This window comes from Periplaneta americana, chromosome 13 (assembly GCF_040183065.1).
Source record: "Periplaneta americana isolate PAMFEO1 chromosome 13, P.americana_PAMFEO1_priV1, whole genome shotgun sequence".
Classification (NCBI taxonomy): Eukaryota; Metazoa; Arthropoda; class Insecta; order Blattodea; family Blattidae; genus Periplaneta; species Periplaneta americana.
The window spans coordinates 75,070,041-75,142,129 of NC_091129.1; the positions used below are offsets into that span (position 1 = coordinate 75,070,041).

General features: G+C 34.0%; 1 non-coding gene across 1 annotated transcript; it reads left to right on the forward strand.

Annotated features, from left to right (window-relative positions):
- The first annotated feature begins 27,382 nt into the window (after positions 1–27,382).
- Positions 27,383–27,455, forward strand: TRNAT-GGU (transfer RNA threonine (anticodon GGU)). Its single transcript has one exon. It is a non-coding gene; the product is annotated as a tRNA-Thr (tRNA).
- Positions 27,456–72,089: the final 44,634 nt, after the last annotated feature.

A 72,089-nucleotide genomic window follows, 5' to 3' on the forward strand; every position in this document is an offset into this window, starting at 1 on the left:
GTGGGTGGGTGGGTGGGTGGATGGATGGATGGATGGATGGTTCAATGGAGGGATGTTGAGAATCACAGAATGTCTAATGGATTACGCGTAAAGGATGGAAAAAGAAACCTACATATACTCACACCTAGGCCATTCATGCGAACCTATTGTGTTACCTAAAAAACTGAATTTTGACTTATAAATTTTTACGGAAGTCATTTCATTCAGAAATGATTCTTTGATATGCTGTATATCTACTACATGGGGCTCCGAAACTGCTAGGACTATGTAAGTCATTAAAAATCGATTGTTCACGGTCTGATTTGAACCCGCGATCCACGAAGTTATTGACAATCACTAGATTAAAGAAGTCGATGCACTTAGGATTTTCTCTCAATTTTCATCATTATCAAAAGTACAAAAATTATACGCATATCTACATTCTCAAGAAAAACTAGTTCAGAACTTGTCAACACGTGTTTTAAAAATGATGTTGAGGAATGAAATGGAATTGGAATGGGATTTGATAGTGTTTAAAGGTTAATTTTTCGGAACTGAAGGACGAATTCTTCAGCCCATTCTGCCACGAGTTAACATATTTATATCCAGCATTCTTTGGTTAGGGAATTATTTTTCGTTAGAAATGAGAAATTACGAAGTTATGGTGTTTCAAGGTAAATGTTTCGAAACTGAAGGACGAATTTTCGGCCCATTCTGCGTCAAGTTAGAATTATATCCAATATTTTTCCGTTGGAGAGCTATTTTTGTAATAAATTAGGAAGTATAGAAATTTTTAATGACTTTCAGTATTGATATATATATATATATATATATATATATATATATATATATATATATATATATATATATAGATAGGTAGGCAGGCAGGCAGGCAGGCAGACAGACAGACAGACAGACAGACAGACAGACAGACAGACTGACAGATATGAACTGAAGGACGAATTCTTCGATTCATTTTGCGTCTCCTCAACATAATTTTATATCTTATATTCTTTGTTTGTGGAGTGATTTTTTTTTTTGTTTCATAAGCCAAATATAACGCCAGGTAGGTTATCGTGCTGAACACAAGTTACCCCATTACTGGTTGGATGATCGTGCACCTCTCCTGAGGCATGTGGACTTGAGGCCAGCAGTCGGCTGTTCGGTCTTGGTTATCACATTATTAATTTTTTATTGTGTTATTTTACGACGCTGTATCAACATCTCCATTTATTTATCGTCTGAATGAAATGAAGGTGATAATGCCGGTGAAATGAGTCCGGGGTCCAGCACCGAAAGTTACCCAGCATTTGCTCGTGTTGGGCAGAGGGAAAACCCCGTAAATGCAGTAAATTATGAATTTTTTGTTGTTGTTAAGTAATCTTTTCAAAAACACATCTGTCTTGAAAGTAGATATAACCACGTTACATTATTATTTACGAGTTAGGATTTTTGGTACCCATACTAACTTAAAAAAATTAATTACGACATTGATAATGCAAGTCATGTAACTCGTGCTGAAATCATAATTACTACTAGGTACTACTACTACTACTACTACTACTACTACTACTACTACTACTACTACTACTACTACTACTACTACTACTACTACCGCTACCGCTACCGCCACCGCCACCGCCACCGCCACCGCCACCGCTACCGCCACCGCCACCGCCACCGCCACCACTACCACCACCACCACCACTACCACTACTGCTAAAACTTTTTTGTAATTGTTTTAAATATATCAGTTTTAATAACACAGAATGTTACTTTCCTTTTTTGTGTGGGGGTTTTTAGTATAGAAATTGAACTAAAATAAAATGGCTAGTCCACACCTGTGGAGTAACTGTTAGAGCGTCTGGCCGCGAAACCAGGTGGCCCGGATTCGAATCCCCGTCTGGGCAAGTTAGCTGGTTGAGGTTTTTTCTGGGGGTTTCCCTCGATCCAATACGACCAAATTCTGGGTAACTTTCGATACTGGACCCCGGACTCATTTCACCGGCATAATCACCTTCATCTCATTCGGACGCTAAATAACCTAAGATGTTGATAAAGCGTCGTAAAATAACCTACTAAAATAAAAAAAAATAAAAATGGAAAATAAAATCGTTCAGGTTGTAAATACTGCAATGTCTTCATAATCACACTGAACAACACACATATGAAATTTCAAGTTTTTATAGAAAGTTAGAAATTACTTAATTTAGTATTGATCCAAATAACCGCCTTGAAAAGCATAATTTTTCTTTATCCTTAGCAGGAATGATTAAATAATTGAAGAAAATGTACAGCTACTTGTACAAGAGAAGTATTTTGAAGTAACCTAAAATGCATTATATATGTACATACATACATACATACATACATACATACATACATACATACATACATACATACATACATACACACATACACACATACACACATACACACATACATACATACATACATACATACATACATACATACATACATACATACATACATACATACATACATACACAGACACACACACATACACACACACACATAAAAGTTGGATCACCATAAACCATTTTCAACTTAGTGATGTGAATTATCAGCTTTCACACACACTTTTATCACTAAATATGCAATACCGGTAGTTAGAATTATAATGCTTGTAACCACAAAATAATTCGTAAAAGATTTGGTAAATGACCTCTGTAGCTATTAATTTGGAACGTTTTGAGTTATATCGAGGATGAATAATTAAAATAATCCGCCCTTCAGTTTATACGCACTAAATTCCAAATGTCCTGTGTATAATATGTGCTGTATAATGTACATGAATGTACAAAGGGATTTACTGATGCGTAATGTGGGTAGGTAGGTAAGTATGTTTATATTTATTTATGTTATTTGTTGCTTCTTTACAGCATTTCATATAGGTATTTGGTATGTTTTACGTATATTTATTTTCCGTATATTTACAAATTATTTTATAATTTTACTGCACTTATCCATTTTCAATTACCACCTTTCTTTTTTCTGTTCCTTGTATCTCTGTAAAACAAAATCATTATACACGTCTTGTTTCGTCTATGAGCGACTGTTTCTAAAGACCGAAACAAACATGTCGCCAAGTTTCAATCTGTTGGGAGGCAATTTTTTTTAATTTGCACTCTGGATGAATGCCTCCAGAGAGGCGGGGGTATGTAAGCTCACCACAAACCATTTGATTTAAATTCTGCTACCCCACTACTTGTCTGTTCGACCCGCGGAGACATTTGTCAGTAGCGGGTGGCATTTCTCCACCGGACGCTGTTTGCTGGAGTCACAGTAATTACGAATCTGGCCTCCGCTTGTCATTTAATTTGAATGTCTAATGAACTCTGTTCTACACGGCGCTTCATTCATCTGTCCAAATTCATTTGCCGTGTATAACTTATACCCGACAGATACGCGTGAGCTGTTGTGGGGCGCCATCCCTTTTACACGAAATTAGTTTCCGGTCACAGCACACAAACACACATTCTTCACTTGTCCCGCCACCCCGACTGAGATCTGGCTTCTAATAACTCTTACAATAGCTTCCACTCTATGAAGCCTTTACCACGTTTAGACATAGCCACAGCTCAGTCAACTGTCTGCTTCGCTAACGGTGTTCTCTGTTCAATTTAGGGAAATCATTGAGATGTTTGAGAGAAAAAGTGAAAAAGAGCATGTTTTCTCTTAGTAGTGTTGTTTTCAGTTAATAGCAGCATCAGCATCAGCATCAGCATCTCTGTGTCAGTACTCAGCGGTTTGAAAAAAATAGAAAATGAAAAATAATAGAATTAAGATTTAACAAAATTGGAAACAATACATTTTATTTGATCTCGTCTGTCTGAGTGTCAGCCATTCCTTCATCTCGCGATACAGTCACGGGGTTTCTACTGTGCTCCAACCACGAGAAAGTCTCTGTCGGATGAGACGAAGGAGGGTAATGCTGTGAATGAATGTTGATGTCATAATATGTCATAAGGTCACACACATGGGTAGTCTTATCTCTATTGGCTAGGTCTCACAGCACAAACCATAACATTGATACAGACATATTGATACTACCCTAGTTACAAAATTAGATCACAGTTAATCTGCTGGTCTTTTAATCTCTTCATACAGGAAATAACATATGCAGGAGAGCGCATGGTTTTTAAACTGGCGTTATAACGGTAATATTATTTATCTACTTCGTTTCAATAGATGAGGCAATAGTAAGCACATTCCTTTCGCGGTTGATCTCTTGGTTGGAGAACAGTATTAAGGCTGGTTCACAATAAACCGGGAACGGAAACGACAACAAGAACGGGAACGAAAATAACGTTAAAATAAATGTATTTAAATGTGAGCATTCACAATTAACTATTAACAATTAACTATTGTGAATGCTCACATTTAAATATATTTATTTTAACATTATTTCCGTTCTCGTTCTTGTTGTCGTTTCCGTTCCCGGTTTATTGTGAACCAGCCTTTACAGTGAAAGTACAGAGCGAGTCAAACATACGTCACCGGCATTCTTACCGAGCCATGACGTTGTTTTTGACAGACAGTGCGTTGGGCTTTCCCGATTAGTTCTTTTCTCTAAGCCCGGTGCAGGACTAGTGGGTTTACCTTATTAATTGTATGTACTAAGCTGCCGACACAATTCTAGTGTGTGTGGTACTGTGCATTGTCATCGTCCGTTCATGAGTTTTCAAAAATATACTAAGAAAGACATATTTTCGACCACAGCTATTAATTAATTAATTTTAGAAATCTTCTCACTATTCGTGAGTTGCCACAAGGGACGAAGAGTACTTAACCATATAAATGTTTACAAGTTCAGTGAACCAGTAATTTTGTTTTGATAATGAAACTCCTACAAGTACATAGCTGCAAATACATTTTGTGATTGGTGGAAATATACTGTACCTAGTTTTAGAGAGGTAAGTATTACAAAAAAGAAAAGAATGATAATGAACTTAATTTCATTCGAATATAGGTGATGCTTCAGGAGATCAATTGATCCTTCCAATGCAGCTGAAGTTACAATCGGAATAATAGATGTAGGTATTCTATTAAGCCTCTTAAACACATCTTTTATGAAGAGAGTAGCGGTACCTCTTGCTCCAACCAGAAGTACGATTACTTCAAGCTCTTGTAGCTGGTACTTTTGGAGGTAATATGGAATGGTAGGATTGTAAATATTCTTTTTTTCCTTATCCACTTCTGCTGGCTGTTCCTCATTCGTTTCGAAACGCACAGTGGGATCAATTATGAATCCAGGTCTTGTAGATTCCTTGAAAGCTATTATATCTATGCGCCGTGTACTCCAGTGACGGAGAGACCATGTACTTCTTCAAAGGTGTTGTAATCGGCATTTTTAAGGGCAGTGGCTATAATTGATCGTGCTTGGTGGTGTCTAGCGTTTCGCTGAGCTTCGCCGGATCAGAATCCCAGGACGTGTGTAAGAGTACACAGCACAACGTAGTCTATCTACTGAAGAAGTCATGCGTGATGAGTTTTCGCAAGATTCGGCAATACTTTAAGAATCTAGACAACCTTTGAAACAGTGTATTAAATTACTACATAATTGGCGAGAAATAGAATCCGTACTCCACAAGCAGAAACTTTGTCCGAATCGTAAACACAACTCGTACTTCTTCTTGAGTACACATTTTTTAAAAGGATAATGTTTTCTTATACTTCATATCTGTGGTGAAAAATAAATCTTTCTCCAGATATCTTAGAAACTCACTAACGGAGATAAACAATGCGCAGAGCTTGCAGAATTTTGTCGCCGGCTTAGTGCAAACAGCTAATGAGGGAAATTCATGTATTTTGTCCTGTCCCGGGCTTATAGGCAAGAACTGGGAAAATCCAACGCGTTGTCCATCAAGAAGCAACCTCTTGGTTCGTTAAGAATGCCGGTAACTAATTGATTTAGTGCTGGATGTGGTCTCTTTTCTCCAAAATTAATTACTGTATTTTCTTTTTGTAGTGCTTTCATCTTTAATGTTTTATAGAAACCACGATCATGAACTCGAATCATTTCTAGTGCACCCGTATTAATTGATAAACTGATATGTTGATTTATCACTTATTTGTCCGGTCATAACTTCTGATTGAGGTTCTGGCTGATATGTACAGTCTTATATAAAGTTTCGTGGCACAAGTCCCAGAAAGGAGGTAGTGCACATGATCAGACATACAACGAAACAAAGCTAATTTCAGTACCTCAACTAGTCCTCCTCTTGTGAACCAGGTCGCTAGTCCTCTGATCATGCGCACTGACTCCTTTCTGGACTTAAATGTATCTGTAGGACAAACTTTTTTTTTTATAAAACGATACACCTATTATCTGGCAGTACATTCACTTGACGATATGTGTCGGAGGAAGAAAAATTGTTTGCATGTCTCAAGTCCGCTTTGTGAACTATGTTACTAGTCAGCGATGCATGCAATGGAGGGGTGAAGGAACTGGCCAACTTACCCCATTATCTCCTGAGTTGCCTCATGAGTCATGGCTTATTGGCGTCACGAGGTTTTAACCCAGTCTTCTGGCTACTGACTATCATACATATCTGATTGCTTTGCTGGATGGTTGAGTGAAGAAGTGATTCACTATTTACTTTAAATTGCAATGAGTAAGTTGCATGAAATACCGTTGGTTTATTCAATATTTTGTTTATACCAATGAGCATTAAAGAAAAATGAAAAGAAAATAAAATTACAGTGAACAGACATAAAACTTACAATATATAAATATAAAGACGAACATTTTATTTAGATATATGGAAAGTTATAAATTTTGGAAAGAATCGAATTCTTACCAAATTTACCTTAATTTTAGCTGTAGAAGAAAAGTGAAATTGTTCAGTAACGTGTTCCCATGACATAGCATTGTAATGCACCTCTTCATTTCCACAATATGAATATCATTTTGCCAAACAGCGTTTCTTGTGATATAATTGTGAAATAAATACAAATGAACAAAACACGTAATTTATATTTCATTGTTTATCACTATTTTCACTGTAATCTCCTTCACAACCATCACCATCGGATTACCTTTGATTTTTTGGATATTATAGCCTATTTATATCTATTTCGAACTTGTAGACCTACCACAGTCTAGTATATACAGTCACGAAGCTCAGTACGTAGGGAATATGCATCCATGGATAGTTTCTAACCACTAGGATCGCTACTATCGTCTCATCACAGATAATGTGAAATAGTACCGGCACAGTCTATTGTTCCTAGTATTCTCAACAACTCAAGCTTCGTGACTCTATATCCTAGACTGTGCTTGTACTGTAGTACATTCATAGAAACGATAGACATATTCTCTTAAAGAATATTCCCTCACATATTGTCTGTACCATATTATGTTTTTGTTAATTTTTTACGTTGTAATAGGTACAATTACAAAGACATTATTTCTGATATACCTCTTAGAGGTGAAATTGCGTCACTTTCTTCCTTTTTTTCGCCTATCGATCCCTATATTAAAGTTGCTTTGGTATCCTTGAAGAATTCTCTATCGATATGTATTCTAAGGATTACACTCTTATTGTAAAATTTGCTCTTATTCTTGCATATTAATAGATATTATTACCTTTCACCTTCGAAGATTGGTTACTTTGACCAGTTTCGTCTTGACACAAGGTGTGTGGCATGTCTCTTTTTTAAGGGAAGGGTATAATTAAATTATGTGTTTCTCTATAACATAATCGAATACTAGTCCTCTAAATTTATTGGGTGTATATGCTGTTTTCCATTCGTTTTGAGTTTGAAGCTTTCAGTCTTTGTAGTTGGCCAGCTATTTTACCATTATTATTATTATTATTATTATTATTATTATTATTATTATTATTATTATTATTATTATTATTTTATGGGTAGCGGTAGGAGAATAAGGAGTAAAAGAAGAAGAAGAATCTGTGTTTTAATGTTCTTTCTATAACAACTCTGACAAGAGATCATCGGTCTGCTTGGAATCATGCCTACTAATAGGTATTTAGTTCAATCAATAGTGTTTATACATAATGCATTCACGTTTGATTTAACTGCGAACATCTGCTGCCATATCAGCCTTGCTCTGCCTATGATGAGCTTCGCAACTTGGCAGCTCAATTAGCAGAGCACTGGCTTCCAATGACCGTGGATTCGAGTTCATATCTAGGCGATGGTATAGTTGCATTTCTGGTGGACAAGGTCAAGTTTGTCAGGGTTTCTTTCGAAGTTCTCCCGCCTTTCTTTGTCATTTTATCAACACACTTCACGCTTTTCTTTCATTGCCAGTTCTGTCCTAAAAATGGGGTACAACTTGTGTTTGCGTGGCTTTGAATCGATCGTCCGCAATGAAAGATGTTTCTTAAAGTTTGTCTATATGTTGGTAGATGGTACTTGTAGTAGATTACAATTCAAAAGAGGCACTGGAGCCCCAGATTCTTCCCTTCCTGATGGGTACATGAAGACTTATGTAGATCTGTGAGATAAAGCAGTCCACCAACAGATGTATGGTACAAGGTTTTGATGGCTGAAGAGGAATGCGTAGTATGGCAGGTGGTGGAACCGGCTTAGCCGGGCAATATTGTCCGTACGCAGTTCATTTAAACATCAGTGTATAAAAAGCTTCTTTGGGCTGAAGTTCTTAGGGAACTTCCATATTTCGCCCGATAAGCATCTCTAGCTGTCATCACTTGAAAATTCAGCTTATAAGGTACCACAGTTTATTTCTGAGCAAGAAATTCTATCATGATCTCAAAAGATCATTTGAGTTACTTCAGGGAATAATTGAATCTGATTTGCACTATGAAGATAAGTTTTATTGCTTGTTAGTAAAGTAACTCATAATTTTCGTCGAATTTTTCCGTCACTTATTTTGTGAAAGACTTCCTCATATTAAATTTATCACTATCTGTCATGCTTTCTTATTTCACAAATGCTACGTTCTTCTGTTTGCCAAATATTACAAAGTAGTACAATGATATGAACTTACGAATACAATCTGAAACAAATTTTAAAAATGAACATAATTACACCAAAGTTTTGGTCTAATCTATACAGCAATATTAAATTGAATGAGATATTTCAAAGGTACCAAGATTTCTAAATAAGTTTTCCCCATTTTTCTCATTCGCTCCAAACATTTTGTTCTAGGGTTCTCTCTCTCTTCCTCTATATATGTTTCTCTCTCTTTCTCTATTAACAAATTTCCTTCTGCTATGTCGCTGTTCTTCAGGTAGTTCCCAAACAAAATATCAACAACGTGAGTAGGTTCCCCATGCTCAAATAAGTACCTCCGTGGAAACAATGCGAGTAGATCCGAAAGCTGTGTGGGATGTTAATCGATCATGTAACACAGTAGTGGCAGTGTTCAATTATCAAAAACGAGGATTAGGTAGGTTAGTTGTTATTACCTACAACGCCACCTATAATAATCGCTCATGACCCGTTGCTCTATCTACGTTAAAATATAAATATCGATCATAAGTTTCAGTGATTAGCAGAGTAGTGGCAGTGGAAGAACAGGACACGTTTGTTACAAATTTTTACCAGAGAAATAAAATTGTGAAATTATTCGACGCAACGTGTTCACCAAGCACAAAACATTTTTAACCTACCTACTACCGTAGACAGTAGTTGACAGTCCTAAGTCTGTATAAAATGGGAAGGGAAATGTTTTCTTGCTTGGTCTGGCGCAGGAACCAATTGCAATACACATGAAATCAACCTGGAACCAACTCGGATATAGCTCTGAGACGAACTGGGAACCGATTTATAGATTTGCGAATCAATTCCAGTACACCCTGCTATGTAATTTTTGGCGTTTCACATTTTTCATTGTAACTGAATTCGTGAATTATTTTATGTAGTCTCTCGTCCGACATTCTTCTGAGTTGTCGTACCATTCTACTATAGTAATGTTTTTTGTGCGAGATCGTGCGTATTTGCTTGCTTTCCGCACAAAACCAATACGCGGTAAGTGTGAAATACCACATTCAGTATTCCCAACGTAACACACATAACAATTTCCCTCTTCTTACCGCTTAAGCGCCATATTCATTTTACTGCTTTAGGCTTTTAACATATTAATTATAGAGACGTTTAACATAGTAATAATTATAAATTGGAAACTTACCACTGCAAATTCATCTAAATTGCACTGTTAATCATTGTTTTGAAATATTTGCAAAAATTAAGTAAACTCTACAACACCACAAAAGTTACTGCGTTAAGGAAGCCGTGAAAAAATCAACAAGATTCCAGATGCCGATGTTATTACTGCAATATGTTATATAAATAATTTTCTTAAAGTATTAAAATGAAAAATAAATCATTACATAACCTTACCGTTTGTTTTAAGTTCGCATTTATATACTGGGGAAAAAAAGACAGACGTATATCACGGCCTGCTGGAATATAGAAAAAACAGAAAATATTTTATAGCAACGATGTTGAAGAAAGATATTTTAGTTTTTAAAAGTTTCCGTCATTGAACAGAAATCAAGATGGAGATTTCATTGCAACTAATTAGAAATTCCTCTTTCAGGTATGTAATAAACGATCTTCGCACAAAATAATGTACGATACAAGAGCGGTATGTTTGTTTTCATGTTCTCGGAAATTAAAAAAGCTCAACTACGTTTCGCTTTTTCAATCTTTTCCTCGAACATGAAAACATCAACATACCGCTCGTGTAACGCATATTACTATTATATGAGATATAATCTAATGAAAGTGTCAGTCATCATTAATAATTCTTCAATGATGCTAATTATAATTTTATTTGCCCTGGATATTCCCCCTGCTGGCCGCCAAATGTCAATTTTGGTTTATAATAATTTTAAAATATCCTTTTTTCTTGTTTAAAATATTTACTAAAGACTGCATACAAAAATCTATTTCGGATTAGTTAATACTATAGAATTTAGATTTTATTTTCTATTTGCCTGTAAAATTTTCCAGACTGCATTTTTAAAAATGACTGTACTTTACTGCTTGTAATGTTATTGCCAAAGGAGAGAGATGTTTTTTACACGTACAAAATATTAGCCTATCAAACCGTGCGAGTATATTCTTGATATATCGTTCAAGTTTTTCCATGTAGCAAAGCATTCCCCTTTAGGGTTTGCATGTTAATGCTTGTTATAGGGAGTCGATATGTGTGGGGCTGGTTTCTCTAGCAGAGATAGATTTTCTTAGAAGGAGAGGGTTGGGTAGAGAGCGACGGAGGAAGGAAAAGAATAGAGAATGAAATCAAGGCTCTACACGAACCAAAACTTGGTCTCCAATTTCTTCGATGTTATCACAAATGCGCAGTTAAACGAAAGTAACTTTTTTGTGGAAAGGGTTAGAAGAAAGAAGTACTATTTTCTTCACGGTTATATATTTTCGTTAATAGACATATAGACTCTGTGTAACAGATAAGTTTTTGGCAATAAGAAAAGAAGATTACTTCTGAGGATTGTATTGAAAAATGTTACAACTGTATCGTAAAAATAAAGGTCGATAGATGTGGACTGATCTGATTGGCTGCCAAGATGAGAAAAACCTTTATAAACTTTCCGTTCTTCTTCTCTGTCTTTCCCTCAAATATAATAGGATTAATCTTGCGTGATGGGTTATATCAGCCACTGATCCATGCGGCGAAAACTCGGCAAAAGTTTAATTCTGAAGCAGCTTCAAACCTTTGAGGTAACTTTCACACTTGGAAACACATACTATGTCTAGAACACAACATTCTCGAAATGTGCATAATACAGTTTTGCACATTATTATGAATGTCATATTATAATTCATATTATCTCCGTAATTGATTACAAAATAACTGTATAATTAAGCAATGAGAAGTCGTTTCGAACAGCATACGAATTAACAAATATTTTTAAAAAATTAACGAAAGACTAGAATATAACAAGACAATTACGTATATCCTATTCCGACATACATGACTAAAACCGAGCTTATATTAAAACAGATAAAAATATTATATTGGAAAAAAAAATATGAGTAGATTTTAAAGGACTGTTGTATCAAATATATACTTATTTCAACCAACGAATAGTTAGATCGAAAAATAAGTAAACGGGGGGGGGATATTTATATTACAGAAATTAATACAATTAAACAAGCATGAAAGCAGAAAATATACAAAAAAAACTGACAATTAGATAATGATAATTTAAAACGGAAATAACGTTCACTGATACTACGAGAACGTTACTGTTTAAACTAACTTCAGTTTTTATTTGTTCTCTTTCGCATTACACGGAAGCAGAAATATTTTCACTGTGCAAAATCTCTCATATGCTTTACTTTAAAGCTTCGAACTTTATATTAGCAATTCCAGCTTGTCACGTTTTTAACTTTGTCATGTTCGTTGATATAGAATGCGAATCCGTCCGATGTTTCTTGCAGTATTGTGAAATGAAGAATTGTAAAGCAGTATTTACTTCATTTGACATAAAATGTATTTATAATATAGTTCCAATTTGTCGATTTTTACAGATATATTAGACTGATGCTATCTGTACCTCCAGGTTGCTCGAATTCTCTTGATTCATCAACGTAACTTCAATAAAATGTCAATCAGAACTTTTATTCCTTTTTCTTCCATACGTTGTCTTATATTCTGATGTATACTGCTTCCCGTGCAAGAGCAGTTCAAAACAGGAATTTCAAGAACAACATTTTGCTTCCTCTACTTCTTCATATATAAATTACAAAAGAAAATTAATTGTTTGTTTTTTTTTTTCTTTTTAATGTTGATATACTTTACATTGTGCAGCTTTGGCAATGATGACACAGGAATCAAGATTATGATACTACTGTCCGACCGAGTTATGTCGTATCCCGATTTCTTCCACCCGTTTCTGCTGGCCTCTCTGTAAAGACCAGTGACTGGGTGCTAAGACTGGAATAAATTAGTAACGGAAACGAGAACGAGAACGAAAATATTGTTAAAATAAATGTATTTAAATGTGAGAAGACTGCCGGAACCTGGGAACGTGAACGTGAAAGTTAATTGTGTATGCTCACATTTAAATGCATTTATTTTAACAATATTTTCGTTCTCTTTGTCGTTTCCGTTCCCGGTTTATTTTGGATCAGCTTTTATACATAGGAAATGGTTTAAATTTCCGTGTTTTCCTAATAGTTTGTGGATTTTCTCCTAACATAGTCACATCATCTGCATAAACAAGGAGCTGATGTAACCCGTTCAATTCCAAACCCTCTATGTTATATTGGAATTTCCTAATGGCATATTCTAGAGCAAAGTTAGAAAGTAAAGGTGATAGTGCATCTCTTTGCTTTGGAAATAATGAATGTAGTGAATTGGAAAAGCTTCAGATGAAAGTGGCCTATACGGACTCTGCTGTACGTTTCATTGAGACACATTTCAATTAATCGAACTAGTTCCTTGGGAATATCAAATTCTACAAGAATACTATATAAAACTTCTCTGTCAACCGATTCATATGCTTTTTTAAATCTATGAATAACTTATGTACTGTACTCTTATGCTTCCATTTTTTCCCTGAAGAAGTAGGCCTAAATTCAAATTATCATAATGACCATGGAAACACTCCAACTAGAAATCGTAGGTAACAGGATATAGAATAAAATTATTGTAAAATTAGGCCTACAAGGAAGGACCCACACATATGGCTAGAAACTTCATATCGTCCTATTACTAGTAAAACCAGTTAAGTCCAGTAATGCAAGTTTTGTAAAAACAGCAATTTAAACTTTATTAATGCACGAAAAATCATAATAAATACTTTAAATAAAGAAATTGCTTTGTTGCCTACAACATTTCGGACTTATTTTACTAGAACACGGAGCACGGAAAGACAAGTCGGTGACTACTTATTTTACACAAAAAGTGGACTTATAGGTTTTAATAGTAATAGGACTGTATAAGGTATTTATAACACCTTTTAATCACTTTTTGCTTGCCAAACTTCAAAGTCGTTTTTCTCTGTTATATAAATTAATGTATTTCTCTTCATTGAAATTCCTAAGGATTCTAGAATGTTATAGCTATGAAGGTAAGTAATCTTCTGTATAGTCACTATACCATGCTAAGTAAGTTATGTTTCGACTTTTCTTCCAAATCCCTAGATTTTAACAGAAAAAAAATTGTGTCACGTCAACAAAATAATTTAAAGAAATTTGACGCTCATATTACAAAATACTGTATTTTTTTCACCTTAATGCGATATTACCTTCAAAAATTGATCCAGATTCCACTTCTTAATATATAAGTGGTACCATATAAAAATTCGTAGACAGATTGAATGAAATTTGCATAAGGAGTAGAATTTTCAAAATTTGCATTTATATATATTTTTTTAAATTGAATAACTAAAAAAGTAAGGGCATGATGAAAATGAAACTTGGGCAGTTATCTTACATTGATATGATACATATGAGTACCAAAAATGGAAGGTCTACCTTAAAAAATGGAGAAAATGTCATATCTCTATAGTCCCCCTTAAAATGTTGGTTAAAATAAAATTTAAGACTTGCCCGAAGAAAAGGGTTAACTCAAACTCTTCTAAAATAGAGAAATCGCCCTTTCTTGAGGTTATATAGAAAGCATAGGCTATCGTGAAACACAATAACTTCAGCTCACTACATTTAATCTAATATGATCGCTGAAGGATAGTCCAATGTCAAAGAAAATAAATCTCATAACCGATAACAGATTGCAGCATTTAACAATGTTAATTTTGAGGGTTAACATGTTTTTCCGGGAATGTCTTCAATTCTGTATCGCGCTGGGTTAGCGACCATTTAGTAGTCCTTATTTCGGTATTATCTTTTAGTATACAGTATTTTAAGGTGTATCCTCCAACTTTGTTCTATCTGGTCACATTTACTCTCTTTAGGGAGCTCCAATCAATCAGGTGATATTAATCCGTGTTGACATTCTCTTTAAATTTGAAGTTACAATTGAAATTAGGGATAACTAAGATATATCAAATGGAAGTAAAAAAATGCTTCATTTATAATATCAAATGGTTTATTACAATTGAGACTTAAATACATTGTATAGTATTACAAATTATTGGGAGCATTTTCTCTTTATTGCAATACGGGTACAACCGTTGATGAATTGGGATACAGCGCAACACACACGCACTCTGTAAAAGTCTGCATTAATTTAACAGCTCGTTCAACCGTGCCATTCACTGCTTTTAAAGCGTCCACTGTTCTGTTAGCATTTAAAAATGAAGTACTTTCCCGGATGTGGAAAAAGGTATTCCTCCAAAAAAATCAGTATTTATTTGCAGACAAGAGAACAAATCTCTACATTACTCTTATACAAATTTATCCTTTGTTTTCCCTGCAGTTACAAAGAGAGAGCAAAATATACAAAGCTTTATAGTTTCATGGCACATAAAAGTAAATAAAGCATCCAAATAATTTGTCGCAGATTTCACTATGTGGTATAACTTAACTACTTTCTTTATGTTTATTGCCGTTATCTAAATTGTGCACAGATATTTTTCACTTCAATATAACCCTGAAAACTTATAAAATTGTCACCATATTATGCAATACAATAGATATTACAGTACGATTATTTAGTCCTGACAGTCGCCGGAAATGTGCGCCTGGTTCAGGCGAGTCCATTAAGTTACGTCAAGGGGTGTTCAGGTTAGTCTGTCTCCTGCAGTCAGAGCGATCGGATCTCACGTATGCGATATAGCGTTGTGTTTCCAGTAAGTTAAGTTGTACTGCATTCCTTTACCGACCTCTGTCCTTATCTCTACTCCGGAACTCTCCCCACTACTCCTATTACTTCCCCTCTTTCGCGTTGCTGAGCTTGCAGGACTAAATAAATCAGTCTGTACAATTATTGTTGCTCATTTTACATTTGTTCAATGATATAACGCCTATTCTAAAAGTAGTTCAACCACCATTTTATATTTCTTTAATTATACTTTAAGAACTGAACTGCAAATTTAGATTACAGTATTTCAGTGCTGATTGATATTTAATTCAATTATTCAAGATATACTTTTAAAACAAGAAACATTTATTTATGAAAATGGCACGTAAAAGAGGAATTTTATTATACGAGCATCCCCTGCCATGGCTAACCCTCTACTGCATAATGTTGCCTCAAAGCAACACATTACTTTGTATTCTTTTATTTTTTCTGTGTGATGTTTATATGCATTCTGTTGCTCTGAGGCAACGGTCTGAAGTTAACAACGAAGACAGAGTCGGAGAAAATTTAAGAAGTTGGTATCTCTGAGTCTCTGGCGCCAATAAAATAGCTGAACGCTATTTGAGCAAAAATGACTCGTGCAGTAGAGGGTTAAATGTTCAGATCTTCAGCCTGCACGCATACGATCTGAGTTCGAATCCCAGTTAGGCCTGGGTTTTTTCATTAAAAAATCTATAATCACACTTTTTTGCGGACAAGGCCTCAGTTGGGATTTCTTTTGGGGTTGTCCCTATTAGGCATCTACATCAATCCGTGAACATCTCTCAATTTCGCTATCATTCCATAGCATTTCTCGAATGCCAGCTGGCGACACACGGAGAGGAACGAGTGTGTGTGCCTCCTCGACACCTGGGTCGCAGCGAACCTTAGTATAGTCAGTCGGTGTGGGTTTGGGAATGCACCTAAATTGGGAGCGCAACATATATTGAAATGTCGCAGTTCTGGGAATCGAACCCGGAACCTACCAAATGTGAGTCCAGTTTGTTACCGGTGAACCATCTCGCTCGATTAATATTAATGCTATGTAATATACTGGGCCATAAAGTGTGCGATAAATTAATTTTACCGCATATGAGCTATAAAATAACTTTATTTCGTCGTGTTCAGAAGAGGCCTACTTTTATACACAAAACTGTTTGGAAACTCCTAGGGCCGTATTCATAGACATTTTTAGCGCGGGCTTTCGGTGGATTATCAGCGTACTTCTTATTCATAAACCAGTGTTAGCAATAGGATATGATTTGAATTCTGTACTAGTTACCAGTGGATAGCCGGGGCTAGCTTAGTACGCTCATAGCGCGTGCTGCGAAATGTCTATGAATACCACCCCTACTGTTTGTAGTGTTAGTGAAGTAACATAATAAACATGTTTCTTTAAAATAATGTCTTTGTTAACAAGGTTTAATCATGCATTTTTTTTCAATAGACGTGAAGCAAATAATATGAAAGTACGTGTCAGTTTTATGACATCACTTGTTTAATTAATGTTAATGTTAATGATAGCACAGTCTAGTATATACAGCCACGAAGTTCAATACGTAGTAAATATGCATCTATGGATAGTTGCTAACCACTAAGATCGCTAATATCGCCTCATTACAGACAATGCGAAATAGTACCTGCACAGTCTATTGTTCCCAGCACCCTCACAACTCAAGCTTCGTGACTGTATATACTACATTGTGATGATAGTTTATATCCGTTTTTGTACCTTCGGTTCTTGTATATATTTCTCTATATATTCTGATGCTTTAAAATAATTTTAGTTACTTCAATATCTTTAGGGCCTACTTGTCACAGTCCTGTTCTAAGTTTTCGCTTGAAATAATAAAAAGTGCAGATTACTCCATATAGGATGTAACCAAATATTGTTTACAAACTTCTGCTGTTTGTAGAGGGGGCAGAATAGACATCCATATCCATTTCATGAGGAGCCTCTGCTCGGAGACGTGCCGTTTCCATTCTGTAAACTGAAAATATTCCTTCCTTATAATCATATTAAGTCACCGGACCTTATTTTGATCGACTTTGATTTCTATACAAAAATTCTTCGGGATAACGACTACAAACTTCGTTGCAAATGTTGCACCTCCGGGAATATGTTTTGGTACACATACTTAAGGGTATATGAACGACCACAATCATTATCAGAAAATGCAGGCTCTAAATTTCTCAAATTTTATAGGGAAATGAACTCACATTTGAAAATAGGAAAATTAGGTCACAAAATATTATGTAAATTTTAATACATTTTATATAGGAAAAATAAAAAATTAATTGTATTAAAATAAACAACTCCACATGTCTGAGAGTAGTCTACTCTTCAGAAATAAGTGTTTATTATATGCAGGAAAAATATTAAAGATGTCAGAGAGACCGTTGTGTTAAAAGTTTATAAAGTTATATGCTTTTCAACAGATAATCTCTAGTTCTTTCATATAAGCTTATTACTCGTACATAAATTACTGGTTCCACATTTAATAATATTCTAATTCCCTTATTGTCATCTCTAACGAATGATGCGTTTCGAGTAAATTCTCAGAATTGTTTTCACCATCTTTTATTATATTGATTTGGTCTTAATTTCCTTTAGGATAGCAATATCTTTCTCATTTAGAAGTTTTTTTGTATTTCCCTTACGTAGAATATATCTTCTTTAGTCCCTTTCACATAAGCACATTATATAACTGATGCTTTCAACATTAAATTCTTTCCTAATACCCTTACTGAGGCAAATTAATGAGTGGTTTATACCCTGAAAATGTTGTATGGAATTTCGTAGCTATACTTTCTATGTCCTTGAACTTTATTGTTCTTATTGTACGAAATTCTACATTATATAACAAAAAATATTATACTATTATTATATATACGAATATTGTAATGATCTTTTCAGCTTGTACACATTTTCGTAAAATTTGTTGCAAAAATTCTCAGAATAAATTAAATTTGTTTAGAATTTCACATTTCTCTTTGGATACATGTAATCTAAGATACTTCAAACTAAAATAATTATTATTGTTTATTATTATGCTAATACTGATTATTTATTATTTCTCCTTCAATTGTTGTTGTCCTGTTTCCTTTGTAATATTATTTAATGTATAGCCTATTATACTTGACGTTAAATTTCACTTTAAGGTCTACCTGTAATAGCTTGATCACTGAGGCCAGCAGCAAATTGCATCGGACATTCTGTGTCAGGCAAGACGGTTTTGTTACAGTCTAGTATATACAGTCACGAAACTTGAGTTTATAAGGGTACTAGGAACAATAGACTGTGCAGGTACTATTTCGCATTGTCTGTAATGAGGCCATAGTAGCGATCCTATCTATGGAGGCATATTTACTACGTATTGAGCTTCGTGACTGTATATACTAGACTGTGGTTTTGTCTCAGACCTTTCCATTACATAATTCTTATGAGGCTGCAGCATACTGGATAAGAATGCGTGTAATCACCGTCACAACGAACGGTCTGAGACAAAACCGACTGTCCGAGATAGGATGTCTGACGCAGTATGCTACCGGCCTAATAGGAACGAAAATTCAGTTGCATCAATAATTATAATTTTCAATATATTCATTAATTTAACTTATTTGTTTTTATTTTTTGTTTCGGTTTAAAGTTGTCACATTATACACGTGTATTAAATCAGTTCAATACCTCTAAAGATTAAATCGTTGTACAGTTTCTAAACTTCGTGAACCTTCAATTTCGTCATAGGCTTGAAAGACCCAAAGATACGTAAATGAATTATGATCAAAGCCTCAGAACTCTTATGGTGTTATTTAAATAAATTGGTTTTCTTTGAGCTTAAAATACGTGCAACACAGTACAACTTTTTTAATTTCCTCGTAAATACAAGTCACAAAGACTGCAATATGGGCTTCTGCATTACAAAAACTGAAATGTATGGTTGGGTCTCGGCTTTAAATTTTCCACATGAATTGTCAGGGAGCTCGCTCGTTGTGGTTGTTAAACATTGTTTGTAAACTTCCTCGCTTTGAGTTTTTATCGCTCCAGTGTAATAAATAAATAGCTGAAAAAATATATCGTCTCCATCTTTTGATACTGTGACGATCCGTGAAATATGCTTAAATATTTTCTCACTGTGGTTGATATTCTTGTGTGAAGTTAATAAAGGTTGCGAATTCCTGGTTTGTAATCAGAGGATACATCAGCAGACGTTAAATAAAGGGTAGAGGAATACAAAGTTCGGTCCAAGCTTTCATTAAAATGGGAGGCACGTTATTCTGCGTTTCACATAGTCTACTTCATTTCTTAAAGGGTAAAGGAGACTTTCTGCCTTGTGCTTTAACGTGTATAAAATGTGGTGACTTTTCCGAAACCTACAAAGAGTAGCATGTCTTTTAAGTCTTTGTGTAATTAAGTGTAACAATAGAAAAAAAAGTAGCCATTCATATGACCAGGAATTAGGCGTTTATCCTTCCACTCAGGTCTAGAAAATAGAAAGTCATTTTTCTTCAATGACTTTGGAAATATTTCAAATTTGTCACATTACCTCTGTTATAATATCAACGAATACTGTCATTATCATTACATTCAGGTTATGATCATTGTAAATATACATATTTCTAATCTGTTTTCACGCTGTGATTGTAGTCGCATTCGTGTAACAGATGCATAACTTATCTATAATTATTTCTTAGTAATAAATATAAATTAATTGGCCAGTGCTATAGATATTAAAATTATTTGTACTTAATGAAATCATTGTGTCATATTTGCAAGAATTTTATCACCACCTCCAGCACCACCACCACCACAGACACCATCTATCATCATACAGTAGAACCTGGATCGTAAGTTACCTATTTAACTTAAATTTATTTTACTTATATCGCTAAAGAACGATAACAGAATATAAATAATAAGTTGCATATTATTTATATCGGTAAGAAACGATAACTGAAAACAAATGATAACTTGAATATTATTAATTTATACTTATCGCTAACAAACGATAAAAAAAATAAAATAATAACATGAATATTATTTTTAGTTGGTTATTTAACGACGCTGTATCAACTACTAGGTTATTTAGCGTCGATGAGATTGGTGATAGCGAGATGGTATTTGGCGATATGAGGCTAAGGATTCGCCGTAGATTACCTTGCATTCACATTACTGTTGGGGAAAACCTTGGAAAAACCCAACCAGGTCATCAGCCCAAGTGGGGATCGAACCCGTTCCCGCACGCAACTTCAGACCGACAGGCAAGCGCCTTAACCGATTGAGTGACGACGTGGCCTTGAATATTATTTATATCGCTAAAGAACGATAACAGAATGCACGATGACAAAATAAAATGATAACGTGAATATTATTTATATCGCTAACGAACGATAACAAAATAAAATGATAACTTGAATATTATTTATAACGCTAAAGAATGATAACTGAATATAAATGATAACTTGAATATTATTTATATCATTGAAAAAGGTAACAAAATATAAATGACAACTTGAATATTATTTATATCGCTAAAGAACGAAAAAAGAATACCAAAATATGATAACTTTAATATTATTTATATCGCTAACGAACGATAAATAAAATAAAATGATAACTTGAACAATACTCGAACTCACAACCTTCGAATCATTAAGCGAGCTCTCTACCGATGTTCTACGAGACGCAGGTATCGAATTACTCCATAGTTTCGAAACTGCTTCTACAAGTGCATTGCCTCGTGTAACATCACCGTGATCCGAAGTGGACTCAGAAAATATTCGCTGTTCACGAGTGCGGCCACTTTTTTTTACAGCTGTACATATAAGCCAGAACTTCAATTAGAGAATCTCGTACATATAAAGATGTCATATTTATACAATACCAAAATACAAGTAATTGTTATCATATACAAATCACTTTTTTCCGCAGATTGTTCGCATGTTCTCGGAACATTACAGACAGTTATGACATGCCAGTTATGCTATTTAGACAAAGGATACGTTTTCTTTGTTTACAGTTTCCGATGAGGACACGGAGCACAAGTCTTTCTCCTATCAGAAACTTTTTCTTCTGCCGAATCCCTGCGATGAGTTCCTTGAGAAGCTTCTAAATTTTCCTGATATTTATATTCATTGATAATTATCTTAGAAATGTACTTTCTAACCTTCTTTACAGAGCATGATCAACTACAGATATTTCTAGAATTTTCATGAATTCTGTGCAACTGATTTCACCAGAATCGCAGTAAAGCAAAAAAACTAGTTACAATATTGATACCTTGGATTGCAAAGAAAATTAAGGCACCATTTTCTGGTGCAGCAATTCTTTCTTTCATTTACAGTTTTTGTTTATACCGTCTACAGCACATATTTATTTGCTGTATTTAAATTTTTTAATAGTTTCGTTATTCATATCTCTACCCATGGCTAAATATAGTTACCGTTACTTTAACAAAATAATGATGAGCCGGTCTACGTAAATTTTGAACAGTACTTGTTTCCTAATATATATATATATATATATATATATATATATATATATATATATATATAATATGTACCGTACATTTGTATTTCTGAGCTCATAAAAGCCATTATTAATCATTAAAAAATTGCTCACATATTAATCAGATTACATGAATTGTTTTTCGTTGCTTTTTACATTGTCCAGTCACTTTTCTTCTATTTTTGAAACCCTATTCTGGCATTCAAATCTCCATTATTGAAACCTTTCCCTGCTTATTATTTCTTCTAGACTGTCTCGCACTGTGTTCCAAAATTCATTCTTTCCTGTACCGAGTGTGTGATTTGTAGGTATAATAATTCTTATAACAGTCAATTCTAGCCTAAAAATTAAGTTCTGAAACAATTTTCTCTTGCAAGCCTACAATCGTTTACTTTATATTTTTATTTCACTCATTAAAATTAATGTCTTTGCTTTGGTGTTTAGATATTCCTATTTATCGTGCTCCAGAAATATGTACAACTTCGAATGACCTTTTCGCCACATCTTTTCCTTTCTGTTGCTCGTAATTTTATGATATCCGTATTGCATTTTTTTTTCAATTTATTCTAAGGGCATGATTGTTTTTATTTCATCACCACATTAATATATATGTATATATAAGTATTCATCATAATCTATACATTAGAATATATCTATGTAGTATATTTTTAAATTTACTGTTATGATCTGCAAGGAAAATTAGTATTTATTTTTTAATTTATGATGGCTAATCAGGACAAGGGTTATGTCATAATTGAGACAGGGAGATCAAAAACGCACTAACTCAAATTTTTCACAAAATTGAGTTATGGGCTGGATCGTGCATTTTAGTTTGTCCCGTATGCATGGAAGACAAGAATACACTAATTTAGACATTCATCTGCATTCTGGGTGCTTTTTCAAAACTTGTGAAAGTCAGAACTCCACTTACTCCATGGAATAAGAGAGTTTTTGCGTTCCAAACTTAATTTCCCGGTAGGTGGCAACACTATCGCTCAACCAGCTGAGTAAAGTGATACGGTATTCAGAATCTCACAAAAATCTATGAAATCCATGTAAGTAAGACTGTGAAAAGCATAATATGGAGTCGATTTAACTTCCAGAAACCCAATACAGATGCGTCTTTCCCTAGTCAAATAAAGTACAATTCAACATTGCCATTGAAAGACGAAAGCAAAAGGACTTGCAAAATTTAATGCAGTTTATTTCTGTGGAAAGTAGGATGTATTATCAATCCCTGTTTACGAACAGTAATAATAATAATAATAATAATAATAATAATAATAATAATAATAATAATAATAATAATAATAATAATAATAATAATCTAGATGCACAGGAAGAACATGAGAGTGAGAGAAAAGACAGAATCTGTAACATGAATGAGACTGTGTTAACATTTTAACATTGTTTGTGGTTTTATTTGTGTATTTTGATGTGCTTTATGGTAATTTATGATTTTCTGTATCATATATTTGAAATTAAAAAAAAGTAGCAATGTTAATCTTAATAATAATCTTCCATTCTTTTCTTATATTCCAATATTTCATAAGGAAATTATGGTATACTTATCTTTTTTCTTCACATGGCTCATATTTATTCACTTTTCATTGTGGAAGTCAGAAAACCACTAATTCCAGCAATGTTTATTTCAATTGTAGCGTAAGATCATGTAAAAATTTAGGTTTTGAAGTATTGAATTGATATAGAATGTAATTTTACACAATATTAATAGGTAAATGTATAATATTTAAAGTTAGTAAGACAGACGATAAATTTGTTTCTCTCTCCTGTAAAATTTGGTTTATTGGAAGTAGGGAGTTTTGATTTCCCTGTCTCAATTGTTGAGGACCATAATATTACGATATGATACTTGTGAATAATAAGACGTAAAAAGGTCTTCAAAGCAAACTGAGTTAAGTAATATTGTAAAAAACACAGTCCATTATGCTGGACTTCAAAAATAGCTAAAATGTATGTTTATGTTTTCAAGAGTGTACTCTCTAAATATCAACATATGAATATTTTATCAGTTCTGAAGCAAAAAATGGAGTACAATAACAAGATAATACAAGGTACGTGTGCCGTTTAGTTGCTCATTAACACTGTTCTTGGTTTCTTTCCTCTTTCTGTTTAGTATTTCTATTATACATGCAAAATTACCTTCGGGCGGTAGTCTTAATTCCACTCTGTATAATAGAGACCAGAAAAAAAAAACTTCCATATACTGAACAATGCTGTATTAAAACTTGATGTGTACATAAAGACAGGAAACATGTTCAGACTTGTATATACGTGCAGAGGAAGACTGACTTAACATTTAACAGAACTCTGAATCACCCCTGACATTTCCTACTACTTCAGGCTTCAGATTTACTGTCCGTGTGGGTTTCAGCATGTTCATGCTGTGTACGATACTACAATTTTCTATTAAAATCAAAATAATGCGTAGGTTTTGTAAGATATTTCAGTATGTCTTAGGAAAAAATTATTAAGAAATTGTAAGATAATTTATTCGATTGTTTTCTTCATCGTAAAATGTTCAAATAACATATAATATTATGGATTTATTAATTTGTCCTACGGGCTATTCCATATGAAATCGGACAACGAAATACCATGACATGTCAGAATTGTCTGAAAATTCGTACAGACGTTTAGTATATGGGAACTAGTAAATGTACAAATTTTGGCTTTCCTTAGCCCAGTAGTTTTCAGATAAAATTCTTTAAAATTTAGCGTATTTTGTATTTTCTTCTTACTTTAAACACATACTACTACGCCTAGCTTCGAAATAAAAAATTAAGCTACAGCTAATTTTGTAGTGCACATTTAAGTGTATTAATGGGGTGTAACACATATATTTCATTGTTTGTGGAAATCATGGATATACTATTTTTTGTGATTTATAACTTGTTACCACCAAAAAAGTATGGATATAAAATACTATAATATTAGTTATTGTTGAGACAAAAATCATACATTTTTTTTAAAAAGCTATTTTAAACGAAAAGCCTTAAAATAAATATTTCAAATCTCGCTATAAAAATACGCGCTCCCTGCAGCGTCATGCGGCGATGAGAGAGGAGCCAGAATGTTCTTATCAGCTGGCCTTGAAACAGCTGGTGTGTAGTCACAACACAAGGGATGAGACGATTACGTGACCCACCAGCCAGTCTTCTGCGTATATTATTACAGGGTGACAGAGGATATTCAGTTCCATTGTTTGAAAGTTTTCTTTTATTGTGTTGCAGAAAATTCAACAAAAACTACTCTGTTAAGGTAAGATGATGATTACGTATTGCCTTAAAAGCAAGAATTATAGCTATCAATCATGCTATTACAGAATCGCGTCACAAAAATACATGTGCACATTATCGGTACTGAAAAGTCAAATCCTTTTTTATGGGGTGCCCAAAATGGAAAATCGTTTTAGGACAGATCGCTGCTTCAGCCCCTTCCAACGATTACATAGAAAAAGTACCACAGAAATGTTGAAGGTAGTGCCAAATTGGATATTGGAAAAGTTTAACATTCCCATTAACTTAAAAAAACTCTGTGAGAATGTGTAAAACGTGTTCCTGCAATTATACAAGACTATAATAATAATAATAATAATAATAATAATAATAATAATAATAATAATAATGGCTTTATTTATCCTGGCAGATTTAAGGCCGTAAGGTCTTCTCTTACACTCAACCAGGAATAAGATTTGCTTACACAGTTGAACTTAAAACTGGATCGGAATTAAGTAGTTACATACTGATACAATTTAGGTACATAATGAGACCATCCCCTACGGATATTACCGGTACTTCTAAATATTGTGCTGAACAAATTACAAATCCCAATTCTGATACCTATCACAGTGATAAAACTAATGTAGGAGTAAGCGCAGGTAACCCAAGTGTTACAGAGGAAAGAACAGGAGAGGAAATTATTGAAGTGGGTAGTGCTGATAATACAAGTGATGGTACTACTACTACTACTACTACTACTACTACTACTACTACTACTACTACTACTACGACTTCTAATGACTTTCAGAAAGAAATTGAGATTCCAAAATTAAATCAATCGCTCGCTTCTATTGAGGAAAGTCCACTGGAACAAGAACATCGTATGCCTTCATACCTGTCTCGACATCAAAGCTGGAAATGAAACTTTTCTCCCATGCTGCCAATAGTGTTGAAGTAACCATCAGTAAACAGTAACAGGTTAGTGTAGGATTATGTAATTATTTTAGTATTCAGAGAAATACGTCTTTCATTTCGAGTTGTTTTCAAATGCGTGAACTACTCGCATGACGCTACTTACGAGCTGCTAGCGTTGGCCAACTACGCGCACGCTCAGCTTGTTGTGGATGCAGCCGCGCGGCGAAGAAATCCACGATGAGAATTCTTTCTTTATTTTTTTTTCACCCTTACCCAAAGAAAATTTTGGATCTGTAAACTGTGTTTCATTCTATATTAAGTCGCCCATATTGTCGTATTTTTATGTTTCAGCTATTTTTTAAAGAAAAAAAGTAAAATAAATAAATCTGCCTAGTCAAGTGAATAAGAATTTAAAAAAAATCCCTCCAAAGTCATTATATTACTCTCTGAGTCTGCTTTAAAAAGAGATGTCGTTGAAAATTCTACCACTAAATGTCTCTGAGCAATGTTCTTCCAAAGCTAAGAATTTTACGAAAGCACGATAAATTTGACGCTCTATAAAATGAAATGTAATACTAGTTGGGGATATTTTAATTCACCATTAGGCTTGTCCAGTGAAGGCCTTTCAATGACAGAAGCACCGTTTTATTTAAAAAATGCGAGGTCAGATTTTGTGAAATTTTGTCCGATTTCACATGGAACAGCCCCTACATAATAATATCTGTAATATTGACAATTAATATTAGAGGAGAAAAATTCGCTCCGACGCCGGGGATCGAATCCGGGTCCTTGGTTCTACGTAGGACAAATTAATAAATCCATAATATTCTCACAGCTAGCAGTGCATATAACTGCGGAATCCCGGCCAAACAAGTCACTCAGCTGAGTGCGCCCCTAGTATAATGGCAGTTGACATTGGACATAAAAAACTCCAACATATATGCCTAACTTGGAGTAAGGCCACAAAGGGAAACATTGAAGGAGAAGAATTCGATTCGGTGGCTGTGGATTGAATTCGGCGTAGCTCAGTGGTCAGAGCGCTTGGTAGGTAGAACCAAGGACCCGGGTTCGATCCCCGGCGCCGGAGCGAATTTTTCTCCTCTAATATTAATTAACTAACATAGGCTTAAAAATGAAATTGCAATCGATAAAATACCGACATGGATTCTGTTAACCTTCATTGTCGTTTTTGTTATTATCAACATTAACAAACCCATAAAATATATAGGCCTACACAGCGAGTTTAGCGAATAAACATTATTTAGAAAATAATTAAATTAAAAGAATAATATTTACTGCTGCCTGTAACAGAAATCGTTTCAAAAGCTTCGTTCAGCATTTGAGGTAACTGCATTTGACGTAGACATAATGAGATATTCTGAAAGCAGTTACTCTGGATACGTCACAAAACGAACTTGATATATAATAAGAACCGTAAATCGATTATTTTGGACGATTGCACTCTTTTCTCGTACTTACAGCTGTTTACATGCCTTGGAAGTTGACAGTATCATACCGCTCATGGGCTACAACAGTGGCAGTCTTTAGATAAAACTAATTATTTTTTAAATAAATTATTAACAAATTTACATACACAATTCAAAACATTACTTGGAACAAAAATACTTATAAAGGAGTCTCATTTATCTTCAAATCTTTATTTTCAATAATTAATACAGCAAATACATGTGATTGAATAATGGCTACTGCGGATTCTAGAATTAATAATGCAAGTTGGGTCATAATTAATAATCTAAATATTTAGCCAATCACTAAAAACAAGTATAAAACGAATTAATAAAAAAAACCCTGCAGTAACTAAAGTTGATGAATGAACTAAAGCAGATACCGGAGTAGGGTATAGCTGCTATAGCAGCAGGAAGTCATGAAGAAAACGAAATTTGTTGCCGTGGACGACTATATAACTTATTTTATAAAATTCCGATTCCTTTTCATTATGTAAAGTGTAAGAATATAGTATAAATGTACTGTAAATTAATTAAGTGATGTAAATAGCAAAGCGAGCGAGGAGTAAGAATTAACCATGTTACATGTCAGTAAGGACTAAGAATTAGAAAAGTAAGGAATATAGTATCAGGTGGGTTAGCGAATGCGGAAAAGATTTTTTATGTCAATGAGAATAACAAGCAAGAGATAGAAACGGTAAGGAAAAGTATGTATAGTTTAACAGAGTCTGAAATAAATAGTAAACGTAATGGTAGCTGTAACTTAGGAAAATTAGTTTTAGATAGGTTTTAGAACGATGTCTAGTGTTAGATGAATAAAGTGCGAAATAGATGAAGTAATAATTAAAGGAATGGACACAGAAGAATACAGCATTTAATGAAGGAAGATAACTGCGTGAGTCGTCCACTAAGTTTAAAATTGATTTAAGTAGTGTAAGAATGGGAATACTGGCCCGAATATAGGAATGTGAAGGGCCAGCAGGACCAAATGGTTGAGTGACAATAAATCATATCACATACCATACATCATATCATATATCATATACGATATATCATATCATATCATACCATATCATATATCATATCATATATCATATTATATCATATCATATCATATCATATCATATATCATATCATATCATATATCATATCATATCATATCATATCATATCATATCATATCATATCATATCATATCATATCATATCATATCATATATCATATCATATCATATATCATATCATATCATATCATATCATATCATATCATATCATATCATATCATATCATATCATATCATATCATATCATATCATATCACATCATATCATATCTTATATCGTATCATATATTATATTATATCATACCATATCATATCATATCATATATCATATCATAATCATACCATATCATATGAAATTACGTTGCTTACGCATAATTTAGGAAAGCTGTATTAGTTATAACGATGCCAAATATCTCATTCCATTCGTTACTAAAACAAGGTTGTTGAAAAAGTACTAAAAATCTCAACATTTTAAATTTTATTACCGAAAACATACTTTACAAAGCAGTATTATTGTAAATATTCAATTTCTTAATTTTTCATATGACAACAAATATTAATGTTATTACTTCTTAGGTTGACATAATGGAGAATGGAGAAAATTACACAACATAGAACTGCACTCCTATTCTTCATCGGAAATAATTACAACATTAAATCCAGACGTTTGAGATGGGCCGGGCAAGTAGCACGTATGGGCAAATCCAGAAATGCATATAGAGTGTTAGTTCGGAGGCCGGAGAGAAAAAGACCTTTGGGGAGGTCGAGACGTAGATGGGAGGATAACATTGAAATGGATTTGAGGGAAGTGGGATATGATGGTTCCTACCATCTTGCTCAGGATAGGAACCGATGGCGGGTTTATGTGAGGGCGGCAATGAACCTCCGGGTTCCTTAAAAGCCGTAAGTAACTACTTCTTAGGTCTAATGATTTTGTTACAAGTTTTTAACTATAATTTAACGGAGAAGCAGCTTTTGCTGCTACAGGCCACTCATCGAAATTTCTCTGCAACTATTATTGAAGGTAGTGTGCAAACATCTTTACAGTGGCATGTTAATTTTTCTCTTGGCCATTCGCCCCACTCCTTGTTTTTTGTCCCTTGAAATATTATATTTTACTCTCCTCTCTCTATCTCTCCGATGGCATTTAATGATTTTTTAATATTAAAGAAGCAAATAAATTGTTTAGCTTTACATTTTAATTGTACTACAAGCTTTATTTAACAAAATATACCATGTAGCCACACCGTAGATGCACACTTGCCTCGATGAATCCTGGAGTATGTATTTGCAGCACTTCTTGTTTTTAAACCATTGTTTTAATAATTCTGGATTCCAGTGCTGCAGAGGTGGAAAATTTTTATTTATGAACATCATACAAAATACATTAGGAACAACAAGAGATGATCTAAGATCTGTACAGATCTCCGCGTACAAACCGTAGGTACCCATGATGTTTCTTTGTAAGCCACCCCTTTCTAGAGATCGTTTTGAAATGTGATTACAGACTGAATAGTCACAATTGCAGATTTGATCTCACTTGAATTAGGCTACTGAAAGTGAATCGATCGCCAAAAAGAATAAAATGTGAACCTACGAGCGTATTAGGCTCAATTATAATTGCGTAATTATATATTAGTAAACATTGAAATAAAAATTGCTGGCCATGAGAACAATAGTAGTAAGTATTAGTAGTAGCAGTAATAATAGCATCAGTAGTAGTAACAATGTTAGCAAACACTAGTAGTGGCAGTAGTAGCAGTAGTAGTAACAGTGGTAGTAGCAAGAGCAGAAGTAGAAGTAATAATTAGGGACCGGATTTTTATGTAATTACATATCATATTCCTTTCAACCTAACCGTATATAAATAACAAATCATTGAGAATCTTGTAATTACCATTAATATATTAAAATTTGATACTACATATTTTTACATATTTACCCCACATTACATATTATGGCTTGGTATTACATAAATCTACATTTTTAGGGGTTTTATTCATTTTTACTTCTTTAAAAGGAAAAAGAAAACTTCTGCTGGGGATTTTGTAATTTGAAATATACAGATTTAAAAAGCCTTTTTACCTACCCGAGAAAGGATATATTTCGGGACGAAACATAACATCTTAGTTCCAGGGAGTAAAAGAGGCACTCACTCCATACCGCCCACTGTAAATATGAGTGAACAAAAGGCAACCTTTCTCATACAACTACTCTGTATTGTAAAAATCAAGAAGGGAATAATCTCATACGCATAAGCAAACGATATAATAGTAGGGTCTAAAGACCTTACAAAGTTAGAAGAAACAATAAAAATCGTGGTAAAATGGTGCAATAGAAACAAATTTGATATAAATGTGGACAAGACAGAAATGAGATACTCAGAAACGGCGAAAGAGCACCAGAAACAGTAGAAATCGTCATGAAGAACAGAAAATTAAAAATTGCACTAGACTACAAATATTTAGGCTTAACAATACAAACCAGCGCAGATATTGATATTAAATATTTTCTTTCTCTTAAATATTTTGGTACAAATTCAGCTTATTTTTCTTACATAAATATGTACATATTTCACACCTTGATATTACATAAAGTCCACACCTGTGGAGTAACGGTCAGCGCGTCTGGCTGCGAAACCAGGTGGCCCGGGTTCGAATCCCGGTCGCGGCAAACTACCTGGTTGAGGTTTTTTCCGGGGTTTTCCCTCAACCCAATACGAGCAAATGCTGGGTAACTTTCGGTGCTGGACCCCGGACTCATTTCACCGGCATTATCACCTTCATTTCATTCAGACGCTAAATAACCTAGATGTTGATACAGCGTCGTAAAATAACCCAATAAAAATATATATTACATAAATATCCGGTCCTTAGTAATAATGATAATATATTGTTGAGCAGGAATAATTTCTTTCCGTAACTAAATTATGTTGTCAGTATACCAAAATATTAAAAGCAGTCGCGTAGAGGGCGAGACAAAAGGTGGTCCAGACGCGAAGGTTTGGCACTGGAGCGATCGGGGAGAAGCAGAAACTGGCTGGAATATTGTTCTGGTGTTAAGTGCAAATTAAAGCAGCGCCGTGCTTGTGTAAACAAGGAACTGTCTTGGGTTTGTCTTGCCTAGTAATAATACCACAGCTGAAGCTATACAAAGCAGTAAGGGGTTGTTTGTCACCTACAGCACGCGGTCTGAGAGGAAGAAATGCCCTAAGCCGCCATCCCACTGCTGCACGACTTCATCTTATCTTTGGCCTCATGTTCACATTGATTTACTCTGTCGTAAACGTTTGTTTATGTTATTGCACACCCACGTTCGCTACAAAGCGCTAAGAAGGTGGAGAATGAACATTTCCTTCTCTTGTTCACTATTAGTGAAGCTTAGAGAGGCTTATGCGCTTGTGCTGTCTCAAAGGTGTAGAGCGGCGACTCACAATTGAACAGAAAGGGGCGTGTGAGCTGTCGGATGTTCTAGTTTCAAGAGGCCACATTATATGTTATTACACGAAATTCCATTTTTATTTGCAGAAATTCATTGAGCTAGACCATTGATCAAATTGTGAAATATTTTCTTCGCTTGGAAATGGGTGTATCTCTCTCTGCCTAAGAAGAATGACTGAGGATAATTTTATTATTAAAATATATAAAGAAATTCTGAATGGAGTGGAATTGTCTACCTCAGAAGATTAGGGGCTGCCAGACAATAACCACTTTCAAGAAAAGGCTAAACGATTTCTTACGGGCGCAGTCAAATTGAAGTTATAATTGTGATCGAGTTTAATAATTTAATTTAATTTAGGTATTACTATAATTACTACTATTATTATTATTACTATTATTATTACATAATTATTTTATTTATTGTTGTTTTGAAGATGAAAAGAATTGTCATTGTGTTATATTAATAATGTATTATATTGCTTGTATTGTAGTATTGTATTGCTTTGAATTGTATTGTATTGTATTAATTATGTTATATTCACAGCATGGTAGTAATTTTCTATCATACTGGTTGAGTGGAAGAGAAGGCCGAATGGCCTTAACTCTGCCAGTTAAAATAAACCATTATTATTATTATTATTATTATTATTATTATTATTATTATTATTATTATTATTAGCTGTGGTGCTGAGCGGACGTGTTTGTGCGTAGCTCCGCACATTGTGATAGCTATACTAGTGACCAGTGCATGGCGCCGAGTGGGGATTTTTGTCCTATATGCAACGCGGCCTTCTATGGAAGGCAGAAATTTCTCAGGTGTTCTGGTTGTTGTGGTCTGAGGTATCATCTAGTGTGCCTTAAATTTGGTGAGCCTGAGTATGAGATATTTATGAAGACTGGCTGTTCTACATATCTCTGCCAAACCTGCACTAACGCAATGAAGAGTCGTCAAGGGGATAGTACGCCTGTTCGCTCTATCCATGGTGGTGTTGGGGATGGTGCCTCCAAGTCAGTGCAGGAAGATACTTCTCCAGTGAAAGCTGGTACTGAGGCTGCGAAGAAGAAGATCATTTCTCCAACTAGGGAACTGAATCTACCGGAACTTCAATCAACGAATTCATTATCTGTGCAGATAGAGAATGTCAGACTTAATAGTGTGTCTATTTTAGAAACTTTGAATTCTGTCCTTGAACATGTTAAGAATCTGGAAAGTGAAGTGGCGTATTTAAAATCTGAAAATGCTGCACTCAAACTTCAAGTGTCAGAAATTATAACTAGTAACTCAAACTCTTCTAAGTCTGGTGGTTACCGTGAACGATCTTCTGCAAAACTGTATAGCACAGCAGTTCAGCCAGCACAGAAGAAGATTTCTGCTGATCCTGCACGTCCTGCTGTAGTCGAACTTCCTGTTGCGAGCAAAGCTGTGGATCATGTTTCTGCTGTAAGTACAGTTTCGAGTCCGGCTGTTACTGAGATCGTTGATTCCTTACCTGACGGATTTCAAGTTGTCACTCACAAAAGGCGGAAACGCGAACCTAGGGTTGGGACGCGCAATGCATCAGGAATTGAGATGGCCCCCGAACGAGCGAAAGCCAAATATCTGTTTGTATCGAGATTTGGTCCTAAGGTCAGTATAAGTAATATTAAGGATTCTCTGACCCAACAATCGACTCTGGCGAATCAAATAAATATCAATTTCCTAAAGGTTACAAAACTAAAAACAAAATTTCAAACATATTCTTCTTTCCACATATTAGTGGAGGAAAGAGATTTTGAAGCTATTAATAATCCGAATGTTTGGCCTGAGGGCTGCTTAATTGCGCCGTTCTACAGGATGCTTAAGCCCGAACAGCATTTTGATTTTGCTACGCCAGTGGTTTCCAATGATACTCAGGGCACTTCCTCCTAGTTATGTTCTTCTATTGTCATGTGTAGTACTAATAATCACCTTGAGATTTATTACCAAAATGTACGAGGACTTAACACTAAAGTAGATGAATTTTTTTCAAAATATAGTATCCAATAATGATGCAATCACCTGTCTCACAGAAACATGGTTATCTGATTCTGTGTTTAGTACCAATCTATTTCCTCATTCGTATACTGTGTTTCGTGCTGACAGAGTGCGTGATGACACTAATAAATGTAAAGGTGGAGGCGTCTTAATTGCGATAAGCAATCAGATTCCCATTATATGCAGGAGATATGACCTAGAAAAAATTAATGAATGTGTCTTGATTGAAATAAAAATTTCTGATGGTAGTAATTTATTAATTGGTAATCACTATTTCTCTCCTGACACTGATCCCAAAAATTTAAGAAATTATCTTACTTTTCTTGAGAATAATCTTGATTCACATAATTTTAGAATACTTATTCTCGGTGATTTTAATTCTCCTGGTATTGACTGGGCATCTGGTTGTAGTCTTCCTAACATCCATTATTACGCAAAAATTAAGTCTCTTGATCTATATTCTTCTTCTTGCCTTCTTGGTTTAAATCAGATTAATTTTACTTTGAATAATAAAAATCTTCTTGACCTTGTTTTTACCAATGTTATTAATAGTTCTGTTTACCTAGCTAATCATTCTCTTCTTCTTCAAGACAATTATCACCCTTCTATTTGTGTTAATCTTGAAGTCAATTTATCTCTTCCTTTATATTCTTCTAATCATTCTTATTTTAATTTCCCTCAGGGTGGTTATATGAAATTATACACAACTCTTTTTAATCATGATTGGACCAGTCTTTACGAGTCTACTGATGTCAATGAAGCCGTAGTTTCATTAACTCATACAATAAATGACACGATTGCTGATGCTGTACCTTTATCACGAGTAAAAAAATCTACTTATCCTAAGTGGTTTTCAAACTCGCTTCGTTTACTCATAAAGAAAAAAAATAAAGCTCACAAGAATTTTTAAAAATCCAAATCTGATTATCATTATCTTATATTTTCTTCCCTTAGAAAACAAGTAAAAAATAAGATAAAATCTGATAAATTACTCTGGCTCCAATCTATTGATAGAAATTTGAAAAATTAGCCTAAGAAATTTTGGAAGTATGTAGAATCATTTCGTAAATTAAAATCCTTGCCTACTGAGTTAATTATTGATGGGGAGCACATCACTGATCAAAGTGAGATCGCAAATGCTTTTGCTGATCAATTTAAATCTGTACAAAAAAAGCTCAATCATCTATTTGTTAATGATTCCATCACTACTGACTGCTTATATTTACCGGTTATTGTGTGTGAAGATGTCTTGAATGTCATTAGGAGACTTAAGCCCAATAAATCTATGGGAACTGATGGCATACCTAATTTCATTATTAAAGGTTGTTCTCAAATTCTTATTCCTCTATTAACTTTTATTTTTAATCTTAGCCTTAGAACGGGTATTTATCCTTCTTTATGGAAGGAAGCGTCTGTCATTCCGATATTTAAGAATGGCAATAAACATTCTGTTAATAATTACAGACCTATTTCAATACTAAATAACTTTTGAAAAAATTATTCACAAACATGTTTCAATTTATGTTAAATCTAAATTAAATCCTGCTCAACATGGCTTTATTAAAAACAAATCTACAACAACGAAATTGGTCAATTATCTCAATCTTATTATGCCTACAGTTGAATCCCAAGGCCAAATTGATGCCATTTATTTTGTTTTCAGTAAAGCATTTGATGTTGTTCCTCATCAAATCTTAATAAGTAAATTAGATCAGTTTGGACTTTCCGTTAATTATCTTAGCTGGTTTGAAAACTATTTAACCAACAGACAATCTTGTGTTCGGTTGGGAAACTCTCTCTCTGATCCTTTCACTATTCTTTGTGGTGTTCCACAGGGCTCCACCCTAGGTCCGTTATTATTCCTGCTTTTTATCGATGACATTTGTAAGCTCATCTGTTCCCATTATCTTCTCTTTGCCGATGATTTAAAAATATTTAGCAAAATTAATAGTCTTGCTGATTGTCATTTACTTCAAAATGATATACATGCCATTCAACGTTGGTCTGATTATAACGGTATGAAAATTGATATTTCTAAAACATGCGTTATCTCTTTCTCTAGGAAGACAACTACATTGAAGTTCAACTATTCGCTATCGAATGCCGCCATAATCAGGAAGGACTGTATAAAGGATCTCGGTATATATCTTCATTCTAAATTGTACTTTCATGACCATGTTGACCACTTATTTAATCATTCACTAAGAATGCTTGGTCTCATTAGGTCTATTACTTATTCCTTTTCCTCTTCTGATACACTACTTACATTATATTATGCTTTAGTAAGGTCTAAATTAGAATATGCATCTGTTGCGTGGAACTCTATTACGTCTACTGATTCAGCTAAACTAGAAAATTTCTCTTTGTGCGTTCAGATTTGTACCCAACTCCTCTTCTTTAAATTATGTACTATCTAGTAAATATTTTAACTGACCAGTCTGTATTCGAGACGTCAGGATATTGATTATACTTTCTTTAATAATGTTATTAATGGTGTAATTGATTGTGATTCTTTTATACATAACACCTACCTTAGAATTCCCGTGAAAGGTTTTCGTGGTCAAAGATTTTCTTCACTAAATTATTTAAATCCCTTTCTCCAATAGCCAGATAAATTAAAACTGCCAATTTGCAAGATCTGATTTGATTTTATTTATGCACGATATTCCTTACTTGTTATTTAATATATTTTATTATTTGTTAGATATTGCCATTTAATTTGTTGCATTTGGTGAATGGTAAATGTTGACCATTATATTGATTGTATTTCATCTCACTGCCATTTTCTGTCATTCATTCTCATAATAATTTGATCTGTTTTGTTTTGTTTTTTATTTTGTGCTAAACTTTAATTGACTTTGTGCTGTTGTTTTGCACATTAATATTCGAAATAAATAAAAATAAAATAAATAAATAATAATAATTATTATTATTATCATTATCATTATCATCATCATCATTATTATTATTATTATTATTATTATTATTATTATTATTATTATTATTATTATTATTATAAATTCTGAATGGAATCGAATTCTCTACCTCAGAAGATTAGGGGCTGCCAGATAATAACCACTTTCAAGAAAAGGCTAAACGATTTCTTACGGGCGCAGTCAAATTGAAGTTATAATTGTGATCGAGTTTAATAATTTAATTTAATTTAGGTATGACTATAATTATTATTATTATTATTATTATTATTATTACTACATAATTATTTTATTGGTGTTATTGGTGTATTAATTATGTTATATTCACAGCATTGTAGTAATTTTCTATCATACTGGTTGAGTGGAAGAGAAGGCCGAATGGCCTTAACTCTGCCAGTTAAAATAAACCATTATTATTATTATTATTATTATTATTATTATTATTATTATTATTATTATTATTGTTATTAGAAATTCTGATAAGCTGAAATTCGGGAAGACTATATTCTAAAAACAAAAACGACATTAAACAGGAAAGGAGAGTGGAGAATATGAAAGTATGAGGAAAAGGAAATGATTTTCGTAGATTTCTTTCCATTTTTCAAAATCCTTTATACAGTATATTAAAAAAAAGTATCCTGTATTTTAGGAGGTGATAGTATGCATCAAAACAAGAAAATGTCTAATAAATATGGGTCCTACAACACACATTTTCTGAGATCTGAACATTTGTTCATAGGAGGTATTCAATGTGTTCATGGCAATGCATTTCTAGTATTAGGAAGGTGACATTGTGATACACTTTTGAACTCGCCTTAATGTGTGTAATCAATGTAACATGATTAAAGTATAGAGTGCTATTTGAAAAATTGATGACGTCACGTTTATCTTGTACCATAATGTAGTTACATGCACCAAATCTCCACACTGATGTTAGCCCCTCGTTCTAACATAACGCTCAAAAACAAAAATTCCAATATCTATCCAAACGAAAAAGTTATAATAGGTGCACAAGATAAATGGGACACTCTGTATAAAACACAGTGACAGAAGGGTATAAAGAATGCTTCTAATAATACAAGATTCGAGACGTATTGTGTGTTTTAATCTATGTATATTAAATATTACGTAATTCCATCAATAGATTACTACAGACTATATTATTTTCGAATTAATTATGTAAACCCCTAAATTCTGACTAAAATGAAAATTTATTTTGCGCGAAGTGAGAGAACACGTGTCCAGATTCAAATAAGGAGAACAGTAGGGTAGTTAACGATTTTATTAAAGTAAGGATAATGAATTGCTTTAGTCCTCTAGAAAGAATTTAAAGCAGTTATTAAACTAATAGATCAAAATTCTGTTTCATATTGTATTTTTTTCTTTCCTAATTTCAGAGCTAGAAATTGGAAACTGAAATTAATTCCCTGTGAACTTTCATGTGATACGTTCACAGTTCGTATGTAGAATGGATCATTATATATTTGTTGGTATGGAGGTAAACAGATGAGCATGTGAACGCGTAAACTCACACGGATTCCCAGATCCGAAGAAAAACTTTAGGCCCTAATAACGATGTATGTATTCGATCCACTTAACTATCTGCTGTCTATTCGAATCAGCCCCAGAAACAAGTTAGACCACAGGACAATGCGCTTGTGACGTACTAAATTGTGATGCCTGCGTAACAACTTATAGACAGGCACATAATTAAATTTTACCTCGCCAATATGTGAGAGTGTTGAGGATAGCTGTTTCCCTAATGGCCTATGAGATCTGTGTGGTGGTACTCAATTACAAATCAAATAAGAGCCACTTATATACTGTTAGTCCTTTCATTCGACACATATTAACACCGCTTAATATACAGGGTTAGTTAAAAGTCCCGCACCACCTAAATAACTTTTGAAGCATACGGTTCAGTGACATGAAACTTAGCATGTGAGGATAACCATATACTAAGAACTCGATAATGGTATTACCGAGTTTTTTCTACTTCCGGTTTAACCGGAAGTAACTCCAACTCTCTTATTTTAAATGGAACACCAAATATATTATTTCATTTTTGAATAGTACTCATTATGAGCTTTTCAAAAATTACCCACACTTGATACTTCTGCACAAATTCAGTGTTGCTAAGTCAAGAAAACAGAAAAGTGTATCGAATATTAAAATAATAAAATACTCCTTCCTTAACAAAAACAAAACAAAGCTATCTCATCTTCTAAATTATGAGTCCAAATTGGTAGCCCTCAGCTGCTTTACAATGTGTCACTCGATCAAAGAAACCATTTAAGGAATGATTTAACCAGGCTTTAGGAATATCTTGCACCACTTCCATTTTTATTTAGCAACACTGAATTTGTACAGAAGTATCAAGTGTGGGTACTTTTTGAAAAGCTCTTGATGAGCTTTATTCAAAAATAAAAATAATATATTGGTGTTCCATTTAAAATAAGAGAGTTGGAGTTACTTCCGGTTAAACCGGAAGTAGAAAAAACTCCGTCATACCATTATTGAGTTCTTAGCATATGGTTATCCTCACATACCAAGTTTCATATCACTGAACAGTATGCTTCAAAAGTTATTTAGGTAGTACATTTATTATTTTAATATTCGATACACTTTTCTGTTTTCTTGACTTAGCAACACTGAATTTGTACAGAAGTATCAAGTGTGGGTAATTTTTGAAAAGCTCTTAATGAGCTTTATTCAAAAATAAAATATTTATTGGGCGTTCCATTTAAAATAAGAGAGTTGGAGTTACTTCCGGTTAAACCGGAAGTAGAAAAAGCTCGGTAATACCATTATTTTCTTAGTATATGGTTATCCACACATACCAAGTTTCATGTCACTGAACCACATGGTTCAAAAGTTATTTAGTTGGTGCGGGACTTTTAAGTAACCTTACGTATATATTTCTTCTACCAATGACTATGTGCAGACTTAGATATAAATTGACTTACGAAGTCTCTTAATGAAAGTGAACTTCTGTTTGAACACGAGTTATATGAAATAAGTGACTGCAAATCTGCATTTTTAAATTATTTATGGCATATTTTGACACACACACATTCGCTTTAGGCGTGTGTTCGCTGTCAGCTTGAACGACCTAAATGAACTGCATGAATTCGACTGAAACAAAACGGACTACCACGATACTTATTGTAAGTAGTCATTTTTTTGTTATTTTTGCGGTGTATAATCTGGTATTATATATTATTTCATTTTCTACTTCTTCCAGTTGCAGTCTTGGTTGATTTATGCGGGTATATTCACTTTTATTACAATAATATATTTATATTTCGATATATTTTAGATAACATATTTCATTAATTACAGTAACATGAGTATAATTCAGGCAGTAATATATACCGGTGATTATATCATAATTTCCAAAATTGAAGATGACCTCCAAATTGCAGTAAATTAATTAAAGACAATTGGGAGAAAACATGGTATGATTATGTCAACAATCCAATCAAAATCATTGCCAACATGCGGGAAAAGAATATGAGTCAAGATAGTTATAGACTACAATGTCATAGTATTGATCTCCAACTTCACGTATTTTGAAAATCCAATATCAGCAAACGATAAAAACTTTATTGGTATAGAATTACATAGTACATTACAATGAACAGAGTACTGTAATGAAACATTTCGGCACATGTTAGCTGGTTGTTTAGTCAACTGTCCGAAGACAGGTCTGAACCTCACAAGTGAAAGCAATAAGACACCACTTCCTTTCTCCCTCCATCGCATACATCGCCGATTAGTTACATATTATATTAATCAGACTTCAAATGCATACAAACAATTGTTATTCATCTGATAATATATGAACATATCAGCCAGAACCTCATTTAGGTCAACTAGTATTAAATTATAACTTCATAATATTTAGTTTAAACCAACCTTACTGTAGAGAAGCGAAACTCGGATCATAAAAATAGCATATCGTCGTTGTTCCTGCAATAACTCCTATGTGACATATTTATCGATTTTCAGATTTTTGCTCTATTAAATAACTTAAATAGTGATACAGCAAATAATAAAATCTCCTATATGTAATTATATTTATTTCTTTCGAAAATGTAAAAATTCACAATCTCCTGTGTAGGCTACTACTGCCAAAAATTTTATATTTTGCACATAGGAGTTATTGCAGGAACAACGACGATATACAAAATAATGGAAGCTGCACAAAATACGAATGCAACACTTATAAACTGCTGTAAGACATGACGGTTTCAGCATTATTATATGGGACAGAACACTGGATATTAACAGAAAACACAGGATAAATACCAGTATAGAAAATAAAGTTCCCGAGAAGTGTGGGTGATTAAAAAATAATACACAAGAGGATATAGAGCAGAATTAAATGTTTTCAAGTTTGCAGATAAAAACGATATACAGAGTGTTTCCGAGGTGGTGTTACAAACTTTCAGGGATGATGGGGAAGGGCACATGTATCAATTTGAGATAAGGAACCCTGGTCCGGAAATGACCGAGTCGAAAGTTACAAGCAAAAATAGTTCTGTGGAAATGAAATAATTTTATTCCTATGTACACCTTATTTATGTGTATTTATCTGTACATCTTACACATACTGTATTCATCTGACGTTGTTTACGTTGTCTACTTACAGTATTCCATTCAGTGCGCCGTCTGAGAGATGGGGACAGGAAACTACACTAAAGCAATGCAGATAGCGTAAACTGTAACGGACATGGTCGGTCCTGATATGCACGTCTGTAGACAGCAGTGTATGTGTACAAGTTGCAGTGTCCAGTCGATCAGTCCTAGTGAAATGGTGGAGTACACCAGAGCGGAATAAGCAGACCTGATTTTCGAATACGGATGAGTCAATGAGAACAGTAGACAATCTCACAGATTGTATCGGGGCAAGTACCCGCGTAGGAGACATCCGGCCCATACCATTTTTCCACGACAGTTCTAAAAGTTAAGGGAAGGAGAGCACGTGGTGCCAAATTACAATTCCATTTCCACACAACTATTTTTGCTTATAACTTTCGACTCAGTCATTTTCGGACCATGGTTCCTCATCTCAAATTGATACATGTGCCCTTCGACATCATCCTTGAAAGTTTATAAAACCACCTCGGAAACACCCTGTATATAGGGAACACACAAATAGAATGGATCGAGGACTATGCGAAACATATCGTTAACTACAAATGATTAGGACGAAGAAACTTCGGAAATTTCTTGTTCTTAAATCCAATAGAATCCTACAGAAGATCGGAACGAATTTTAAGGCATAATTCTTGTTATTGATTATGATAATGATTGATGGAATATGATGATTTACAATTAATGTCTAAAGAGATGTATAAAACTGGAGTGAAAGGATCTGCGCAGAAGCAGTGTGTATTTTTGACATTGGCCATAAATTACGTGGCCAATGAAACTCTTAAACTTGATGGAACAGGCAGTAAAATCTAATTAATTAATTCATAATGTTTGTGATTACTATTTCTCTACTCACATTTCTGAATGTGTTGACTTTACATCAAATGTAATTTCTCGGAAATTGCTTGCTCTCATATGTCTTGTTGGTTTCTGTTCATCACACAAGGTGAAAGATGTATTCGTATTTCACTAGAATTAAACCTCCGCGAAAGACGCAGTAAATGTGTTTGTGCAGCTAACGTTATTACAAAGAAATTAGTTAACAACTCTGTAGTCACAGCAGAGGTGGAAAACTTCTCGTATTACGCTAAACTAAACCTTAAAAGATCGAAGCTTAAACACTCTCAGGATGTTTTAGATAGCCTATATTAAATGTTTAAGTCGGATTCGATAGGAATCTGTGTCTGAGACTGGGAGAAACTTTTGGATATAATGGAAGAACATAGTTGATTCGATTCAGACAATGTGTCTAGACACGTCGGTTTCTGTAAGCATGCAAAATATAGTTTTAGTCCAGATTCCGCGCTTTTGGAACTTTCATGAAATGTTTAAAGTGAACAATCTATTCACTTTGGAGTTTGAGGAGAGCGGGTGTCGTATGGAATATATATCGTGTCCCAAAAGTCCCAGAACTGTTTTGTAAGTTTACTTGCCCATCGTACGAAGTATTTAGATAGCCTCGAATTACACCGTTGCAAGAAAATAGGCTATGATTTTGATATTATCAAGAAATAATCCTTTTCACATCTAATACTCGAAAATTAATCGTGGAATATCTTCTATCTGTCCGCCTGTCTGAATGTCTGACTATCTGTGTCTGTTCGTTTGTATACAGCGTTTTCATTCGAACTTTATATCTAAGAATTAATTTATACAGGAATGAGTCACATGAAAAATATTCATTTCATTAAAAATTAATGTCTTCTTTTAAAACAAAACACATAATGGTGTTCCAGTCCAAAACAAAGCAGACTATTATTTTTGTAATATTTTTATTACGCAGAATAAGTAACAAATCAAATGGGTTGCTCAATCCCTGCTAAAAAATGTGTTCTTATGCGCAATAATTTATACTTTTCTTTTCTATTACGGTCTAAGCCAGCCTCATGTCGAAACTGTGGATTTCGTCAGTTGCAGCAGAGAACGAATGTAAGCAGTCTCATTCTTTCGGAAATATACCAGTCCTTGTGAAATTATATGTTGCGCGTTCTTCTGTTTTTTTTTTTTTTTTTTTTTTTTTTTGCTAATCACGATTACTTGACTTTTCGTAATTCACCCACAAGAAGCCAGTTGTTTAGACCAATTTACGGACAGAGTCGTTGTCCGGGGTGCGCCATAGGAGGCTGGTCTAAGTTACATCCGCGATAAGATCATAAACGCAGAATAAAAATAGAAGGATTGATGGAATTTTAAATTCTAATGTGGAATATGGTTTTTCTAAACCTGGTAAAGTTCTCCTAATGGTGATATGATCATTAGTATTTAACATAACTCTTCTTTAAGAGGAAGGGATCTGAAAATAGTAATAATTACACAACAATATTTATCGATAAAAAAACGGAACATAGCCTACAAATTAGCTTAATTAATGCAGCATCTGAAATAATATGCTAGAAGTCTAGAAAGGTATTTGAAAATCTTTCACGTAAGTTTAATATTTAAAACATTGAAAATGTTTAAAATCCGACTAATCTCGGGGAAAAAATGGAAAGAGAAACTCCCTTCCAACAACTACTCTCTATACTGCCGCTTAACATTTCATCAGTATCTTCTAATCTGAGAACAATGAAGTTTAATATAACGATATTTAAGAATTACGTGATTAAGTTAAAAAAAATATATATATATATTTTTAATTTCAAACAAAAGTACTGAGAAATCGAAATCGTTTAAACATGTGGGTGCAATATTAAATTGTGAGTAAATATTGAATACCAATACAAATTATTAACCTATTTTAAGTTACAGCAGTGTTATACATAATACATACATACACTACCTGTATACAAAATGTCATTATGTTTTAAGCAAATATATGTACTGTCTATTGTAATTGGGGCTTTGCCCTGTTATAGACATTAAATAAATAAATAAATAAATAAATAAATAAATAAATAAATAAATAAATAAATAAATAAATAAATAAATAAATAAATAAACAAATAAATAAATAAATAAATAAATAAATAAATAAGTAAATAAGTAAATAAATAAATAAACATTTAGCTACATATTCCAGGTAGTGTGGAAGAGAAGGCGTAATGGTCTTAATTGCATCAGAATAAATAAATAAACATTATTATTATTATTATTATTATTTATTATTATTATTATTATTATTATATTAAATCTAAATATTTAGCAGTTATAAGTATTATAACATAAATAACTTGCTTTACAACCATGAAATCTTATTTTATTATCTACTCGACATGTATGCTCTCCTGCGTAAGGACTGCTTAATTTCATATTCAAAAAATTTAGTTTTTCATTATACAAAATATAAAAATTCGGTATTTTGATATTGTTAAGTTAAATTCTGAGATATTCTCGAAAATAGCCTACTAGTTCTTTACACTGATAGTTCCAAGATGATGCTTCTACAAATGTGACTGGCTGACTCACTCACCGGTAATCGATCGGTGTTTGTGTGTGTGTGTGTGTATGTGTATGTGTATGTGTGTATGTGTATGTGTATGTGTGTGTCTCATGTACAGCGGTATTTGATAAACGAATTCTGTTCAAATCCAGTAACTACAAGTCAATATATGCGAGAATAAGCAATTTTAATGGCTAACGTGCATAAAATATACCTAACTAAGATTAATTCACAGTGAATTTCAGTTTCACTGGATATTGCGTTATTAGCATGGAATTTTATCATTCTAATCTACGGAAACTGATTGAAAAGAAAATAACATTTCAGTGCAGATGGCTTTGAGTTGGTCCTGCGCCGTGCGGGGCTGCTAATTAGTATTTACTCGGTGCAAGTCGCTGTTCAAAGCTCGCGCACAAACGTTAATGACATCTCGGCAGCAGATAGCGGCGGGCGTCAGCTTGCCGTCATCCCCCGCTAACGAGAAAAAGGCTTACGCGATCACTGCGCAGGCAAAGGAACCAACATTATTCCTGCTTATAACGGCGACGCTTTTTGCGAACAAGGGGCTCAGCAAGATATTTTCAGCAAAGTGGGATGAATTGACAGGGGAAGGAAAGAGAAACACAGGGAGGGGAAGGTTATAATGATGAGCTCCAGTGTTTGTATCCATGTCGGAAATATTCCTATGACTACACTTTTGCTTTCCTAAAATATGTCCAACTACTTTTACATTTATTATGTATATACTATGCGACAGATGCATAAAAATATCTATTAATTTCGAACAGGAATTTCCGTACGTAGGGACTAAACTTTTGCAGACGAAATTAATTTTGTCATATTTTATTATTACCACTGTTACTGCTGTAACGATGTCACCTATCATGCTGCACTGGAAAACTTTGTTGTTTCAAACTTGTGGGTATCCTGTTTCTCATTGGTTAGCTTCCATTCCGTCATATAGCCTACCTCTCCTTACAAGAGTTTTCCTCATCCATCCATTTTTCAAGGGGTGCTTACTCTTCTGTTAGCATCCACCTAAATAATAATAATAATAATAATAATAATAATAATAATAATAATAATAATAATAACAATAATAATAATAATAATAATAATAATAATAATGAGTATAAATTCTAGAGATGAACAAAAGTAACTGCCGCTCTCGCTCGCTATGTTCTTTGCATTTAATCTTTCATTTATCGCTGCGCTTCGAGTCTCGCTCGTCATTCTCGAAATAGCATTTGGTCGGCGTGGAAAGATTTCGTAATTTTGAATAACATACATCATTGAAATAAATAAAATATATGTTTAATTGAGACAAAAAGACAAAACAGAACAGTATCTTAGTTATCAAAATGTTCTGGTTCTATTATATGATATGACCTATGGTTACATAAATAAATGAAAAACAATTCTCAAATAAATTTGCATTTCTAAGAAACATAAGCATGATATTAATATCTTTTTACTTGAGATTGCACACTTGATCTTAAACATATGAAAAGAAAATTCCTAGCCTTTTAATAAGAGCCTAGTGATTAAATAAAAACTGGGGAATGGATTATTACACACTGAAAGGTAGAGATGTTTCAAATAGGCTACTTCAGCGATGGGCGTTTGAGTGCATTTGCCCTCCGTGCGCACGGGGAATCCCAAGTGCGAGCGCTGCAGCGCGTTGTAGTGTGCCAGCAGCTATAACAGATCTTACAGCTTTTAAATGAGCTAAATTTAGGACTTCAGGGAAAAGAAATTCTTAATACACAATTTGCAGGTAGAATTGCAGCTTTTAAGGAGAAATTGCTGTTATGGATACGTCAAATGCAAACGGGCGAAATAAGATAATTTCCCATCCTTATATAGCCTAAGCGCATAGAATTTTGTACAATGAAAATTTCGAAATATACTCATGTATTCTATCCGGTCTATTAGAGGAATTTACATCAAGGTTCCACGATTTAGATTGCCTGGAAATGGATATGCGTATTTTTGCTACATGTTCCAATTCAAACTGATTATTGATAACGTCCCCGCTTCATTATAGTGTGAATTGATTGACCTGCGATGTGATCGAGAGATGCGAGCGAAATATGATTCAAGGTCGAGTCTTATGCAGTTTTATGACGGATTCCCAAGAGGACGCTTTCCCAATCTGCATAAGCTGTGTGAGAAAGTTTTGTGTTTATTTGGTTCCTCTTATAGACGTGAACAGTTATTTTCTATTACGAAAATAAACAAATCTCATACAAGAAATGATGGGCTTTTAACGGCAGTTCTTCGCATAGCTTGTGCTAATACAGTTTCTCCAAATCTTGAGAAATTGAGTAATATGAATTAATGTGCAACGTAAATGTTTTGTTTTTTGTTTAAGGAAGTGTTTCATTACTTTGTGTTCTTATTTAGTTTGGTAGAATAACATTTCCTTTTGAAACATACAGTACGTACCGCAACTTGAATAAACCGGATTTCGTGCACTCAATAGACACACTTCCCTCGTAGTACACCGTCAAGCACAGAGTGCATAATTCTGCCCAACCCTGGGCTACATGTATAACAGTTGTCAAAGTAGATAAAAGTTCAGTCAGGTATAAACAACTGCTGGCTTCGGGACTTGATCACAATATCGAGTCTCGGAAGACTCACAACCAGTCTTTACGTCAAGGACGCGACGTAATACAACATTGTCGTGCGGATTTTCGTCTTTGCGGGCGCTGTTAGTCTCGTTTTCTCGATTGTTGTTCATCTCTAATAAATTCCCAAAGTACACTTAAACTTAAGTTAAAACAATAATTAATCAATAAATATTATTTTCAGAAAAATAAGTAAGCCATTCTTGTCTTACATAATTAGATTATGTGTAATATTCGTCTTCCTTTCTTTGTTTGTTTATATTATTGATTTGAGAAATAGGATAAAAGACCACTATATAGTGATGCAAATGCATATCAGCACAATAATATAGATGTTTAACTAATGTGTAATTTTAATTGCATAGTGTACATATAATTATGTAAATATATTATGCTATGTAGGATTTTATATAATTTACATTTAATGTATATTGCAATATTGTGCTTCATCATTTACATGTCCTGTATGAATTATACTTGATCTACAGAAATAAATGAATGAATGAATGAATGAATGAATGAATATTAGTGTTAATCTTCTTGTGTATTAGAAGAGTTACAACTGCTAGAATTAACTTTCTAATAATTTTCTTATGTAATTTTTTGTGTGTTGGAAAATTGGAATTGGCTTTAATATAGCAGTGTGTCAGAAGCATTGTAATTACTTCAATATTTGATAAAAACAATATTATCTTAAAAATAATTGATTAATTTAATTGTTTTCAAAAAGGGTAATAACATTGATGTTTCTGTATGATTATGACAAAATAGAGAATATAACATTTTTAGAGAAAAAAATCTTCGGGTACATTTGCTTCCATGGTGGATTTGTTTCTAATATAGGTTATTCAACTTGAGGGTGTGAAGTTAGTGTTTTCCACTGTTATTCTTCTTACGAGACTTGATGAAACTACAGTGTCATCACTATCTTTACCACAATTGAGGAGCTGATCTCTTTTATATCTATATAACGATCGGAAAGGAAAATCATATGACATAAGGGGCGATCATTATTAAGGCTGGTTCACAATAAACCGGGAACGGACACGAGAACGAGAACAGAAATATTGTTAAAATAAATGTATTTAAATGTGAGCATTCACAATAGTTAATTGTGAATGCTCGCATTTAAATACATTTATTTTAAAAATATTTTCGTTCTAGTTTTCGTTGTCGTTTCCGTTTCAGGTTTATTGTGAACCAGTCTTTAGACTCCGTGAAAAGATGGAAGAAGAATGGTGGAACATATACTGCAAAGTCCAAAGAAGAGTTAATATAATTTACTTGCACAGCAGATGGCTCTGTCATACAATACGTCATGGAAGATCTACCGAAGCGATCTCTGAACTTACCTCTACAAAATTTAGATCAGCCAACCACCCATTCCAAATTCCAAAGATAGTTAACTTCGTTTTAGCAAGGCATTCAGTAAACTGTTGGAAGAATAACATTTTATGTTGTTGTTTAGTCAACTGTCCGAAAAAAGTTCTGAACCTCACAGGTGATACCTATAAGACTTCACTCATGAGGTAACTAAGTCAGAAGATAACGAGGCAGGATGGCCATTTCATTTCCTCCTGCATTGTATAAATCGCCGATTAGCTACATTTTACAGTTACACTAACCAGACTTCAAACGTATACAAACAATTGTTCTTCCTCTGACATAAATCGTCAAGTGAAATGCAGGTACTGTCTGAGAATAGATGTACATATCAGCCGGAACCTTAATGAGAGGTAAACATTCTGTATGATGATAAAAACAAAAGGGAACTACAAAATAAAAATTTAAATTAAGATTAAACATTATAATCTTCTCAGTCCATTACGCACAGTGAAATGTTGACTGTATGCCCATGGGAGAGTAAAGATATAAGGAGTCACTAAAGTGACGCATTACCTGTAAAGGCTGATCCACAATAACCCGGGAACAGAAACGACAACGAGAACGAGAACAGAAATATTGTTAAAATAAATTTATTTAAATGTGAGCATTCACAATTAACAAGAAGCTTACCGAAGCTCGGAAACGGGAACGTGAAAATTAATTGTGAATATTCACATTTAAATACATTTATTTTAACAGTATTTCCGTTCTTGTCCTCGTTGTCGTTTTCGTTCCCGCTTTATTGTGAACCAGCCTTAACACGTGGTGAACTCTGGTTGATGCATTCGCTATCGTCGCATCGGTAGCCTAATGGGGTGCACTATGGTCATACTTACAAACTCTGTAACTAAGAAACCAACTATTTCCAGACCTATGTTGATATAATCATTTTGTCTTCTATACATATGAGGAATCCATACCTGAAGTTTTGCTCACTTTTTTCATACACCCTGTATATGTATGAATTGTTACTCAAATTTTCCAAATTAAGTAATCGGAGAATCATGTGATGAGACTAAGCCCGAAGATATCTAACTTATGTCTCTAACAGAACTAAAAAAAACGAGAAGCGAAATAAATGCAAAGGTGACACATTAATAAATTAATGAAAATCAAAACTAATATACTCGTACTTATGTGAACTTTGACAACACCGACAATAACAGCAACAATAACAATGACAATAATAATAATAATAATAATAATAATAATAATAATAATAATAATAATAATAATATACAAGATGATTCAAAACCTCTGGCACAAACTCTGAGGGGTGATAGATGTAACAATGAGGAACCCTTTTCGTTAAACAACCTATGTCTTTTGACGCGTCGTTTCTAAGTTACCGTTGAAAATGTTTCTGCGCTGGCGTATGTCAATGTATGCGAATGTGTGCACCCCTGTTTGTTTGTTGATGTTTGTAAGAGACAAGAAGGGTTGTTGTTGTTTGTTTACGTTTAATGTTCAATACCTTTTCCTTTCAGTTCAATGTAATCATTAGACTTCGTGGAATTGCCACGAGAATCGTAAGGTTTACTACGCTCGCGGTATAGACTGTATGAGAAGGGGACGTGCAACGGATCGAGTATGCCTCTGATGTAAACACTGAGCAGTATACTGCGGTTACAATAAAACCTGTATCCTGCATTCAAGAAATATAATGAATGATCATTGAAGTAGCAAATGTCTAAACATGTAAATACACAATTATTTTATAGTGAGATATATTAACTCTTAAAATTTAATGTAATATACTCACATCATCCTTGAATATGTGCATTGCAGTGAAGAGTTACGTACATTTTGAGCGACTGCAAAGTAACCTCCTCCGATGGTCACTTAAACAGTTTTTATTTTGGGAAAATATACGTTCAACATCACACGATGTAATACTTGCATATTTGAAGAACGGGGAAGTCACTACTTTTTAGCACACCAACATCACACGTCTTGTCGTGACGTGATAGTACATCATTTATAGTACGAAGTTGTGAATAGGCAGAATTTTTAGGAACAATGTTTCTCAACTTACTTTTCACTTTTTCTGAAATTAGTGATATTTTGGATAACGATTTGTGATACTTTATCCACTATATTAAGGGCTTTTGAGAGTTATAGTTTGGACGATTCTAACAGGGTGATGCTTTTGGACACGATTTTAAAATTAGAATCAATGAACAGAATATCTTCCAATAGGTGTTCAGAAGGCAATGATTTTACAACTGCAACAGCGGAACTGTCTGTGCTATCCAATGCATCATTTACCTCCATTATTTTGCCTAATGTTCTGCATAATTAACAGCATCCAACCACGTTCCCCAACGGGTCAAGACTGGCTGCGGGGGTAAGGGTATTCCAGGGGCAATTATTTGGAACAACAACAATCTCATTGTAGTATGTTTGATCGAATTCTTGTCTGCACTGAACAAATGTTAGACTTTGACTATTCCGACCACAGTAATGCAAAAACAAGTTCTTACATTAGCTGTAGCTGCTCTATCTATTTGGACCGGTCACAACTCTTAACATGAACTGCTTATACTACGAGACCGGGCGGTCGCTCACCTCCTCTATACTACCGTACATCGGCAACCTGATTGCACGCTGCGTGTGGCAATTCAACGAAGTCTAGTAATCATCAATTGAGAATGGATGTCTACACTTTAGCCGACGTGATAATGTGTTATGGGGAGGCTCGCGTAAAGGGAAGAAGGGCTCTCCACATGAACCAACAATAGTTTCAAAATAGAAATCACTTTCACCACGCAATGTTTGCTGGACTTTATCAGCGCCTTCGAGACGATGCGTCTCTTCGTCCCCGGCGCATTGGTGGAAGACCGCGTAGACATCCATTTTCAATTGATGATTACACTGAACTGAAAGGAAAGGTATTGAACATTAAACTTAAACAAACAACAACAACCCTTCTCACCTCTTAAAACATCTTAACAAACAAACAAACAAACAAACAAACAGGGGTGCACACATTCGCATACATTGACGTACGCCCGTGCAAAAACATTTTCAACGGTAAATTCGAAACGACGCGTCAAAAGACATAGGTTGTTTAAAAAAAAGAGTTCTTTGTTGTTAGATCTATCACCCCACAGAGTTTGTCGCAGAGTTTTTAATCATCCTGTATAAATTTACTACAAACAAAACAATAACGAATCCCCGCAATCGCGGATGGACAGAGAAGATACAAAAGCATAGATGTTACGCAAGAATTATATATATTACCAGAACGATAGGGAAGTTGTAAAAAATATTTCAGCGTTAATGAAATTTATGTAGATGCATTGGAGAAGATTATTATGTTTTCATTGAACATGATAAAGATGGTGACGGAACAGGGGATGGATCCACGAAAGGCAGCTATAGCGATCTCCTTCATCTACTGAAAAAGAAAAAAAAACTTAATGTTCCCTACAGTAGTTGCAATCATTCATACGCGCGTTACGATAGTAAACAAGGTTGTTTTCGAGTACAATGAAAACTATGACTGAGCGAGAATGTAATTTCTCGATAAACCCGTCTCGCCGCGCCGCAGTCGAGATCCCTCCACAATATTTCACACTTGTGGCCCAGCAGCAGGAGCAGGTCACAGCTGTGTCGCCTTTCGGAATGGTGCAAAGTAGCTGCAAGAGTCTGGCACACCAAGTCAGTCTGCCTTATGGAAGAGGCACAAGTTTATATAACAAGAAGTTGCTTCATCGCATTATTATCGAACATTTTTACGCCTTTTGCTATTCCATCTCATTATTAGCGACTGGCGTTTCTTTTTTAATAAGAGCACTTATACTTAAAGAGAAACTTCTCAAATTCTCCGAATCGTTTACCAATGGACGATAAAATTCCGAAACACTGAAACGCTGAAATGTTAGTTATAAAATTAATAATTTCAGTAAAATATAATAAATTAATAAGAGCACTTATGCTTGAAGGAAGACGTCTGAAATTCTTCGAAACGTTTACCAATGGACGATAAAAGTCCGAAACATTGAAACGCTGAAATGTTAGTTATAAAATTAATAATTTCAGTAAAATATAATAAATTAATAAGAGCACTTATACTTAAAGGAAGACGTCTGAAATTCTCCGAAACGTTTACCAATGGACGATAAAATTCTCAAGCACTGAAACACTGAAATGTTAGTTATAAAATTAATAATTTCAGTAAAATATAATAAATTAATAAGAGCACTTATGCTTAAAGGAAGACGTCTGAAATTCTCCAATGGACGATAAAATTCCCAAGCACTGGAACGCTGAAATGTTAGTTATAAAATTAATAATTTCAGTAAAATATAATAAATTAATAAGAGCACTTATGCTTAAAGGAAGACGTCTAAAATTCTCCGAAACGTTTGCCAATGGACGATAAAATTCCGAAGCATTGAAACGCTGAAATGTTGGTTATAAAATTTATAATTTCAGTAAAATATAATAAATTAATAAGAGCACTTATACTTAAAGGAAAACGTCTGAAATTCTCCGAAACGTTTGCCAATGGACGATAAAATTCCCAAGCACTGAAACGCTGAAATGTTAGTTATAAAATTAATAATTTCAGTAAAATATAATAAATTAATAAGAGCACTTATGCTTAAAGGAAGACGTCTGAAATTCTCCAATGGACGATAAAATTCCCAAGCACTGGAACGCTGAAATGTTAGTTATAAAATTAATAATTTCAGTAAAATATAATAAATTAATAAGAGCACTTATGCTTAAAGGAAGACGTCTAAAATTCTCCGAAACGTTTGCCAATGGACGATAAAATTCCGAAGCATTGAAACGCTGAAATGTTGGTTATAAAATTTATAATTTCAGTAAAATATAATAAATTAATAAGAGCACTTATACTTAAAGGAAAACGTCTGAAATTCTCCGAAACGTTTGCCAATGGACGATGAAATTCCCAAGCACTGAAACGCTGAAATGTTAGTTATAACATTAATAATTTCAATAAAATATAATAAATTAATAAAAGCACTTATAATTAAAGGAAAACGTCTAAAATTCTCCGAAACGTTTACCAATGGACGATAAAATTCCCAAGCACTGAAACGCTGAAATGTTAGTTATAAAATTAATAATTTCAGTAAAATATATTTGAATGTATCATTGAGGTTACTTAGAACAACGTCCTAACCAAGATTATTATTTTCGTATTGGAACTGAAGTCGGCAAAAAACAAAGTCTGGAAGAAATAGGCCTGTGTATACTTGTACAGAGCAAATTGAAAGTGCATCAATTTCAGGGGGTTATTCTTTGAGATATTTAAAAAAATTTTAATACAATTTTGCTCCTTTTTGTTTCCTTTTCGAAATAAAAAATATTTAATATGAAACATTTCACAGCGTGTTTCGTGAAAGTCATCGATTTAATTCCCAATATTTTAATCTTTCTCAGCTAGGTGAGGTTGGCAGAGACAAAGAATGTTAAACAGTAACAATAATAGGGATATCCTGAACTAGCACCAACAGATAGCGCACGTGTACTTTGAGGGATGCGCTTAGCGTGTGCATTTGTTTTTCGGTATATAAACATTGAGGATATACGTAGTGTACTAGTATATTAAATACTCTTAAAAACAACTAAAAACGGCAAATTTTTGTTATGTTCCTATATGTAAACACCAGGGAAAGCTTTTTGACTTCAATCAGGTCCCGAAATATTCTGAATATATGCTTTAAACCTTAAAAAATATAAGTAATTAAATTGCGCCTCGAAAGTGCTAGCTGTTAAATAAAAGTTCCTACTTCAAGTAAGGAATTGTTCACTACAATCTCATTTTGGACGAGGAAAAAGAAAAATTAATAAAAACATATGCAACCTCGACAGCGAGCTATGTTAGCTTAGTTTATATGCAGTAGTTGTAGGAGTCTCCGAAGTTTACGCCTGCAGTAAAATCTCGATAAACTGGGATGTTTATTATCCAGGACGATCCGTAGTGAAATCCATTTCGTGAATAATGTTTTTAATGTACTGTACCTTAATTATTAAAATCATGTTTTAACTTCAAAGTTTCAAAATCATCCTACATAGTATTCAAAACTGCATGTCCTTAACCTACAAAACGCATGACTAATCGTGATACTACTGAGATCATATTAGGCCTATATCATCCTATTAAAAATTGCATTTGATCTTTCTGCAACTACTGTTATTATTTATTGTAAATTAAATTAAATTATGAGGTAAGAAAATATTGAATTATATTAAATAATACTAGGTTACACAAAATAATTGTAAATATAATTTTGACACGCACAGAAAACCAACAAGCGGGAAAACGTAATCAACTGTAGCATATGACATAACATAGCCCTGCAAATGTTGCGCCGCATGGAACGCTCCTGCCATCTGGCGGTAAAACTTCGCATAAGATATCCCTATTAAGGTGTGACATTTAAATGCCTCACAAGAAAATGGTTTACATGTATAGAAATGTGCATGGCATCTATTAAATGTCTTATAATTAAGATCATGAAAATTTGCAATATAGCAAGAAGATAAAAGATTTTTAAAAATAAAATAAAAATAAAATGAGAAAAAATAAATTGTAGTTTGAACTGAAGCATAAGTACCGCCGTAAAATCTGCAGAGAAACCTTCAAAGGTAGCAAAGAAATTTTTTTGTTTGATATATCTCAAAGAATAATCACCTGAAATCAATGACACTACTTCCGGTTCACTCTGTATACATTACGAGTATAATACACTTGCTCCTTTAACCCAAGAGAAAGAGTATTGCATGAAATTATAATCTATGGTACAGATTACAAGAAGAAATTATAGGTGAATATATAGAATTACATAGGTTCCAATTGAAAAAACAAATATCAAGGATGGATGGCCCTGTTTTGTCATTGCATGAGCTTTCCATTTCCAGAAGAAATGAAAAGCTTGTGTGATAAATGATAATATGTCTGTTTAGGGAAAAGATTAAGTATATGACTAATAAAAAGAAAACATTATTAATATTTTTATTATTATTAATATTATTATTATTATTATTATTATTATTATTATTATTATTATTATTATTATTATTAATGCAACGTAAGAAGTAAACAAGTCACTTTTTTCCTTTATCCCTACTTTCTTCTTTCTTTGCTTCTTGCTTCATCCTTTTTCTATTTTTCGTATTTCTGTTCCTTACGTATGTATTTTCTTTTTGTTTCGTCTTTTTTTTACTTTTTCCAGTTATTAGCCATCTTTTTCATTTTCGCATATTCTCTTTCTTTTCCTGTTTCTCAGCCAACGGTGTTGCTGTATCGGCTAAGGCGCTTGCCTACCGATCCGGAGTTGCACTCGGGCGCGGCTTCGATTACCGCTTGGGCTGATTATCTGTGTGGGTTTTTCCAAGGTTTTCCCCAACCGTAAGACAGATGTCAGGTAATCTATGGCGAATGCTCGGTCTCATCTCGCCAAATATCATCTCACTATCACCTACCTCATCGATGCTAAATAACCTCGTAGTTGATACAGCGTCGTTAAATAAACAAGTAAATAAATAAATTTTCCTGTTTCTCCATCTCTTCCATCTTATTCTGTCTCCATTCTTCATTTTGTTAATGTACGGATTGTTTCTTTAATTATGTTCAAATCTTTTTTCTTCCAATTTATTTAATTTTATTTCTTGTTTATTTTATTCATTCACATATTTTTATTTTAGATCTTCATAATCGTACTTCTTTTGTTTTTGCATCCTTCTATTTTACATAATTCATTTCTTCCCCTATTTTATTATTCACTCTTGCTATATTTACGTCTTAAGTTTATTTGATTTTTTAATTTGTTTATTTTTTTTTAATTTTTACATTATGATCCTCATTTTTTCTTTCACTAACTACTAATTTCTTCATTGTTTCCTATATACAGATATTTAATAATATATTTAACGTCTCTTAAACATTATTATTTACATCCTCATCTTTTTACGTAATTTAATTGTTCGTAAGTTAATTCTTTATTCTTTGTAGCATTTTATAACAAAACAATAGAATAGATATTCGCCAAATTTCTGGACTCCCCGCCATTATGTATTCTTTCAGAGACCGCTTCCTGGGGGCTCAAAGCCGAAACATAATTCTGAAAATGTTAATCCAATTCTGTGCTTTATTGGGAGCAGACCGAGCCCGAAGCGTAATGGGGACAGTTACTCCAATAAAAAAGAAGCAGCTGGTGCTAGATCCGGCAGTTATATTGACTACGGGGAACTATCCCCTGGTGAATTTTAAATGCTTGTAACCCAGTTTCGCTTCTTGTTTCCTACCGTATATGCAGCCACACTGTATTTTGGACATCAATCTACGGGAACAAAACGAATATTGTATTTGTGTGGCTAGTATCTAGCCATTTGTATTAAAGAAGATACTTCCTTAAATCGTGTTGACCAGCAGTTCCCAAACATTTGTGTTTGTTCCTTCAAAATTATTTATATTCCTAGACTCAAGATTGGGAAGTCGAATAATCAAGTATATTTACTGCAAATTATATGACATACCTATTGTATATTCCTAAACATTAAATACGTGATAACTTTAATAGTGGCAACACTGCTTTAAAAGCGAAACGAGACGGAGTTAATTGTTGTCACTTCTACCACATGTTAGTCTATCTCTGCTCTCCTTCCCCCTAAAAGGACTCTTCCGTCCCACTCACAGCGCATGCGCTGTGGAGAGTTGAAGTTAGTCTCCTGTTAGTTACAGCTCTAAGCGGCTGTGTTTCGCCATATTTACAAAGCAGGAACAGTGATCTTGGCTGGATGTTAATGCACAGTATTTCCGTCATTTTTTTTAGCATAATCTGAGACCATCGTTGAGAAGAAAGCGCCCACACGTTTTGCAGAACCCTCCCATCATTTTGCAGGATAATGCAGGGGCGCACACGGCTCAGCCTGTAGCTGATTTGTACTGTCGCTGGGGGTGGGAAGTGCTTTTTCATTCACCGAAGTTGAGCCTCTATGATTATGACTTAATCCCGAAGATGAAGGAACCACTTCGTGACGTTCGATTCCGGACTGTTCCCGATATTCTGCAGGCAGTAGGGCAGTCCATCAGAAACATCAACAGAACAGGAGCTGCTACAGGGATACTACGACTTTCACATCGCTGGCAACGAGTTGTTGACAATGCTGGTTACTACATTGAAGGATTGTAGAAGTTTCACAGATGTATCACTTGTATTCGTAATAAATAAATAGTTGCCATTATTAAAGTTACAACCTGTTTATTCACTTGTAATCTGGATAATACAGGATACCATGCTAGCAACTAGATCAGAGATTGTCCACCGCTGTGAAGTAATGGTTAGCACGTCTAGCCATGAAACGAGATGGCCCGTATTCAAATCCTGGTTGGGACAAGTTACCTGATTGGGTTTTTTTCCGGGGTTTTCCCCTCAACCAATTGAAGCAGAATTGCTGAGCAACTTTTGGCATTGGATCTCTGATTCATTCCGCCATCATTAGTTCACACATAAATCCTATAGATTCAAAAATGCTCTATATACACTATGATAAATGTAAGGATTTTGACTGTGACTGGTGGAAAATAGAGGGAATTTTCAACCTAACAGTGATTTTTAACAAATCTTTTGCTTCAAATTTAGTGGCTTTTTGGATTCAAACCATATACATCAATAGAATTCATTCTTAGCAAGCAATATGTGTGCGTAACACAACTCTAAACAAGATGGTCTTTAGAGGGTTTTGAATCTAGAGGATTCATATCATCATCATCATCATCCATAAAATAGCCGGTTTAAGTTCACGGTGCAGCGTGCTGTACTTGTACAATAGCGCGGTCATTCGTCTACCCAGTCATTCACAGAATAGGAGTGGTAAGCACAATAACCCTCAGGCTGCGTGCAAACCTTCGGATCCTTTCTCAGTACAAGAGCAAAAAACATGATCAGAGATTAATGGGTCTAAACCAGGCCAACGGCGATGGATTTTAAAGAGTGATCCAATCCTTACCATGAATTTCTTCAGAAGATAAGTATAGCCGCAGGGTTCATGTCGTAGATTCTTGACACGTAAAAGAACTCTGCCACTGATAGAGGGCTTTAGACAAAATGTTTAGGCAATTTTTCACTCAATTATAAATTTGAAAATTTGGAGGTAGCACAATGAACTCATAGGTCTAAGTGCGCTTAGACGTATCTTATATCCATCCCTAAGTCAACCAATCCATTAATCAATTCAGCCATCCTTCCAAAAATTTATAACTCCATCCAATATTGTCACTTCCTAGAAAAAAATGTTTTCTAATTTCTATAAAATTGCAATATTTCATCGTCAATATAAAAACATAAAATGTGTAGAGAAGAAAACAATGTTCTAACTCTCATATTCCCATGTCTTATTATTCATAATATTCTCCTGAATAAAAGTTTTATTTATCTGATTGTCACACTGTTTGTAACAACATTAAATAAGAAAAAATGAAAAAGTAATCGATAGTATTTACAGTCAGCAGACTAAGGACTGATTGGAACCTCATAAATAGCACAACTAATGCATCACTCACAAGTCAAGAGGTAGTGAGGTAGGGTGACCAGTTCCTTTTTTCCTCCAATGCATACATCGCTAACTAAAATTACGGTTCATTAAAAAGTTAACTCAATAGTGTGGTAATATCTAGATAAAATTTGTCGAAGGCTTCTGTGTTAAAATAGAAGCCGCTTGAAATAGCTGTTCTAAGTGGCACTAAACTCTTTTATTATTTCGAAATTGATCCCAGTAATAGCAAAAGATAATTCAGGTCTCTGTAAAAAGCGTCTTGTTGTGCTGCCAGTATTGGTTGTGCTGCTACCTCCAGGCTTTGGCTGGTCCACAATAAGTCCCATTTCTTACCTAAATCGGCTGACTTTAGACGCTTTCCTGGCCGAAAAATTTGTCTTCTAGTTTTTCTACTTGTCACCCCTTTACAGGTACGTCCAGTCGAGATAGGCAATGTCGAGCAATATTTCGAAATGAGGGGTTTAGTTGTAAAATCAGACACATCACTATAACATAATTTTTCAGTGTAAAGGAAAAACGTATGCAAGGAACCAACGATTTGCAACCAATCTATTCTTTCATCATACAAATCCATGTGATGTATCTGGCTTTGGAGCATACGGTGCTGTAGTAGTTGTAGCATCATATGAAGATATGAAATATAACATTGTCATTTTCGAAAAAAAAAAAAAAAAAGTGATGTATCTGATTTTGCAACTACACGCCTCAAATATAGTATGAAACGTATTGAAACATATGACGCTTCCCAATCATGCAACTAAAACTCTCTTAAGTCAGCACACAAATACTGTTATCAGAATTGGCTAAAAACGATGTAAGGCGTGAAAGAGGTTTTTCTAAATAAGGAGTTCTTCTTATATCTAAATTTACTTAATATATTTATTGATTACTTCCTTGAAGAGCAGCAAACATTATTTTTTAATAATTTTAAAATAACGTAACTTTATTTTAAATACTATTTTTGTTATTTCTATTACTGTAGATATTTTCATGACGGCCTTCTATCGAACGTCAATACATGTGGGAATTTGGCATGTTGCTGTAATATGAACATCATTTAAAACAGTAAAAACTGTAGAATTTTGAAAGAAAAATTTAACTAAATATGAAACAAGTTTAAATAACATTGTTACAGTACAATATATGTTGTCCACACCTGTGGAGTAACGGACAGCACGTCTGGCCGCGAAACCAGGTGGCCCGGGTTCGAATCCCGGTCGGGGCAAGTTACCTGGTTGAGGTTTTTTCCGGGGTTTTTCCTCAACTCAATACGAGCAAATGCTGGATAACTTTCGGTGCTGGACCCCTGACTCATTTCACCGGCATTATCACCTTCATATCATTCAGACACTAAATAACCTAGATGTTGATACAGCGTCGTAAAATAACCCAATAAAATAAAAAAATAAATACAGTATATGTTAGGATATACTGAATCATAATGCCTATAAAGAAATTATAAGCTACAGTAAACGTGAAATGTATCTCACAAGAATGAGTAGGGCGAACCAAAAGGTGGCAAGTGATTAGTACAATTCCTATAATTGCGTTGAATTGAACGTTTCATTGGTAGTTATGTGATTGTATGGGTTTGAGTATTTGTAGATTATTTGTGTATGAAATAAATTAATGATCATTTTGCATGTTACATTATTAAAATATGACTTCATTTTCATCCTTTTGCTATGTAGCGGGTTGCATTCACCCGTTGTTGCTAAGGAGAAATGATATGTTGCGGGATGCATCGGCGCGGTTCCACTAAGGAGCAAGATGCGCGTGTAGTATTACAGAATGGCAAGGACATTTTTCCAGAATAGGAGCCCACTTAAACGTAGGTATTAAGTTAAAACTTCTACATATCGACCAATTGTTAGCAAGTTTATGAACTCAAGAGTCATGACAGTATTTATGTTGATTAATGCAAGAAAAAATTAATATTAAATCGAATGCCGTCTTAGTTGGTCAGTTGGCAGACCACTGGCGTACTATGACTGCAGACACGGGTTCTAATTCCGGTGATGGAAGAGTCGTATTTGCGGTGCACATAGCGAAATTTTTGAGGGGTTTTCTCGGAGTTCTCCCTTTTCCCTCCATCACTCCGCTGTTGCTTTCCATTCCAATATTCATTATCAGTTCACCGCTTTGGAGTAGTAGTCAGTGTTTCTGATTGTGATACTAGCTGGCCCGGGATCGAATCCTCGTTGGGACAGATTGTCTGGCTGAGGATTTTCCCTCAACACGTTAAGAGGAAATGTTAGGCAACTTTCGATGCCAGACCTTGGGCTCCTTCATTATCTCCTTCATCTTCATCCATTCTACCTACTTCCTACTCATATTATTCTATCATACGATCATAATGGAATCCCACGTAATGAATGGTCCAACCTCAGAATAGGATTATTTATCAAAATCGCCCACATCAATTTGCACGGCGTTAGGAAAGAAAGAATCATTGTCATCGTTTAAATAATGTTTACCCAAAACGGTGACTGCGTGATGCAGTATCGTAACTAACGCACAGATGGCATTAGTCTCAGGAGGCATAGTACTCTTTTGTATGTGGTACAGACAATGTTGTAGGCTTTACCGGAACTATGACGACATGCAGGCTGAAACGATAGATGATACCACATAGCTGAATCACGATCATAAATGAGCGCAACCTTTCTGACATAAACAACCATTCCTACTAAAGGCTACAAGTAGAAACGATGAGCGAGATTAGTCCTTTGAATGCTGCAGTGCAAGCTTTGTTATGCTATAATTGAAATACTAACTCGTACATAAACTTATATTATATTTAATGGTATAGAAAATTATAATAGGGTCAATCCGAAATATAAAAAACGAGAACAATACAGTAATAATAAAGGCTGGTTCACTATAAACCGGAACTAAAACGACAACGAGAACGAGAACGGAAATAATTTTAAAATAAATATATATTTTATTTTAACAATGTCTTCATAATCGTTCTCATTGTCGTTTCCGTTCCCGGTTTATTGTGAACCAACCTTAACTAATGCTTTCGAGAAAATGTAGGGTACTAATATTTCCTACTCTACGTTGAGAAATCAGTACTTCAACAGTCAGGTTCTATGAATTTCGTAACCAAATAATCGACTGTCTGTTAGTTTTGGCTCGTCCGAAGGAATACTTATCAATTTAGAAAAAAAAAACAACTCCAACTTCAGCAGGATCGAAGAATGTTAAACCAAATTTCCACTCTAACCGCTTTCCAATTTCAGTATGCTCATTATTTTCAGACGAAAGACCCAGCGATTGAATTTTTCTCCACCATGCCTGAGATAAATGAAACCTAAAGCCTATGATAGACGACGAAGGCCAGAAGTTATTCACGGAATTATGTATGACTATTTCAAAGTATACAACATCAAAATTGTTGGAATTTGCAATTGAAATTGCCGAAAATTCGGACCACTTCACGAAACCTGTTTTCGTACTTATTCGTTGATTTGTTCGGCAAAAGACAGAATACTAGTGGAACATACTGATTATTTCTATAAACATGTATAGTGAAAAGATGGTTTAAAAATTTACAACAACACCAACACTAGAAAGTTTCATCAAAGGAAATTTCATTATCTTCACAAAGATAGCGGAGATTGGTCTTAATGGGGGGGGGGGAACATATAGGCTAATATATAAAAACTTGTTCAACGTAAGCAAGTTTTCGTTTCCGTTACTTACTATGGCCATCTGTTGTAAATGTTTGTGTATTTCATGGTAATTCTTGGGTAAATGTGGGAGTATAGACCTCTTTGCACGATAAACACTTCGCCGAATATTGGTCACATCTAAATTTGTTATTTCAGCCCCTGTGTTTGAACCTTCTGTTCTAATAATTTTAACAGCATTTCAGAGAGATGATTAAGGGCTTTTGTTTCACACTATTAGAGATTATTTGTCTCTCTGAGTTACCACTTACCTCATGATTGTGATCAACATCAATAGCAAACAAATTACTGATGCAATTTCATTGAGATAGAGGCTTCTCCTACATGTTTTAACGGTGCATTTCCAAGCCACTCCCCGTTGTGTTTCTTTATCTTTACAAAACTTAAAACCGTTAACTAAAATAAAAACTTTTCCTTTCTCACTCAAAATATGTTGAGTTTCTGTACTGTAATCCATACGGTAAGAAGCTCACACGAGGATTGGTGACCGTTACAGATCGTCATATTTGAACGTAAACATACTCAGAAGACAGGGGATTCAAGGGATTTTCAACGCAACTGATTACTTTTTCATTCTTTCGAGCGCAACTGATGTACACCCTATCTCTGCACATAAGCACCAATTGGACGGATTTACGCAATAATAGACTAAGCGCCAAAAACCTGTTTCCTGATATTGGCCATTGAAATAAATCTGTTTTTTGTTCTATAAATCATTTTATTCAAGAAGTATTATAACATTCATACCATTACAAAAAGTAGCACAAATAATACCGAAAGAAGGTTAACAGATTTTTAATATGAGACTAGCAGTTGAATTAATATTTCAAAGGAAAATAAATGAATTTTATGCAGTAAACGAATTTTTGCTTATAAATAACATCAAAATTCAGATATCGCATTCTTGATTTTTTTCCGAGTTAAATTAGCCTGCCATCAATAGATTTGTGCAAATATCTCTTTTTTTTCAAATTGTCGGTTGGTCTAGGCCTATTATTGAGAATCTCTGTCCAATTATGATACTCTATATTTTCCATTTATCAACAGTTATACATACAATATGAATACTCACAATCTTGTAAGTAAGTGGTGTTCTGAGTCACTGAGAACCTACGCTTTTTGTCGTATCTTTTGAACTGCGTTGTATAAAATTAAAATTTGACTCTATATACATATATTGATATATACTGAAGATGGATAGATACAATTCTGTTATGAAGGTTCTATAAAATGAAACAAAATTAAATTGAATTACATTCCGAAAAAGTGGAACGAAAGTAATAAGGGAATTTAGTGCTATGTAAGTTACGTCTCTGGAATATGCAGCCTCAAAATAATGCATGGGGTTGATGATACTATGCAGATACTTATAACAACCAGGAAGCACTATTTCCTTGAATTTCAATCACGTAAGTAAAAAGAAGGAATGGGAGTCAGTGTATTGATCATGCAGACCCGACAGGATGTTATTTAATTATAGACTTCTCGGAAGCTTAATAATTTTACACTGAATTGAAATTCCAAGCACCTAATTGGCATTCCGATAAAATGCAGATAAATGTAACAGCGAGACGATACATAATCAATTTAATATTGTTTTCATACAACAAAGACGTTTTATAACATTGATAGAGCGATTAAATACTACCTAAGATCCTATTACTTAAACCAACTGCCTCCCAACGGAGGTAGTCCCATAGGACTCAGTATACTCACAAAATGATACAGGTATCATTGATAAAATAAAATTACAATTTTGTTTGGAAAAATAGAGATGTAATACTAACTAAAATAAATAAATTTAAGAAATATGATGGATGTGGTGACTAAATATTTTGACAATATTATTTTAAGAACTGTAACTACAATTTCGTCCGTTAGTGAGTTCGGTAATTCAAATTGTTTCCGAAAAGTTTCAAAAAATTTTAGACTAACACCTCGGCACCCAATTAAAATACCTTTCGCTTTCAGATGTTGAAGATGGTATTTTTCGTTGAAGTTGTTGGCTTGTAGATATTTTTCTTGTCAATATGAACTTTTTCAGGTTGTCGTCTCCCTGTTTTTATTGTAATGGTTGGATCAATAATGAAACCCCATTTGGTGGTCTTTGAATATGCCAAAATATCCACGCGCCTGGTAAAACCATTCGTTGCTAAGCAGTGTATTTTCTTCTTCTACTTCCCAGGATTTCCATACCAAGGCACTGGCATTGTCTTTTCTACCTATTTGTGGTTTTCCTCAACTTCAGAATCTACTCTTTCATCAATGACATTTATCCATATATTCTTCATTACATACATTCTTGTTCTATTACATTGTTCAATAAATTTTAGGTTTTTGGTTGTTATAAAGATGCAAGTAATATCTTCTTACTAATTTGACGCCACTCAACTCGAAAATGATATTAAAAATAGATTTAATTACAAATTTTGTTATTGAATAAATGGTGTAGTTTAAGAAATATAAATTATGAAAAGTTGACTTATAACTTTTAAAGCAATATCCAGTTCGTAAACATTGTTGTTGTTTCAAACAAGCAGGAGGTGTATATAACAGCTTGTGGTAGTTTTGGGGCGCTAGGTAAGAGGGGAAGGAAATGGAAGAATACGAATTTACACTCTGGGACTATAAGGGTTTCTTTGTACCTAAATGATTGTTAGAAAGTCACTGAAAATACTTCATTTGCTTGTGAAAATTTTACTGTAAATTTCATATTGTGATTTGAGACCACTGTTTTCTAATTTAGCTAAGTATGTCACGCAAATATTTGAATAGTAGTGACAATTTTTGTTACGTTTGCGGTGAATTTCTTTATGAAACAAAGGCGAAAATTGACCTGACATGTAATGGTCATGAATACTGTTTTGGATGCCTTTGTAAAAGCTGGTGTTTTCATAGACTTTGTGCTCCCTGTGTATTTGATGTTCAAATATGGGCGAAAAGTAAAAAAACACAAGATGTAATTCGTCATACCTATGATCTGGGGAGAGCACAAAGATCACACCACCGACTACTACTTTTGACCTCACTATTTCTCTTAATAGCTGGAATATAGTCAGAATTTAAATCTAGCTTCCATCTAGGTCACTGAAATGAGAAAAATCTCTAACGTTTTTCTAATCTCTTGCAACGAAATACAGAATATCTTTGCGTTCTTCTTCAGTTTTATAATTTATTTTAAATACCAATTTTTATCGCTATCTATACGAATTTCTACTGGGGAGAAAGTGTAAATAAGCAAACCATTTTCTGTTAACGGTATAGTAGGTATTATATATTTTATGAAAATTGTGAGATCGAATTTGCTAGAAAATAACATATCCAGATTCATTACATTTCGAATAATGTTTCAATTTGTGAAATTCGCACAATCTGCGAATGCCTTTATTATTTCTAAAAGCTCTGCATTAGGTAAAAAATGATGTCATTTTATGTGTCTTTGGACTTCAATTTATATTTTAATAAACAATTCAAGTAGATTTTGAGGAACACCATTTCCTGATGAACTCGTTACTTTCAAATTGTTAATTCTTGATCATCATCATCATCATCATCATCATCATCATCATCATCATCATCATCATCATCATCAAGGATTCATTCCTAGATCTGTTCCGTCTCCAAACCTATGATGATTTCAGTGCTCTTCCAAAATGTCTTCTGGCAGCTGGTGTACAGTGTAGAATTATCCTTGGTAACTTGTATATACCGTGTCCACTATGTTCTATATTTCTCGATTTTTGTGTTTGTTCATCTATTGCTAATTATTTTCGTATATCTTCTTTTTTTAATTGAATCAATCTGTAGCCCCCACATCTCAATTTCAATTCTGAAGACTGAATTTTCTGTGTACGAAATTTCTCTAGAGCCAGGCCTCCTATCCATATAATGACGTTGGAACTGCCATAAATTTCTACAGTTTGATGTGGATACTTATCCTTATTTTATTACGTCCATCTTCTAGTTGATTAACTGATCAGTATACAAAACTATATATATGTAGTAATTATAATCACTTTCGATGTTTTAATTCGTATTGTTATCTAATATACATGAAATAAAAGAGTAAATATTATTACCTCTCCCGCCTCAGTCATGTTCTATATAAGTGGAATGATTTACGCGAATAGAATATGTTTTTCTTCGTATTCATTTTTATTAATTATTACAGAATTTTTCGGGGTTGCCAACTTTGTAATTTTCTGTTCCCGGACACTGCTGCTTGTATACACTTTATTGAAGAAATGGGATTTAGAAAAGTGTAATCAGAAATTAAAATATTCACAAAATGTTAAGATTAGCAAATTAAACATAATTCGAACCTCCCATATGCCATACTTCTAGAATGTATAGTGATCAGGGAGTCTTCTGAAGTTAATCTTCTAAGTCGTCCAACATTACATGAACTTGGGAATATAGGCCTATTTCGGGCGACAGAATGTTTAACCCCAGATCACATATAGATTGCTCATTCCTGTGTTAAAATCTGTTTGCACTTTGAAGAGAACAACCGCCAGGATCGCCACCCGTACGCCGTAAACGAACACGAGATACAGTACAGTCGCTAATTCAATTCAAGAACTAGATGGCAGCATAGTAAATCTGACAAAAGTTGTTACCGTCAAAGCCTATAACGCAGAGCAATCTGGGTATATATGAACTAGGGTTTCACACATAAACGTAGAAGGAGGCATATTGTCCTAAAAAGAGAAAATTTTAATGACGTTGGAAATTCCCTTGAAGAATTGCTTCGTCGTCTTTAGAAGGGGACGATTAGTTATGTTTTATAGTTCTCTGTGCGAATTGCCGCTGAAATTTAAAGACTTAAAAATTCGCAGTAATGCAACAACTATGACCCGGATATTTTATAATCAGGCGTAGATTTTGTCAGAGGATTTAAAATGTAGTGATTGACAGCGAAATTGTCTCTAACCTCCTCCTGTTTTCGAGCGAGACTTAGTTTCTTCTCCATGAGTTTGTGAATATCGAGAAAGTAGATACTGAAACTCCTAAAAACCCAAACTCTTCATGAAGAGACTAGTCTTAATATGAAATAGTATGTTGCGTTAAGGGTATAAAGAGGATAATAGTACGAGTTTTGTATCAAATATTTGAAGCCAAGAAGTATATGAATAAGATTTTGCATCTTTTTTGTCAGTTATAGCAGCGGAAGAAGGCTTGCTTTTGCTATTTTACAATGGCTTTCTGCGAGAAGATTTAGGCTCCATTATTCTATATATGATCTTTATATAGTGTTCGAAAATAAAATTATTGGTAGGAGTGTGTGACCCCTTAGATCCACCAACGTAACCCATTCTAACAATTATTTCTGAGGAACTTCCCAAATACATAAGAATATCCTGGAAGTACTGAAAAAATAGCATTCGGGAAAACATGCTCTACAATTCTCAAAGGAAACTGCAGCAAGCAATGCGTTATTTCTTATACAAGTGCCATATATATTTGGAAGGAAAAGGCAGAGAGTTTTAGCATCAGCTTGCTTAATTTTGTGCAGTAAGTGGCGTTTTATTTCTTCATAATTAATCACATTTGACAGTAATATTTTTAGAATTTTCTAACCACCTATAAGACGCTCTCTACGTAACCGGCGTGAGGGAGCGCACCGGCCGACAGTCAAGTTGCCTTTTCATGGTGAAAGTGTAATCTAACCACCCACTGTGTGACACTTCAGTGGCATTCACTTTCTTTCTTTTGGGAGAAAAGGGTAATATAAGATGCAGATTCATGTAAGTTTTATAATATTTCAGAATTATGTTAGTTCTTTCTTTTCCGTATTAGTCATTTCAGTGTTGGCCTATAGAGTTAGAAAATAAAAAGTTAATGAATGAATAAATTAATTATCAAAATTAATAACTCAAGAAGTAAAAGTAGTTTTATATTCTTAAGTATTGACAGTAACACAATTGTTTCAATGCAATATTAATTTTAATTAATCCAGTATTTATTGCATTTTTCTCAATAAGGTAATAATATATATCCTGATGATTATTTGTACGTCATATTGGTAAGATTTGTAATAATATGAAAATGTAAAACACAATATACAATATAAAATAAAGTATTACACATGTAATTCCGTTCTACCATGCAATACTCCAGAACACATCAATAAAGCTAATTACATTTTTTAAATATGTGATCTACATTTGTTTGAATATACGCCTAAAACAGTTTTCTTTACCGTACTTTAAAATTATTTAAATTAAAAAATATGGCAGTATACACCCGAAGGCCAAGTAGCAAAATTAGACTGTAATTACGTATATTCATTTGCTATTACTTCTCGGATTGCCCCTAGCTATGAGAGTTTTTTCTGTATTTTTGTTTATAAAAAATGAAAGTGAATTTCATAGATATAAAATATTTTTTGTCTGCTGTAATATTGAATCAAATATGGAGAATAGGCCTATCCAATTTGGCTCAACAAAAAAAAGCGTTCGAAATCTGTGTTGCTTATAGAAGTAGACCTACTAAATGTGTGTTTGCTGATCTATCACGTTTCTTGATTTTTTCTTTGTAGAGTAATTATTAAGTACCGATACTGGAAGTTTTCCTATGGGATATTTAAAAATAATCAAGAATGTAGCTTGCGCATCTGGTTATACATATGAAATGACTTACTTATCATATAGTGTGTCATAGTGGTAGTGATTAAGGCAGCTAAATATTTCAACTCTAGGTCTGTTAAAAGTTGGAGATAGGGTAATCGTAGCAGTATATATGTCCATAGTGGTGTACCATGCTAACAGATCTCCAAATTATCACTTTGTGATTATATTTTTAACGTTTAATAACGTTATTAATCGAGAACTATTAGAATGAAAAATACACATTTTCACTTAACACTTACGTAACACCGTTCTTGGATACTAATAACTTAAAACCTATGACGTATTTATAGGAACATGTTGTATGTATATGAAAGAATAAATACTGATGTATAAAAAATCATTTTTATTTCATACCCAAAATAAAATTTTACATTCTTTACACAAAAATCCCAACCTCCATTCTAAAATTGTTTTCTATTATGAAGTTTCTTAGGAAGAATGTTGTTTAATTTATTGTTTGGTGTGGAAGGCAATACTTATATTATGTTCTTTGAAGAAGTTATTCGATTGGTTAGATATGTGTCGAAAATAGGCCACATTAGTCCATGTTTTCTTATGATTAGAGGTTACCGGTTCAAGGGAAGTGTACCTGAAGGGAATGTCAGGATAGATAAATCCTTAATATTAATATGAAGACTATTGGATAAAGTTCCTGTAGACATTATATTCGAAACCATTTTGCATAAGATATTAAAATTTACCCAGATATATATTAGAATTACCGCGATTAAGAATGTCGTTAGACTGTTTTAAAAGCATCAGTGTTTTTCTTCACACATAAAACGCTCTACTTGGAGGATTTAGTGAAGAAGATTTTTTTATAAAATGGCAGGGGTGATAGTAGGAGGGAGAAGAATAAAGTGTTTAAGATTTGTGATTATATACCATTGTTAACAATAGAGGAAGCGATGTTATGGGTTATGCTATTGGAGCTAAATTACAGCTGTGGGCAGTATGGAATGAAGATAAATGCAAGAAGGAGAAGATCATGGCTATCGGATAAAAACAAAGAATGGTAAACTTAAGAATTCGAAATGAGGCATTGGAACAAGTGAATATCTTCAAATACTTGGGATGTACTATAAGCAGTAACATAAGCTTCTGCCAGGAAGTCAAAAGGAGGATACCAATGGCAAAGGAAACTTTTAATAGAAAAAAGGAGCATCTTCTGCGAACCTCTGGAGAAAAATAGCCAAGGAAAATACTAGTAAAGTGCTTTGTCTGGAGTGTGTCATACGAGGCACAAATAAAGAGATTACGAGGAAGTGAAGATAAATGATCAAAAGCATTTGAAATGTGGATATGGAGAAGAATGGAGCGTGTGAAATGGACAGACAGAATAAGAAACGAAGTTATGCTAGAAAGAGTGGGTGAAGAAAGACTAATGCTGAAAGTGATCAGGAAGAGAAAAAGAAATTGACTGGGTCACTGACTAAGAATAAATTGCCTATTGGAGGTTGCACTAGAAAGAATTATAGACGGGAGAAGAGTTCGTGGCAGAAGAAGGTACCAGATGACAGACAACACAATGATACATGCATTATACTGAGACTAAAAGGACGAAAATAGGATATATTGGAGAAAGGTGGATTTGTAGTGAAAGACCTGTTTTGAGCACAACGCAATCTATGAATGAACGAATGAATGAATGAATGTAAAATGCAAACCAGGCCATAAATAGAAGACAAGGTAAGAATACTTGTTTAATAAAAAAAAAAACGTCCGCAATGCCCACTGTGGCGAACTCCACGTTTAGTTCTAACAGCTCTGTTCTGTAATAAAAAAAAACTTTCAGAAGGAAGAGCGATTTTCCTATAACAATTTTCCCTAGTTCATAAAACTGTGAATATATCCATAATACACAATCGTTAAAGTATTATCATTT